Source organism: Amblyomma maculatum, chromosome 5, assembly GCF_055883805.1.
Source record: "Amblyomma maculatum isolate TAMU_Amacu chromosome 5, ASM5588380v1, whole genome shotgun sequence".
Lineage (NCBI taxonomy): Eukaryota > Metazoa > Arthropoda > Arachnida > Ixodida > Ixodidae > Amblyomma > Amblyomma maculatum.
The window spans coordinates 114,319,262-114,378,212 of record NC_139348.1 but is presented as its reverse complement, the minus strand read 5'-3'; the positions used below and the strand labels follow the sequence as shown (position 1 = coordinate 114,378,212).

The following is a 58,951-nucleotide window of genomic DNA, read 5'->3' as shown; positions in this document are numbered from 1 at the left end:
CCACCAGTCCCTGTCGTTTTGTGCGCTATTCAAACTTTAGAGCTTATGTGACATATCTGTAATTCTGGCTTTTGCATTCTCCTGAGCCTGCTGTTGACTACCGAGCGGATGTAGTAAAAAGTAACGTAGTCTGATGAATGGTGACAAATGCACCTGCACGAGTTTGAAGATAATAATTTCTCGTTGGCTTCTTGAAAGCGTTTTCTTACATAAAGCGGCAAGAAATCTGCTTTTTTCTGTCTTCGCAGACTTCGGACCACCATACTTATCTATATTAGCGTTTTCCTAAAGTTGAGGAGGCATATGCTACAACGACTGTGACAACAACGTCCTTTTCGGAGTCCTTGACAAGACTTACAGCGCTGTGATAAACTTTCAGCTAAAGACGAGATGCTTGCCACAGTAGCTGAACACTTAATGTCCGTCCTAACATGCATCCAGAGTTACAGCCTCAAAATAAGGAAGATACTGCTTGGGCCTGATGAAACGCGCATTTTTCTCATATTCTAGAAAAAAAAATTAAAAGGACTCTTTTGACTCACCTTAAGATTAGACGCGATACCGTGCGCGCTCATTGCCACATTTGTTCGTACCCAAATACTATTTTGATCATAGCCACATCTTTGCCTTTTATTTAACGATGTTCATGTTTCTGCTCAGCCTGCCGGGCTTTAAGGGCCAAATACAATAACCGGCAGCTGTCTAATGTTGCAGGTTTTCTTCGTCCTCAGAGTTACGGCGCTTCTATTCCGTTTCTGATGTTTGCACCTCAGCATCCTGCTTTCGCTTCAACTGTCTAGTTGAATCCTACAAAGCGCTTTTTGCTGCCCTCTAGGAATCCGTCTTCAGACTTGTCCTTGGTGATCGAGTAGCGTCATCACGACAAAACACATCCTCAAACAAAGCCCCCCACAATTACACAAATTTAGTACAATGTCTGACACTGTCAGCACTACATTGTTTGACAATATCAGTGCACAAATACCAGCCTCAGGTCATCGCTCGTGTTGATCGGCGCACATACAAGGTTATGTGTCTGCAGCACACTGGTTTCATTCACTAAACCTCAATATTTACACATTAAGCAATCAATCACCCAATCACATTTTCTATCATCCCCAACCAACTTGTACTTAATATGTCCTATATGCTTTTTACAAGGCACCTACAATCTTATCGTTCTCAATTTCGACTCGCTCTTAACCTGCAGTTTAATTATAATGCATTAAAACATAGAGGCGCCATCTACCTTGTCAAAAGTGCATCAGGTATTTAGTTCCGGTGGCTGCCGCATCGCATCACGGTGCCACTCAAATATTTGAGCATCACGGCTCAGGTGGCTCAGGTACATAATTTATACTTCTTCAAAAGCAAAAATGCATGGGCAACAGCTTTTCTGCGCAATAAGAACAGTGCGGTACGCAGACAAATATTGAGGGTTTCAACGCTGCTGAGCGGAATGTCGAACAAAAACTTTGGCTGTGGGTGACCGGGCGTTATATCGAACGCAATGAGCGTACCGTTGTAAGCATCGAAGTGCACCGGTGTTTTATGCAGAACCCACTTTCATGCATTCCGCATGTGGTACCGTCAAACGATTTCCCGCGATCCCAAGGGATACCCGCCGACCTCATCTAACCCAGCGCAACCGGACTTTAAACTGCTCCCCTGTTTTGGGGCAAAATGAAGAGTTGACCACGAGCAAGGCTTCACTCTGTCAGCTCTCCACTCGAATGGCGTAGTTGACCGACCGTTCGTTCACTTCCTCGTCTACGGCCGTTCGTACTGTCGCAGATGTCGCCAAAGCCTACCTTTTTCTACGGTTGTGGATCCACTGCGGGCGGTTTGTGAGCCGAACGGATCGCTTTTCCTAAGTCTCCAATGTTAGCTTCGCGCGCTTGGCATTCCGGACCCTCTACAGTGAAGCAGCTCTCTGAGAAAAATCCCCGCTTGTGTTCAGACGCCGCTTGCAAACGACGGCTGAAACCCTCCCACTCCCGCACAACAACCAGAGGACACAGCCCAAGATTTGTCTCGTGTATGTTCAACTTCGTACTAGCTAGGTGAGCGCGGCGCTCCTATCAAGACCCCACTCCGCGAGCCGCTCTAGAGGCGCACGAGCGAGGCGCCTACAGACCCAGTGCCACGCCCTGAAAACGCTGAAAAATGTACGCATCTCCATGGAGTTTCTCTGGCGCGCACGCTACTGTGTGGTTGCAAGACTTCGTAGGCTGAAACCAGCCGAAAGAGTTGACTGCTACTTGTAGGTTTTCCCGGAGCGACTTCCATCGCCTTTGCACACGCTCGATGCTGTCAGTGCGATTGCAACACCAGGATTTTAAGGCACATTTCGCATATTCAATGCTTGCCGTAAACCTAGCGGTTAGCTGTGCGCGGTGCTCCCGGCAGAACCTCAGACGCTACCTTCTCCACATATCTTCCTAAACGTATTGATTTTTAAGCTGTTGTTGTCTGCCGAGCCAAAGCGAGTGCCGCCGTGGAGCGGCGGCACTCGCTGTTGTCAATTTACTGTGCGCACTTTTCTACGTACGGCACCAGCGATGTCAACAAACGCAAACAGAAATCGCAGATACAGTGCGAAAGGTAGTCCCGGAAATCGTTAGGATACAAGAACTGCAATAGTGCAAGCCAGCCAAAAACCGGCGAACGTCTTCCGGCGGCAGCGCGAGCGCGCAGTGAGCGCCGCTGAAATATATGACATGGACTGATATCCACTCCGCGCGTGCCTCAGTTCGCACCTGACGCCTCACGCATGCGCAGACCGACTGCAGCATAAGATCTTGCGCGTAGGCGCGCCGCTCGTGTGCCCCATAGAGCGGGGCCTATCGCGAGGCGCGCGGAGAATACCCGTGGCAAGCGTCCACACAGCTGCAGAAACCGGAGGCTGCGGCGGAGCTAGGCGCTGCGAATCACGCGACGCGCTGCCAAGGCTCTAGAGCAGCTGCGGTCAAATGAAGGTCAAATTTCTAGCGGCGGCGAAATTCGGCTCCACTAGGTTAGTAAAGCTTTCGGTTTGAGAACAGTTCCGAGCACGCGTATTCAAGCAACCACATAACTCATAGGACAGAAAACTATAAGGGTTTAACGTATCTAAACCGAATAGTACGCGCATGTTCGCACCAAGATGGAAATTGTTGAAGACGAAGATGTTCAACGGACAGCCCGAGATACAACTGCATTTTAAGGCACAGGGTTATCGGCTGCGGCAATAGTGGCGAAGTTCCGTACTCGCTTCCTGTGTGTCTGGATTCACAACCACTCCGCTTCGACACACTTTCTTTTCGTTGCGCTCGACGGAGACTTCATATAAGATGCATGGTCGAGATTGAGCGGAAAAGCAGTGCTTTCCCATCAAAAATGGGACGAAAAGAACCTAAAGGTTGCTTCGCCGTATTATTGTAATGAGACTAAGTGCAAAAGCTCTGCATTTGTCTCTTAAGGAGAAAGCCTTTTATTATCTCATTAGTGACGTGTATGGTACCTTTTAAAAGGAGGTGTATATAGAACGTGTAACCAGCGAGTGCCCTCATGAACTCATTAATAAGGGAAACATTGGGGCTGCGCAAGACTCGAACCAGCATTTTTCCATGTTGCAGCGCAGCGACGCTGGAGGGCTTTGAGGGAAATATTACTTTTAAAAGTAATATAAAGAAAAGCCATAAAAAGAGATGTAACATATATTAAAAGAAAAAAAATTATCGAAAGCGCCCAAGCAACGCTAAAGCTTTCGCATTACTTCAGTACAGGTTTTGAAGTTCACTAAAATATTTACAATAATTTTTGGTGCTAGAGTATTTGAGCCAAAAGTGCATAGTTTTAGAAATCATCGAAGTTTTCAGGCTTCTGTGAATTTCAAGTGGCGCCCAGTTTGCTTTTTGAAAAATTTCTGTTATGAAAGCATTTTATATTTCAAATTTAAAAAGCGCCACAGCTCAAATACTGACATTTTCTTATATATATATTTTCGTCGAAGATTAGCAGTATATATACAGTTGACAATTTCGCTTCATGTATTCGGATATAAGCTTGTGGAAAATAGGCAAGATATCAAAACCTAATAAAATCAGTGCATACTTTACTACACGTTTCATTGTCTACCATAATGACAGCAGTGATTGGCTTACTCTTGAACATTTGAGGAAGTGGTAGTGACGGTCATTCCCGACCGTGATGCGAAGTTCACGAATTCGTCGGCGACTTCGGGACTGAGTCGCAAGAGCGCAGGCGCTCCGAACCCGTTCGGCTCCTGCCAGACATCGACCTGCGTTTAAGATAAGCATGCATTGCGACGAAGCAGCACAGGGAAGTTACGGACACCTCTTATCTCTGCTAAGACAGACTTTAGTGCAGGTCTCAGCAATAATAAACGTGACAGCCTGGCCAGGCTTTAGATATTTTCTCCAAGAGCGACCCTTGCCACTCTTATACGCCATATGTCTACTCTGGTTTATATGCCCATACTGCATGTCAGAGAGATTCATATATATATGCAATCTCTGGTAGTGCAGTTTTTGTACTGGTTGTAGTACTGCAAGTGAAAACAGTAGTAGTAATGGTGATAATTGATAAATCACCTTATTAATATATCATTAATATATCACCTCATGTGTGATATATTCTTGAGGGTCATTTTTCGACATAATTATGTTGTCCACAACATGCGAGATGACTGGTAAAATAATGTTCGCGGCTACGGGGGCGGGGGGGGGGGGGGGGGGGTAGGTTTTTGAAATATTCGAAGATGTAGCAAGCAGCTGGAATTTCCGCTTTCATATAACATTTAAATTAGCGTCACGAAATTCATTAACCCACACTGTTCATCGCGTAAACATGTAACGCCGATCTGGAAACAACAGGTGTCTACGCCAGAAATGATCAGCGACTTTCGGAGCCAAAGAGAACAGAGCACCTGCGTTTCGACGTGCCTCCAAAAATTCGGTGGCAGATAACAACATGTCAGAGGCACCCTCGCAATTTTTTGACATTGCGGACTTTTAACTTGACGCTGAAAGTACCCAGAAGTCTCTTATTTCCACCTCTTCCCAAATCATAGGGCTTCCCTAGTTGGAAGGTCCTTCCATCGTCACCATGCTACGATCGTGTCGTGATGGCACAGAACAGACCGTATAGTGCCGTGAGTTTCGCTTTTGGTGGAAATTATATTGCAGCCATAACTTGTTCCAAACATTGGTATTATTCATGAAGGACTCTCTCCGCAGGTTTTGTAAAAAAAACAGTCTGTGAGAGTTGATAAAGGCATTTCGCGCATTTCGCTTATACTTGTAACCTACTCTTTTCCCGTTCACGGTAACAAATTTATTCCGGTGCCATGTTAAAGGCCCACACCTAATTATTTCGGCGTTATAGAATCTCTAATCTATAGGCGCTCGTAAGAGAGGAAGCTACGTCTGCACTTATAAATACATTTAAGAAAAAATGCACCATGTTTTTAAACACAAGGTAACACAATGTAGACTGCCCTGATGTCGCCTTGTCTGAAAAGTCAATAACAAGTTTACTGTTTAAACCGGCAATAGAATGTACGCTGCCATGATGTCACCTTATTTGAAAGATGAATAACAAGTTTTCTGTTATGCCCAGATTCGATCGCGACCGCGGCGGCTGCGTTTCGATGGAGGCGAAACGAAGAGGTGTCCGTCTGTTGTGCGATGTCCGCGCACGGTAAAGATCCCCAGGTTGTCGAAATTACTCCTTTGCTCTCCTCTACGGCTCCTCTTTCTCTCTCTTTCCACTTTCACTGCCACCTTCCTCTCTTCCCTTACGGCGCGGTTCAGGTATCCACAGGAAAAGTGTGACTGACACTGCCCATTTCCCTTCCTGTGAACCAATTATTATTATTATGCCCGAATTTTGTTTTCCTGCGTCTGAAGAAGCGAGCAGGACATTCTTGTGAGAAAAGGGTGTACTTCAAGCACAGCGGCCATGGTGCGTGCTATACGGGCTCAATAGCTTCTCGACAGCTTTAGACATTTTAAACATTTCGTTGTATGAAAATCTCCGATACTTGCTCGCTTCATTGCCAGTGCCACTTTTAATAGTTAAGCCGAAAAGAGTTCCCCCCCCCCTTCCCCCCTCCCAGATTCAATAATAAACTTAAGATATCTTTGCGTCTTCCACAGGCGAAAAAAATCAACGCCAGTATCTTCTTAGGTTAAACAGCATTTCGGCCTATTTTCAAAAGCGAATGACAAAGCTTAGAAAAAAGTTAAAAAAAGTGAAGTAGCCCGGGCGCAGTGAGCCATGCATCCTGCTCTGGTGACATCATGCCTTTGTGAACCGTTCATGTTATTATATTATTATTATTATTATTATTATTATTATTATTATTATTATTATTATTATTATTATTATTATTATTATTATTATTATTATTATTATTATTATTATTATTATTGTTATTATTATTATTATTATTATTATTATTATTATTATTATTATTATTATTATTATTATTATTATTATTATTATTATTATTATTATTATTATTATTATTATTATTATTATTATTATTATTATTATTATTATTATTATTATTATAACTCACCTTGAAGCGCTCCTCCAAGGCCAGTAGCAACCTAAAATGAGCCTCTGTTGTGGGAGCCACAGATACCAATCGGTGTCTGCAATAAACCAGGATATAATATATGTAGATTCACCTATGAAAGAGACACTGTTCATGTGAAAATGATAGTGACAGAGCGGTCTAATATAATTCGATGGCCGGTTCTCCTACGGCTTGTTTCCAGTGTCCAATGAAGTGCAGAAATTCACCTCTCAATAAACAAAAGTCCTGATCCCTTACGTTTAGAGTACCAATATAAATTCTATTTCACTAAAGGTGTTATTTAAACATAACAGTATCAAGATATATAGCCCATTAAAGAAGTGTTTAGTAAGCGAAATGATATTTGGAATAGCTAATTAACACTAAGGCCCCATGTCAGCGTATATTATAACTATGCTAATATGATTCTTTCAATTTTTGCCGCCTTCACATTCCTGGCTGTTAGAAATGTCAGTATCACAAGCACTAAACAGTGCAGTATTAAAGTACTTTTTTTTTAAGTAACCTTCATCTCCGTTCGCTCTCAAAGGTTATTTTTTGAGGACGTTTCTCGCTATAGTGTTGACAACACAACTCAACGTTACCTTCAGTAGGGCGCCTTGACAAGGAAGAACAGAGGCTGATAAATACATGCTATCATGTATGATGCAGTCTCTGAATGAAAATAACAGCGTGGTAGAACTTCTGTGTTATCTGAAGAGAACACTCGCTCTTTTGCTCTTTTGTTGAAGCTTGAGAACGAGCGGAGCAGACGAATAGTAACTTGCTACCACCCTTCTTAATTTGCTTTCACGCCGATGAATACCAGTTAAGCAAGCAGGCATAACAGTTATGAACTCTCTCTACAGTGTACTGAACAGCACCCTAATAACCCCACTAACCACTGCACGAGGTCCAGGCCAGGGCAAAACATTCCTTTCATCTGTTGCGATGCCGTTGAGGTATTACAGCATTTCAAAGAAACGTAACCCAATCCCCGTAATTATCGCTTGTAGAAGTACGGCTGAATTGCACAGCTTTCATTAACGATATGCAAATACCAATGTATTCATACATTGAAGGTATCTCCTACAAACCTTTCACATCTTGCAGCCAGTCAAGTTTTGAAATGGAATTCCGCACAGGCGACATTTTAGAGCTACGGTTTTTGATTGAACTGGCTATGTTAAAGTGTTTCTTTTCGCAAACATTCGTCTATGTGAACTATTGGTACAAAACGATAAAATAAGAGGATGCTATAGTTGAAAGTAAAGGTCAGCTTTAATTTCGCGTCCCATGGACTACATACTGTGTTCTCCCTGGAACAGTCTTGAGTGAAACGATCGTTCAATTCGACTTCCAGAAAACTGGACTAAACTCAATATCCCTGATTGAAAGCGTTTCTGACAATTTCAGTTTGCTATAGTGCTGAAAGCTGAAAGCGACTAAGGGAAGCTAGTTTATGCTGCCGAAACATATTCAAGAGAGTTCCCTTCATACAACTATTCTCATTAGGCCTCTTTTAGCGTTTGGTTTTTCCCGCGTTGCTTGTGCGATCAAATTTACTTTCTTTTGACGAGCCCATAAGACAGCAGTTGGCTAAGTGTCTTTTAAGGATCTTCCTATCAAGCGCTACCTATCAATACAACAGCATTGTTTGAGCATGTTCGAGGATTGCGGTGATTCCTGCGATGCTAAATCTATTCGTAGTGCCCTGAATGAGATTTCTACGGGTAGCATAGAGACGAAGTTTGCAATCAAACATTGCAGCGCGAACCAATAAATGAATTCCAATGAATAAACATAAACCTCATCCAGTGATATCATTCGTGGTGCAAGCTGCTCGTCCTATAAGATTTAAAATTATCGCATAAAATTCGGCCTATTATATCCTGGACAGTTTCAAGCACTGGGAGACTTTCTATTTAATGAAAAAAAAAGTACTTGAGAAACGTTAATTCCTATATATTTGGAGCATTACTAATATTTCAAACTAGATTTCAAATAACGTGATAAGGTACTTACTACGGTGTCTGTTGCTAAAGTACCTTATTCGAAGAGCATTTTATTTTAATCGTAGCGATCAAAATGGGACTCATTTAGTCTCCGAAAATTTACAGCGTTTTTAAAATTGAGTTCAAAATCAATAAAGTAAAGCATTTTGAAACCCCACAATACCAGACAAACAACGTTTTACACTCTTAGATTTTGAAAAATTATATATAATATTTCAAGACTTACCCTGTGTAGTCGACACGCAAGGTTGTCTTTGATTGCGGCAGAGCACTCGACAGTGCTAGTGAGAATAAAAGGGCAACTGCAATTCTTAACTTTGCGTACCCCATGTCAAAGTACGACGCTGTCCTTTCCTGAGAGCTTAGTCTTCTGTGAAAGAGCTTGCAGCTGCATCTTGACTCAGGCTGAAAGGCTTTATAAAGGGCTTCTAGCGTTTTATCTCTACGACGTTTATTGCCAGTAGCTACCCACTAATACCTTGAGTTCGTTTTCAGGTGGTTGCTATCTGATCGAGCATTGCAGGCAACCACTCAAAGCTTTTAAACGGTGCTGACAACCCATGACGACACTTCAATTGTCTTTTGTAACACGCCTCCCACTCACGTTTCTTTGTATTGCGTTGTCCTCATTACGTGATCCGGTTGTTACGATTAAATACCATCAATCGCGTGAGTGAGGAATTTCAGCATTATGAAACCTTGGACATTCTCGACGCCAGTTCGCGGAATTTCAGGCGACAATCGTGCCGAAATTAGACGGCATGCGAAGGCAAGACTAGAACCGTTAAGATCCCGACAATTTTCGCCCGGATAAAATTCGGGCGAAAAACAAGTGTTTTCTTGAAATCACAGTAATTGGATTTTAATATGAAAACCGCTATAATATATTTTCAGGAAAAAGAAGATGCACTACACGGCCTCTTGTAATAGTTTTAGAAATATGGGTTGCTTATTTGTCGATTCCTTTCTTCGGAATCAAAGTCCTGTGGGACCGAGGAAAAAAGGCCAACTTTAACACATCCTAAAAATACATTATATAACTTATTAAATGACTGCCTTGAAGCCTTTTGTATTTCTATTAAAATGCACGTCAACAAATGCTTTCCAAGAAAAAAAAATGAAACACCTGTGCACAAAACACAAAACAGAAAAATGCTAAATGTAAAATATCTACAACACATGAAGGAAATGTTGCAAACGTTGCATTGATGAAGATAAAAGCACAATATAAATTCGGGAGCATAGAAATTGTGCTACACATGAGTTGGTTCTGAGTTTTGATTTTGGAATCCTTATCTTGCTATCTTGAAAACGTTACGGCAAGCCTATCTACATCTAGCTACATAATTTCTTTGCTTTCTCGCCCTCCGGTAAATTAGTATCCCTGGTTATGCTATCCTTGAAGACAGTTACGGGAAGCGTCGCAACAATAATTTTCTTTGCATGTTTTGCGAGCAGCAATATTTCGGAGGTACAATTTCTTCCATTGATAGCACAGCTTGAAGTTATTTCGTTTGTGAATTTTCTTTCGATTCGTGAAGGGGATTTTCTTTAGGTGGTGGTAGCTGAGTGCGCGTTTTCTTGGCTTTATGAATACGCCGCTGCCTAAACGCTTTAACATGCATTTTTATTCGCGTTTTGCGATCTCTTTTGTCCCAGGTAGCACAAAATGTGGGGTCCCAGTAGGCCTGATGTAGGCACGTCGGCTGGGGCAGCAATGATATTACTCGCATCGATCCCCAATGGGACAAAAGTGGGAAAGCACCATTTTGGTTTGTCCCTTTTCCTGCTACATGGGTCGCAGCAAAAGGAGCGTTGCTTCCACTAATATAGGGCACATTCCTGCATCAAGACCACAAGGGTCCTTTGTCGGTTATTTAGAGAGCAAATTTACCCTATATGTGTGCCTTTATGGGAAAGTCCTCACAGATCCCAAATGAGGCCACCCATTTTAAATGTCTCTGGGACCTACATCGGCCGTAGTGGGACAAATAAAACGGGCATACCCGTATGCTGCCCTACTCGTCCCCTTGTAGTTTACTTGAGGGCAGGTGGAAAATGAGAGCGTTCGATTTGGGGCGAACCCTCCTGAAGCCCAAATGGGGCCTCCCTAGCTAAATCGCGTTAGGTCGCACATCAGTCGTAAGGGATCTGGAAGGCGGGCAGACACGCATGATACCAAAATCTGTCTCATATGGTGAATTTGAAGCCGCGTACAACAGCAAGTGAACTCTAGGTCACAAAACAACATCCAGCCCAATGGGGATGTTGGGACCTAAAGCGGTTTATAAAACCGCTTTAGGTCCCACATTAGCCGTTAAATTTTTACTGGCACAGGTGCTGGGCCGTCCTCTCCCCGAGACAGCGCCTTGCCAGATTGGTTATTGTACCCAATGACCAGTGTGCCAACTGCGGTGCTCCCGAGAGCCTCTCGCACGTTTTTTTTTTTTTTTTTTCGAATGTGTAGTTATTAATGTGCACTGACGGATTGAGTGCACGTTAAAGACCCCCAGTTGGTCGAAATTTACGGAGTCCTCCACTACGGCGTCTCTCATAGCCTGAGTCGCTTTCGGACGTTAAACCCCACAAACCAACCAACCAAGGAAAAGTGTGCATTATTTTGTCGGCACAGTAAAAGAAGAATTAGCAACTAACTAACTAGTAACCAGTGACGAAATCGTCGGCGTCCCTCGCAGCCTGATCCGAAGCGAATAAAGAATGACACTATAGAATAGAGCGTCAAGGAAAGGGGTGCATGAATTTTCGGCGCTGTAAAAGAGAAACTAGTTGGTATTTGATCGTCTATCCTATGGTGCCATTCATTTTTGCTGTGGAGCTGGTTACGATCGAAAGACAACGGCGACGCCGACGGTGATGCCGCGAAAAGCAGGATCAGGCACCTAACCCGCCCCCTTCCCCTCTAGACATCAGGTCGTCCTTATCAATAAAGATTAATAAAGATAAAGATGAAATAGTGAATGAAGGGCTGCACTCTAAAATTGCGGGAGCACTGTGGAATGTACACTGCAGAAATGCGACAGCCTAAGCATTGCTAGATAACACAGCGCATCACGTTTGCTCACATTATCACTGTCCACTAAATGCGGCACCGTCATTATGATAAAAATAAAGATAAAATAATGAATGAAGAGCTGCGCCCTAAATTTCTGGGAGCAGTCTGGAAGCTACAGTGCAGAAATGCGAAAGCATAATCGCTGCTGGTGCACACAGCGCATTCCGTTTGCTCTCAGTATCGCTATCAACTAACTGCGGCAGAATCATTCTCCTTGCTAATATCATTGCTGTCATTATCACTAGTTGCAGTGTCATTGTCATCGCTACTATCATCTTAACGGATAACTGCATAAGGCATACTAGATAAATAGTCTTGGTGGCGTGGCGCCATGGCGGAACAGACTCCGTCACAGTAGGGAATTGACTTGTCTAGGACCTTTCTGGTCCACCTGGTAAAAAAGGGAAGCCTCAGTACCAATCCAATCCAATCCAAGGCAGTCAAGGGGAAAAAATGATGTGCGTTTCGCGATCTCGGGTGTTGCATATTCAGTTAAATCGCTCGGCTGAGGATCCAAGGGATGGTGCTTCAGTTCACGGTGGAGGTAGGATTTATTTATTTATTTGTTTATTTATGGAGCTTGTTGCGAGGGACAATGGCGACGCTGCTAAACGCATGAAAGGGCGACAAAGAACTGCGCTCTTAAAAAAGCAAAATTGAAGGTTCCTGTTCCAATACGTGAGGATCACCTGTTCAGAATTATTACTAGAGAAACAATTTTACAGCAAATCATTCCATTTAATAACTGTGCACGCAAATAAAGGGAGCAGTCTCTAAATCTGACGATGTTGAGACGCGGGTTAGACGCAAGGTTGAAAGAATATTCGTCGAGTAGCTTGCCATTTGTAATCGGGAAAACAAATTTTGTTCGCGTAAACTCTCCGGGATTCTAAGGCATAGATATGTTTGTCGACCATTGGATGTGACAATATCCCGACCTAATTTTTTTTTCGAAGCATACAGTTCCCCTCCAAACCATTCCAGCTTTATGCTTATCATTTAGGTGCAAAGGGGCCCCGATTATTCCGCCTATTTCCACTTTAGCAAAATATATGTTCCGTACGCCAGAAGTTCAAAAATCAAGAGGTAGTATTTCAATTTTTTGACGCCGGAACTGAGGATATTGAAAGACTACGACGCAAGCTTTCGCAATCCGTTCTTAACTTAGAGGCAATTTTATGTCCCTTAGAGTGTTTCAAATGTTGTTGCTAGATATTTACGGATTTTCAGGTTAATAACATTCCCGATTGCATACTTACATAAGTGTTTGCTTTGCATACACTTTCGTGGTGGTGTTGAAACAAATTCATTAAATGCTGTGAATGTAGGCATGTGTGCAAAAAGCTTTTATAGGAGCCAAGCACGATTACACAATTTTAAAAAAGACTAATGAAAGAGCTCGTTTTGTTTCTATGAAAATGTCGTTCTACATAGGAATATTATCTTGAAGCGCGAAACGACAACCCCTGCCTTAAGAAGGTTAAGTATACAGCCGACGCTTTGTACGAGGCTGGTAGCGGATGGTGGCTCGCTTTATCGAATCAAGGTTCTTGAAAACTGGGTCTGACCTGAACCTATCATTGCTGCGGCGAGTGCTTGAAAGGTGACGTTTAAAAATTGGTCTGGTTTGGGTTGCGTGCTTTAAAGTCCTAACCGACTCAGTCTATGAGAGACGCCATAGTTGAAGACGCCGAAAATTTTGACCCCCTGGAGATTTTTAGCATGCACTGGCATCGCAGAGCCCACGGGCGCCTTGCTTTTCGACTCCAGCGAAAAGCCACCGCCGAGGCCTGGCTTCGATCCCGCATCCTTGCGCACAGTAATGAAGCGCCTTAACCACTGTGCCCCTGCGGGGGATTTATAAAATTGGCTTTGACTTGTGGTGGTTTCTTTTACAAGAAGGCTAAAGATTATGTTTGCTCACTGAGGTAAAACTACAATTAACTGTTCTCTATTATCACAAAAAGAAATTAGGTACACTTCAGGCCAGTGGCAGCGTTTAAAAGTATTTTGATCTGCTGTTGTTTCTTCACGAAAGCCGTAGAACAAATAAGTGAAGCGAAGGCGGAATCATGTATAGGGAAAAAGTTTTCTGGGTTTTTTTTATTTACTTTTTTTTTTCAAAGCTCCAACCGATAACATAGGAACCATTGACCTTGCACTTTAGCTCTCGCAGTAAAGTGAACACAATGCGTGCAAGAGTTAACAGAGCTGAGTTATCGTGCTTCACACAAGTACACCTGATATCGTATCGGGGGTTTCGCTCTCCTGGCAATCGACATGCTAACGGCACATTGCCACTTTATTTGCACAATAGCATCGCTGCAGAACAATCCAACATTTCCTCTCGTGTCACAATAAGCCAAATCGTGGCGTGACTGCCGTACCATTACTACCACAGTTTCGACACCAGGTCGGCCTAAATCATATCTCCTTATGTAGATACATACTACCTTTTAGTTTTCTGCTGACGTAAGTTGGTTGGACGGCTTCCAGTTCACTGTGGCCTCTATTGGCGTCACCAAGGTGGAGAGAGGTGTGCACTGTTCTTCGAAAAACGGTTTTTTAGCCAACTGCATTACATGGTATAGCCTGATAGTAATGACACCAGTCGTTGCGTTGTGCGCGCGCATGGCCGCTAATGGGAAACTGGTTTCGAGAGATGGTAGGGGACCTTTAATCATCATAATGCTACAAGCTCAGTTGTCTTAGAACTGACGCAGCGAGTGCACGTGCTTGAGCATGTCCGCTTTTTAGCAGCTGCGTCGATGAAATTGCGGAGGACGTCGGCGGTGAAGTCCTGAACCACAGAGAGGAAGTAGCCAGCCGAGGAACTCATAATAATTAAGGTATTGACGTGATGGGCTGAATGTGAGTGCCCTGATGACGCAAAACAGTTTAGACGGCAAGGAAAACGTTAAGCCAAGGAAAAATCTAGGAGCCTGTCAGTGATGACTACGGACGCCGTAATGACAGCGTGCGTGTTTCTCTGAAAAGTGATCTGCAGATTTTTGTCGCTATGACTGTAGAATCTCTAAGTCTTCTTCAATTATACGGACACTTAAACACACATAGGATTTTAGTAAAACATGCACGCTATTGTTATCGGTGTCTGTGACGTCGTCAATGGACGCTAGAGCCATTGCTGAGCAGTACGGTTTTACGGCCAACTGTAAATGTTTAGAACTTTTTGAACAGTCGCAGTAATCGCCTCTCATCATTACCTTGATCAGAACGAGTGCCCCTGTAGACGACGGTCCCAGTTTGTTGTAACCTACACCACGCATTGGTGTTCCGATGTTCGCATCAGTTTTCTTGACGTAGCTACGAAACAGGGGAACACACTAAAGCGCGTCCACTCTCTTGACTTATTCGAAGCGAACTTAATTCATCACAGTGTGAAGCTTGTGGCACTCAATTATTCCCCAAAACCAGTTTCCCTATCCGGCTGATATGCGCGCACAGTCACCATTAGTCTCACTACTTTAAGTACAAACCCTGTGTGCGTAGATGAGAAATTAATATAGGTCATTCTTACAGCAATACGTAAATACGTTTGAAGAAAATATTGTAGTATATTGCTGTACTGTATCAAATAGCCAGGTAAACATCTGAGACTTCACAAACAAAAAGTTTCACATCATATGTAAAAAAAAAAAATTTTCAAATATAAAACTTCTCACGGCAACTTTTATGTCATCAGGAAAACCTCGAACGTGATTGAGGAAGCCACACTACACAAATAAGGAATGATCAAAATATGCTAAATTTCCTTTTGCACTATATAAAAAGTAGATTTTCCTTTCTTGGGGCAAATCTCTTTCGGCGTCTCTTGGCTTCTTTTCCTAAGTGAAAGAGAAAAGTTGATTATTGCTCTCAAGTTGAAACAGAACTCACGAAAAATTCTTCCTCTCTTCCACGTCATGCTCCATTCACGATAAAAGAAACTCCTCTACAAGTTAGTAGCAGCAATTATAATATTTTGATCTATTGTTGCTGTTTCTAATAAGATTTACACCGAAGCAGCAAGTGCATCAAAAGCGACTTTATGTCATATGAACTTAGCCTTGTGGTATACCTTACTCGTTTTTTGTTTGGTTTGGAAGTACCTGATCGATAAAGTATCATCTAGTGACCCTGTACACATGTGATCTTAATAGTACCGAGCACAGCACGGAGCGGCTTTACTCTGCCTTAGTCTCGCGCATCTGATATCGTATCACAGTTTCCGCTCTCCTGACGGTGACCGTACAGAACGCTGATTGCCATTTCATGCGTGCAAGAGGATTGCCATACGATAAGCCAACATATTCATGCTGTTACATGATAAGCGAGTAGCATTTAACACTCACAGACCACAAGTGAGATACGCCACCAATCTTGCAACACAGGACTAAAGTGAAGACAGCTTCAAGCGCCTTCACTGCTGCAATATGGACATCATACCAATTTTAACCGCTACTGCATTATAGTTTTTTAGCATCTGCTCTTTATTGGTGATGCAAGTGGGCTGAATGCCTCGCAGTCTTTCTGCTCCCTCGGCTCGAGAATAGAGACAAAAATGTTTTAAATGCATAAAAAATTTTTGCCAGTTGATTAAATCTGAAAAATTATTAAACACGCAATTGTAATCGGGTAAATAGATATTTTGATAAAATATGTATAACAATGTATTTTTACGCTGATAAATCAATGAGCCTGCAAGCAAAACAAATTAAGAAGCTTAACATATTTAACACATTGAAAAATAATAGCAAACAAATTTCTTTACGAAAGTTCATAACATTGGGAAAAGTCTGAATAGTGAAAAAAGAACAGCACAAAAAATTCAAGACTAATAAAAATGCTCTATGTTACCTTTCTGACTAGTTATGAAATATATGGAACGCCGCTCTCTAGGATCTTATATACCTATTTAAACTTTTGTGGGTCTGCTGATAAGCAGATGATTTAAATAGGAACAACAGTATTTTTTTAGGAAATTGAATTTAGCTATCTTCTTATAACATATATTAATTTGTCGCTAAAAAATAGGCTTTCACTGAAAAAGCTGGAATGTCTGAATAACGCATCGAATGGAAAAGTACTCAAATTTATGATTGTCCTTATAAGAACAATCGTAATGAAAAGTTGCAAATGCATGAGTACGACGGGTAAAAAGCGCAGTTTCCGACTATTCGAACTGCGCTAATCAGTTCCCCTGATGGGGCTGGGACAGGTAGGTCACCACCGCTTGCGGCGGTGGGCAGCCTGTCACCATATTTTTATCTGTTGTAGGCCGTCATTGCACCCGCCACCGCTTCGGTGGTGGGCGACGGCTGTTGTTGCAGCACGCGTCTTTCTCTCCGTCTTCCTTTTCTTCCTTCTCTATTTTCTTTTCTGTCTGCACGAGGCAGCGGAGGTGGCTCAGCTTCATAGCCAGCAGCAGGCCCGTGAATTTTCTTTTCCTTCTTCCTACAGCCACAGAAACAAGAACAATAGCCCTTTTTCTGGCTTTGATGCTGAAAAGTAAGGTGCATTTACCTAGAAATCTTTCATTTTTAGACATGAAATCTGTAATCCACTCGTCGCTAGGTAAGTTCTATTGCATGTCGTGGCTTGTTCGTACGCTAAAAAAATGCTCCTTCAGCCACATCGGCCCGATTCTAATTACCTTGCTTTCCACGAAGAGCCCCTGGAGCTTATTTTCACTCTGGGTGACAAACCAAATCTTACTATACGACGCCCATGGTAGACAGTGTCGACAATAAACCACAAAAATACCAAGAACGAAAATGTATACAGGATGTGCTATGAAAAGAAGATCCAAGATAAAAACGAACGTTTTAAGAAGTTTAGAAGCGGCTAAGAGAACCGCAGCAGACACCGCGGGCATCACTCTAAAATTTGTTATCCCTCTGCTACTTTGTCTAGTGCACTGCGCTTTTACTGAATTGTGACTTGCGAAAAGTTTGAATAAAGCATGCCAGCTTTTATCTCCTTCAAAGATGCTCATTCAATAGCGATTGCGGCGATGACCGCTGTTGTTGTCTCTCTGTGGACTAAGGGTAAGATTGTCTAGCTCGATAAAGCGAACATTACGCGCTTTTTTATTTTAACTTTGAAACATCTAGAAATACTGATGTAACGCATTTGTTCATGTCGGAATGACATCAGAAAGTACTTCTCCAATTCGCCGTTTCACATGACCCTACAACTGAAGCGGACGCACAAATCTGGCCCGGTAGGGATAAACTTAAAATTATTAAGGCTCGCAACAATATAATCTCAATTTTTGCTTGCAGTTTATTTTATGACGTTTCACTGAAAAATCTTGTCTCAAGTGAATATACTTTCACCAGGGTCTCAGGTTTCAGCTTTTACCCCAAGTTTTGTTTTGCAAGAAAAACAAACAGCGCTGTGCTGAAAGAAAAAAAAAGCAGCATACTGAGGCAGAAATTGGTTCAGTTTCTAACGTTTAACGCGCGAAAGCTACTCAGGCGAATGAGAGACGTCGTAGGGGAGGAACGCTTCAATTTACATCTCCTGGCGTTCTTTTTTATACACTGACACCACAGACCAAACGGGCGAAAACTTTTTCGCCTCCATGAAAAAGCGGCCACCGCGTCCAAGATCCTTCATCCTTCAGGCACAGAAGTCAGGCACACTAACCAATGCGTCACAGCGGCGGGTTTGAGACTGATATGGCAGTAAATTTATTTTCGCAAGGTGGTATGCGTCATTTTTACAGTTACTTTAGCCGCTGCCACCAAAAATGGTATGCCGCATTGAAAGAAAAATTATTTATGAAAGCCTTCGACCAAAATGATGTACGTTGGTGGTGCTTCTTCTAACGATCGATGTCAACACGCAAGCTTCTTTCCATAGCCTAGAATTGGAGAATTATGACCACGAAGCTGTAAAAACAACTATTTTTGAGGACATGTGAAAACAGCTTCGAGGCATTTGGAGTTGAAAATTTCTATTTTAGAGTTAAAGAAATCGATGAATGTACCACGTCGTATCATGAATATTCCTGCAAAAAAAAATTAATATCAATATCGCAGAGTTCGTTGAGTGCTTTGAGATAAACAGCGCAATCGTTCCTGAGCGCAAAGGGTCGATCGCGTTATCGCAACCTAGCTGTATTAGGCCATTCAGTACAAATAAAAAGAAGATATGAATTCATCATGGCATGCCGGGTTGGTGCGAAGCACTGTTAGCGCTTTTGCTGCGAATGGTATGTATGTACGTACATATACAAGTCATGAAAAAGAGCCTGTCCCCAACCAGGAATAAAAGCGATTTCCAGGGTTGGGCAATATTATAAATGCGTTAAATGTACGTCATATACTATGGTAATGAGCTTGTGCGATTAAAATCGGAGATATCTGGGAAATGAGCTACTCATTTTGCGTCATTAAAGAATGCTGTCTTAACTATTTCAGTTAAGTCTGCACTAGCAACGTTTCAAGTGCTGCTTAACAATTCTCCTAATATTAGTGTATGAAACCATTTCGAACATTTTGGCAGGGCAAATGCTGCCAAAATATTTCTGAAATTGCATGCATATATTTAAATTTTAAAATGATGTCAGCAAACATAACTGCAATGGAGACAGCAATTTGATAGCTTTCATAAAGGCTCGCTGTGAAATCATCTTGCACTGAAACGCCACAAACATTATTTCTGCCTTGTTTATATCATCTGATGATATCGTGAAAATTGGTAGAACCAACGAAGGCTAAGAAATTAGGCGATCAAAAGTAGAATTGTACAGCGTTGTTTCAAATGAAGGAATATATGCCGCAACTTTGAATGGTGTTCTTTGTGGATAAGAGAACATGGTATTTTGTGATTTAACAACCATGTTTACTACTGCACTTTCATATGTTAAATTTTTGATCCAGTTTCTGCAGGTAAATAGATGCACAATGAAAACCACCTACCCGATTTTGCAATTTGAGCTGGTATAACTCTAATCCCTAATTTTTGCCGCGATCCCCGCTTTATAATCTGCGATTTTAAAGAACCAATCTACAACATCGACAGTCATAAATGTGTGGAAAATTTAATGTGTTATGTAGTTATCACAGCAATTATTACGCGCAATATAAGAGCTGTCGGAGCCGCAAAATCTTATTGCTCGTTCTTGAAGATTGCTCCAATACTGGCAGAGTGCTTGTGTACGCCAAAATATATTGTTGTAACCAGTCAGTGTGAATATCACAATAAGAAATAAAATGCCTAGGAAACAAAACGCTCTCATGCAGTAAAATGTGAACGCTAACAATGGAATATCTCCATTTTGCATTGTGAAGCTGGACCAATTAGGGTATAAGGGGGTTCTCTCCAGGGCAACCAGTGAAGCGTTGGCACTGAAGCCTTTCAAAGCATTCACCATAGCAGCGTCCTGTGTTTTGCGCTTGCATGACGCTAAATTTCATTCATCAGTGAATAATTTTGTGTTTCACGATAAGCGACGATATACGACGCTGCCACATCGATGGTCCAGTGGCGCAATGACGTGTCGCAGCGTGAAGCTGCATCCTTTTTTTTATTAACGTTGTATTGCCTCAAGGCATAAAGGAAGCATGGAAAGGGAACAACGCTGGGGTTGTTACATTAGTGAAAAAGGCTAGCCGATCGAATGAAGTAGAGGCGTGAGTGGAGATAAGGACAATGCGTCCAGGTACAGTATATGAGGATGGGTTGTTTGACGTCTCATGGTTTAAGGGGGGCTCCTGAGGCAGAAAAGCGACGAAATGAAGCAATGGAAAAAAGTAAAATCCTCGGCGAGAAAACCTGTAGCCGGCGGGAATTTGACCGCTTCCACTTCGCCGCGCGCTCCCCGCCTCCCCCTACCCCACCCCCCTGCGCACATCGGAAGGCAGCAGAGAACACTGCGACGCCCTATCCCAATGGACAAGTGGGTATCTACTGCCTCTGCTCCAGTAACCTGGCGGCCCGCCGGGGTGGCGCAGTCGTTACGGCGCTCGACTACTGTTCCCAAGGACGCGGGATCGAATCTCGGCCTTGGCGGCCGCTTTTCGATGGAGGAGAAATGCCAGGCGCATATGTGCTGTGTGATGTCAGTGCACGTTAAATAACCCCAGGTGTTGGAAATTTCCGGAGTCCTCCACTACGGCGTCTCTCATAGCCTGAGTTGCTTTGGGACGTTAAACCCCACAAAACAAACAGACAAACAAATCCAGTAACCTGGCCCAGAAAGTGCTGATGGTAGGGGAGGGCTTATATGTTGCCCTGGCGCGCGTGTGCTCCCCCCTCATTCACGCTTCAACTGATGACTATCTGCCAGCCGCTTGGCGGCAGCCGCTAGCACTTTGTTCTTAACATTTGCACTATGACAATTGTTCCAACATGATGGCAGAAGGAGCCACAGCGCTCTTAAACGAAGTCTCAGGACAGGGACACGCGCACAACTGCTCTAGGTATTACTGTCCTCATTATGTGGCGCGGCTTACAGAGCGCCGTGATTCTACATAAATAACAGAAAGTCTACCAGCAAATTAAAGCCTACACAGCATAACTTCATGGCACGCATATGCCACCGGTGTAATTAAGGCAATGGGCAAGCTGGTTTTTACTTTATTCGAACACAAACCAGCTTTAAACGAACGCTCCTCAACCATGCTGCCTTGCTCGCGAGCGTGGTTTCTAACTCCCCACCTCCGGCCGGTTGCCACAGGAGCGGCCGCTGGAGAGGGAGGAATGCGACACCTGTATTGTGGTTTCGCGAGGAGCAGCAGTCGGTCGAACAACTAACCCAGCCGCTAGTGCAGCAATGCTGAAGGCGCTTACACTTTGTAGTGGGCGCTACGTGGTTGCTGTGGGAAAGAGCGGGACAGAGATTTCAAAGCAGTCGCGTTTGTTTCTTGGCTAGAATGGTGCAGCCATCAAGCGGCAGGACCGCAGATTTGATGTTCACACCATTTGGCGGCAAATGCCACTTAGGTCTTCCGGCCTGATGTGCTAAGTCGGGAAGCTCATGTAGTTATACATATAAGTGTTTTGTCGATTTTTCCTTTTTATTGTTCTAAACGAGGAATATATTCGGTGTATATCATTGTTCTATACATAACGCGTCTTATGAATAAAGCTAAAGCGATATGCATGGACGTAGGCACTTTAATATTCTGATACGAAACACTCACCTGTAGAGTGAGATGTTAGACAGAAGTTTGGCTCTCATACGAAAATGAGGGAAGCGACTGAAGCCATGACGTCTTGTCGGATGAAGCATGTGAATTTGGATATATGAATAATTCTGCATTTTAGTTCAGTAAGCAGCACATCAATAAACAATTTTGCCATATGTCGAAGAAGTAAAGAAGGAAGATAGCTGCGAGCCTCCATGCGAAAGGTCACACAGGATTCCAAACATACAGTTATGATTACGGAAGCTGGTGCTTCCTGAGTCTTATTGGTGTCAAATAATATACATTTGGCCAAGCTGTTGTGGCGTCAGGTAATTCATCAGAGCGAAGCAAGGGGATGAAAAAGAGCACAAATCAAGTGTTTGTGCTTTCTCACAAGGCAAAAGCCCAAGAAAGGTGTGATGAACGCAATAGCTCGTGCTCTCTCCCTTCACGCCACTGTTTTCCACAATTGTATACCATCACTAATACATATTCCTCTCAGAATAACCTGTTAAATGCGCTCCGTGCCTTTTCTTGTTCTTAACGAACCATCTTCTCTGATTGCTGTTCTTCACTACGACGCACCTGGCGCTGTCGTGTCGACAGTCAAATGTTTAAGCTTACCCAAGCATATCTTACCCAGAAATCCCATCATTCCTTTGTCGACAGTCTACTTATTTGCATATAAATAAATAGCTACTCATGGAGGTCGCATGGGATGGCTCCAAACCTAGGCAGCTGGCGCAGTGCAACTTCTATAGGGGGAAAGCAATTGGCTGCTGCAAAATGCTCTTAGGACCGTAACAATATTACAAAATGATAAATCTTAGGGCAACTTTTTAAGTATTTTTTCCAGCATGTTGAGGCGAATAATTCTAGAGCTGCTGGTATACATTTTAAGCAGTTACAAAGCAATCTTTATTTTTCTCACAAGCGAAAGAAAATGTCTCACATGGAGAGAAAAAGATTCCTGAGCGAACGGCACAGAGGTCGTCGCTCTCCGTTTTCTCAATGTGATTAATCCTCTTTGACTCGTCACTCTCTCACGATTCATGACTGTTTCGCTCAATTACGCTGACAGCTACTGCCACGCGACTAATTCAACGAAGTGGGCATAAAAGATGTGCTCTAAAGCTTTGCATGATATGCATGACTGTCACGCAAGGTACAATGGTATCCACCTTCAGCGAAACAAAATGATGTATAAAATCTTTTCTTCGGTTAAGAGAGTGCGTTCCTTCGTATCATCATTGGGATCAAATTTGCAAAGAGTTCCTTACACTAACTAGAGGGAAAGCTGAGGGCGCTGCACTTCAGCCACCATGGGCGCGCTAATCATCATGGGCCGGTGTGCTACTTTTTGCGGGACAGTCGGTTTTTCTCGGGTACGTGGAGTGGCGTTACTGCGATGCTTATTTTTCGTCATCACCATCATTTCAAGGTGCGTACATAGACCGCGAAAGCCATAGTAGCGAAGGCGCAAGAGCAGACGTCGTCAATAAATGGTTTCTGTTTCCCGAAATGCCACTAAAATTTTCCTTAAGTGATTACATAACCATAAATATTTTCAGAATGTTTTTTCTTATTTCAAAGTTTGCCGATTAAGTGCGACATATTGGTATTTGTGCTGCTCAAAACTAAGCCAATAGGAGAAAGCCATCGCTTATATTGGATAAATTTCACACTGACATGGGGGGGCTGTTTTTCTTTCTTTAGTCAAAATATTCAATCTTAGGACGTTATTTACGGTAGAACAACGTTTATCTTTGCATTAGTTTTGGCCAAAAGTTGTAGTTCTGCACTCGGTAGCTCTCCGGCCCATGATGCTTTGAGCGCCCATGGTGGCTGAACTGGCCGTCTGGAAACTCCATGTAAAGTCCCATAGACGGCAGCACAGCTTTCCCTCTAGGTAAGAGTAGGAACCTCTATGCAAATTGGCCATCAGCTACGCGGTTTCCAGTGGAAGTGTTGCCCAAGTATTATACGTGACGTCACTTTAGGCTGGAATTAAGAGTGGCACATTGTTACGAAGCGCCTGAAAACTACAAAACCTTCACTTAACAGCCTTACTACAGGTAGCGTGGGAAAATATGCGCCATATTAGAAAAGTGCAGAAGCGAACCCAACATGTGATTTTCCTCGCCTAGCAGGCCATGGTGCTTTCGTTCACGTCGTGTAAAAGCGGACAGATGGTTATGCAACGTGCTACTGCTTTCGGTTTAAATTTCCTCACAGAGCGTCATGAAGAAAGTCTGAAAAAAAAAAGACTCCTTGAGACACAATACTGAAAGTGGGCAGTAAAGGTTGCTGAAAACAAAATTTTATACTTCCCAGCACCGCAGGTGTACGACTAGTCTCATAACTCCCATGAAGAAAACAAAGTAACGATAACGATTGCAAACAAAATGCACCGACTTCTCTTTTTAAAACAGCAATGTCAGTCATATGCTCGTCTTGCATTGGGCGAATTACCGCCATTTGTAATTTTAGTGATTCTAAACAGTAAAAAACGGTATGTGATATTGCGTTACAAATAGAAAGGAAAAAATAGAATTTTTAAGTTTAATATAGAGAATAAAGAAAACATATTTGTGACATCGCTACGGTTAGAAATTCCACTGGATGGTTTTTTAAGGAAGGAAAAAGCAGAACTTGTTTAAATATTCAAGTCAGCGTGGAACTCAGTACGCCGTAGTGCTCACTCCCAAGAACCTTTCCGTAATCGTTAGCAAAGCCGCTTCAAGATATTTAATAGCTCTTTTCGATACTGCTACCCATCTATGTGAATATGTATTAAAAGTTTTGTTAAAACCTTCCTCCGCTATCACCACTTCAAACTTGTAAAGGAAGCATCGGCGAACCATACAGTTTCTTACTCTTACCTACAGGGAAAGCTGAACTGCCGTCTATAGGAGTTTGCATGGAGTTTTTAGACGACCAGTTCAGCCACCATGGGCGCTCAAAGGATCATGGGCCCGAGAGCTACCGAGTGCAGAACTACAACTTTTCGCCAAATCTAATGCAAAGATAAACGTTTCTCTACAGTAAATAATGTCCTATCATTCAATATTGTGACTACAAATTGCAAAAAGAGAGAGAAACAGCATGTCAGTGTGAGATTTATTCAATGTAAGCGATGGCTCTTTCTCCTATCGACTTAGTTTTGAGTACCCCAAATATCAATATTTCGCACTTAATATGCACAGTTTGAAAAGAAAAAAAAACGTTCTGAAAATATTTATGGTTGTGCAATCACTTCAGCAAGTTTTTAGTTGCATTTCGAGAAACAGAAACCTTTCATGGCGAAGTCTGCTTTTGCGCCTTCGCTACTATGGCTTTTGCGGTCTATGTATGCACCTTGAGATGATGATGATGACGAAAAAAAAAACATCGCAGTAATGGCACTCCACGCACCCGAGAAAAACCGAGTGACCCGCATCAAGTAGCACACCATCCCATAATTCTTAGCGCGCCCATGGTGGCTGAAGTGCAGCGCCCTCAGCTTTCCCTCTAGTTAGTGTAAGAAACTGTGCGTCGAACTGAATGGAAAGTGCACAGTGTAAAAAAGGCACAGATAAGGACGCCTCTAAGTTTTCATCCAATGTGCGTTTTTGTTTTCATCTTAATGTGCAGCGCGTCTTCATCACTTCAAAGCGACATTTTCTCAATGTCAAGAAAATGGCAATTGAAGAATGTTTGCCCTATTTCCTACTAGCGCTAAATTCCCGACACGAACCTCAAATTTTAATAACTGCATACAAATTAGTATTTTATTGACACCTTTTACTAACTCTATACTTATATTCTTGAACTGAGATAAAATAATAAAAGCAGTGTAACACTGCAAGATTTTATTTCGCTATAGAAGTAGGAAGCCTCCCCTGTTTGGCTTTTAGCTGCTGGGAAAAGATAACGGAAAGATGAATTTAAGACATATACTTCCATCATCCAGTTAAGGAGAACTTTCAAACACACGTTCTCACCTCATTCTCCTCCTTTATTCTACTTGCTGTTGAGTAAAAGCCCCCTCCGAGCTGTATCGGGTACGGTAGATTAGAGGACACATATCACGTTTCACACTTATCGGACTTATCGCATGAATGAGCGCATCGGGTGCATTGTCGACATTATCTACTTCTGTCGAGTGCCTGAACACTCTCTGATAAAGCAACCTAAGCTTGCAAAGGTAAGGAAAGCTGAAGAGGACTCACGCGCATTTTCTGATTGTTTTCTCACGGAATCATAAACAAGGTTCTCCGAAATTTGGACGATAATTCCATCCGCACGCTCACGCAGTACATGTGCGTCGTATGGGACGAGGCTGCCTCCCACAATAGTGGAAGACGGCAAACATAATTTTGATACCGCCAGGCAAACCCCCGAAACTAGAGAACTTACTACCAATCTCTCTAACATCATGTATAGGGAAATTGATGGAAGGTGTAGTCCAAACAGACTTACGCGTTTTATGTAGCTTAACGACATGTGGCCGCACAAAATGACTGGGTTCCGGCCCGACCTGTGCACATAGGACCTAATGCTCCGCTTGAGACACGACATCATAGAAATCGAAACCAGGGACGCGAGGGTTTCGCGACGCCCAATTCTTGGAGGCCAGAAAAAATCGCCGCGTGTTTTATGTTATCGAATGCCTTTGTCAGGTCTAGACCTACTAGTATACTACTAGGCCTAGACCTAATATACTACTAGGTCTAGACCTGACAAAGGCGTTCGATAACATAAAACACGCGGCGATTCTTTCTGGCCTCCAAGAATTGGGGGTCGGAAAGAAAACTTACGGCTACGTAAAAGAGTTCCTGTAGGGTAGAACGATAAAGATAAAGTTTCAGGACATTGAATCCGCCACTGTCAAACTAGGAAGCAGAGGTACGCCACAAGGTTCGGTGCTGTCCCAGTTCCTGTTTAATGTTGTCATGCGAAATCTCCCGGCAGAACTGAGGAAGGTGGAAAACTTAACATTCAGCATGTACACGGACGAAGTCAGCCTGTGGGTCACCCAGGGGAGTGACGCGAACATCGAGGAGCGCTTGCAGGCGGCGGCGGACACCGTAGTGTCCTACGCGGGGAAAGGAGCCTCTCGTGCTCTCCTCAAAAATAGGAAATGTTTATCTACAAACCCAAGGCGCTCAGGTGCAAACGCCAGATTAATATCAGCATAACCGTAGACGGCGAAATAGTGCCAAAAGCAGAACAAATTAGGATCCTGGGGCTGTTTCTACAAGCAGATGGGTACAAATATACAACGGTAAAGAAACTGAACGCGTACGCATCGCAAGTCACGGGTCTGTTCAGGAGAATCGCACTCAAGGGTCGGGGCCTTCTTGAACGAAGCCTCCTAAAACTAATGCAGGTTCGCATCATTAGCTGCATATGTTACGCCACGCCATTCCTAAACATCAGATCAGATGAAAAGCAGAGATTAGACGCACTCAACAGACGACGCGCGAAAAGGACTCTGGGTCTACCCATCTCAACCTCGACTGAGCGCCTTCTCGAAATGGGGGTGCACAACAATTGAACGGAACTAACGGAGGCTGTGCGCATGGCGCAACAAGAAAGATTGAGCAGAACCATGACGCAGAGCCATCCTCGGCTGGGTGGGACTGCAGTCAGATAGAGGAATAAGCGACAAAGTGGACATTCCACGAAAGTGATGCGCATATATAATAGTGCCCTCCGACCCCCACCTGCCTAAAAACGTGTACCCAACGTGAGACAAGGAGAGGAGACAAAAGAGGGCCGAGACGCGCTCAAAGAAAGCGGGGAAAATGAAGCCGGGGCAGGTCACCTACGTGGACGAGGCTTGCGGGAAGTCGGGGGCGGCGGTGGCTGCGGTCGTCAATGGCCGCGGCGTACGCACCGCCGTTAGAAGCTGAAATGTAGACACGGCTGAAGAAGTTGCGATAGCACTCGCTTGCGTTGGAACGGAAGCCAGCATAGTTAATAGTGACAGCGAAACGGCTGTCTGGAACTTGGGAAAAGGGAGGGTCTCGAAGGACGCAGCAAAAATTTTTAGAGAAAGGAAAACGTGAAAGAAGGATTCGAATTATTTGGACCCCCGCGCACGAATCCGTCCCTGGGAACGAGGCGGCGCACAAGCTAGCCCAAGCTCTCTACTTCCCGGCAGCCGTAGAGCCGCCTGATTGCGATGGGATGGACGAGAGGCTACAAACGTATAAGAAAATCTTAGAACATTACAAGCTGAGCAGAAGGTCCCTGGCACCACCGGACCGAACGCTAAATAACAAGGAGGACGTCGCTTGGCGGCGCCTGCAAGCTGGGAATATCCGAAGTCCCGTCTGGCTTTTCCACACGCAAGTGGAGGAAAAGGCGGACGATAAATGCGAAACCTGCGGGGAAAGGGGTACTCTGGATCATATAATGTGGCAACGCCTTGATTCTCCTGGCGCTAAGGAAAACATAAATAGTATAGAAGCCTGGGAACTGCTACTGCGGAGCTAGTCCGCCTCAAACAGCAGCAAGCTATCCACATGGTGGCTTAATCCGCGAGGAAGCCCTGTCGCTTCTCCTGTCTTTAGTCGCAGAGGCCTCGGCCTCCGTCCCATCGGCCTGTGTGCCGGGGCGGAGAGTAGGGGGCCTTCTACATCGGTAGAAAATAAAGTTCACAACAACAACACTAACACCAAGATCCCCAGGTGGTCAAAATTACTCAGAAAATTACTCCACAGCCCTCCATTCCGGTACCCCCTTGTCTTGTTCTGCTTTCACTTCCCCCTTCCTCGTTCCCTTACGGCGCGTCAATTGTCCGCAGAACAAATGTGACTGATACGGCGCCTTTCCTTGTCTGTGAACTATTTATTATTATTATTATTATTATTACATCAGATATGGGCACGGCACAATGACAATGTTAATAAAAAAAACCTGGAGTGTATATATAGTTTAGTTAACGTCCCAAAGCGACTCAGGCTATGAGAGACGCCGTAGTGAAATTTCGACCACCTGGGGTTCTTAAACGTGCACTGACATCTCACAGCACACGGGCGCCTTGCTTTTTGCCGCGAACGGAAAGCGGCCGCTGAAGCTGGGATTCGATCCCGCTTTCTCGGGAACAGTAGTCGAGTGCCGTAACCACTGCGCCACCCCGGCGAGTGTGCAGTGTCAGTAGCTAGCCGACGCAGAAAAAAATAGAGAAATTAACTAGTACAAGTTTGTACCCACCAAACTTGACATTTAAAAGTATACCCACGGTACATTTTCGGCGGTAATAAGGACTGCTGGCTGACATTTCTATCTCGCACATTGCAAGAGAGACAAATATTTGTTCCTAGTTGCTGTCTTGCAACTATTTGTTCATGGTATTTTCTATTACTGTTAGTGTAGAGATGATTTCCGATTTTTAAACGTCATCTTTTCTTCTTCGCATTTATTGCTGCAGATATGAAGCGAAGCCAACAAAATTACAGTATTCGATTTTTGTTTCCTTAATATAAGCTAACTTTACAATGCTTTACCCAAGGTGCACCTTATATTCTTGATAAGCTTTCTGCCTTCATTACAGCCGAGTCACTAGTAACATAAACTAAAAATTTTTTATGTATGCTGCCAAACCGAACAAACATTTCTCTCTGATGCCAACAGAAACCTCCTCATTATATCTGGGGATTAAGGTCATCATTCTGGGAAAGGTGATTAATAATATGTTAATTATCTTCCCGCATCGTTCAAGACTAAGGTGTGGCAAGATTTACAAAGGTGAAAATAGAAAACAGCAACAAAGGGAAGTGATCTATTCCCATGGAAATGTTTTATCGCATTGGCAATTGGTCGGGAAATATTTGCAGAGCATTAAAGTGCTGTGTTCATAATAAGATCATTGTTTAGTCACGTATTACAAAAAAAAAACGCCCTTACGATAAGCAGGCAGGCGGTGGAGCGGTAAAGGAATACAAGTAGGGCACGTAGTTACCGCAGTTTCGAAGGAAGAGAAGAAATAATTAGGAGCTAGGGATTGCTTGCAAAGGGGTTTCGAGGCACCTGCAGTGGATGAGGAGTTATTTTTCAGTATTGCTTAGCGCCAGACTGTGATGTCCTGTGGCATAAAAATGTGGAAGCAAGTGGACCGGAATGGGAGAATTTAACTCCGGGGACCATTTTGTCTTTTACAGTGGGCACGAATTCAAGAGATGGAATGGGGTCGCTCTCATAGTAAACAGAAGAATGGGCAGAGCAGTGCTAGGGTACAACCCCAAAAACGACCGAATGATTTCACTTCGGATCCAAGGTCACCCTTTCAACATAACAGATATCCAAGTCTATGCACCAACCACTACTGCTGAAGAAGCTGACGTTGAGAGATTTTATGCGGACCTGCAATGCCTTTTAGACCGCACCCCATCATTGGACGCCGTTTTTCTCATAGGAGAGTGGAATGCTAAGGTTGGGAGTGAAGAAATATCCGGAATTACAGGCAAGTTCGGTCTTGGTAAGCCAAATAAGCTGGGCAGGGGCTAGTAGAGTTCTGTCAAGAAAACAACCTGACCATAGCGAATCCTCATTTTCAACAGCCCAAAAGGCGCCTGTACACATGGACTTCACCGGACGGTCTGTACAGGAATCAGATCGATTATAGTATTTGCCGGCAGAGATGGAGAAGTGCTATACAAGCAGTAAAAACAAGGCCTGGGGCCGATTGTGGCACCGATCATCAGCTTCTTGTTGCCAAAGTTAAGCTCCGATTGAGGAAAAACGCAAAAAACTAGAAGGCCTTTCAGGTATGATCTCGATCACATTCCTTCAGAATATGCTGTGGAAGTGAGGAATCGATTTCAAGAATTAGATATAGAAAACAGAGAGCCTGAAGAGATGTGGACTGATCTTCGTGATATAATGCAAGAAGTTGCTACTAAGGTAGTTCCAAAGCAAAAAAAATGCAAGAAAGCAAACGGGTTATCTGAAGAGGCTTTGCAAATAGCTGAAGAAAGGGGGATGGCAAAAGGTATGGGGGAAAGAGAAAGATACAAGGTTCTCAATGCGGATTTTCAGAAAATAGCAAGGAGAGATAAGAATGCCTTCCTGAACATACAGTGCCAAGCAGTTGAGTACAACAGTCAATTAAGGAACACAAGAGCTCTGTATTAGACAATCAAAGATATCAAAGGAAGCTTCTGTGCTAAACTGGGCGTGATAAAGGACAAACGAGGCAAGGGCCTCTCTGAAGCCTCAGAGATAAAGAAGAGGTGGCAGGAATACACAGAACTGTACAAGAAGGACCCGAATGTGCAAACACAACATAAGACGGTTGTGATTACTGATCTCGAGCCGGGCATCCTGAAGAGTGAAGTTGAATGGGCCTTAGCCAGCCTTGCTAAGAACAAAGTTAGCAGAATTGATGGCATTTCAACTGAGTTGCTTCAAAACCTCAACCATGACGCTGTTAACATTTTGCATACATTATGTCAGAAGATTTGAACAACCCTGCAGTGGCCACAGGATTGGAGGAGGTCAGTTTACATCCCCATTCCAAAGAAAGGCAGTGCCAAAGAATGTTCCAAATACCGCACGATCGCGCTTATTTCACATGCTAGCAAGGTGATGTTGAAAATCCTACAAGATAGGCTGCAGCAGTATGTGGATCGGGAGCTTCCGGACGTGCAAGCTGGGTTTCGCAAGGGCAGAGGAACTAGATACCAAATTACCAACCTTCGCTGGATCATGGAAAAAACAAGAGAGTTCCAGAAACCCATCTACTTTATCGATTATGCGAAGGCGTTTGACTGCGTAGATCACAGCAGATTGTGGCTAGCTCTCCAAGGGATGGGAGTTCCAATTCGCCTCATCTGTCTCCTCACGAACCTGTATGAAAGGAAAGAGGCCACAGTCAGAACTAGGCATGGTCTTACTGATTGGTTTCCGATTGAGAAAGGAGTGAGGCAAGGCTGCATACTGTCGCCCTGCCTATTTACCCTATATGCAGAGTGCATCATGAGGAAGTCCGGTCTGGACGAGTCTTCAGCTGGAGTGAAGATTGCTGGAAAACGTATCAACAACCTTAGGTATGCGGATGATACCACTTTAATGACAGAAAGTGAAGTGGAACTCAAGAGACTTCTGATGCGCGTACAAGAAGAGAGTGAGAAGTTTGGGCTTAAACTGAACATTAAAGAGACGAAGATCATGGCGTCTTGCCCTGTCAGGTCCTGGAGCATCAATGAACAAGAAGTGGAAGCTGCGACAGATTTTCTCTTCATGGGCTCTATGATTACTCCAGAAGGAGATTGCAGCCATGAAATTAGGAGGCGCCTACTTCTGGGAAAGAGCCATGACTAGCCTTGACCGCCTAGTAAAGAGCAGAGATATTAGTCTGCCAACCAAGATCCGTATAACTCGTAATATGGTTTTTGCAATTGTGAAGTATGGATGCAAGAGTTGGACTGTGAAGAAGGCTTACCACCGAAGAATTGACGGGTTTGAATTGTGGTGCTGGCGGAGAATCTTGAGAGTTCCTTGGACTGCCAGAAGATCAAATCAATCGATATTGTCGACCATAAAGCCTGACGGCTTATTGGAGGGTCAAATTCTAAAGTTAAAGCTCAGCTACTTTGGTCATCTGATGATAAGAGAGGAGTCGCTGGAGAAAGGTTTGATGTTGGGAGAGGTTGAGGGTCGCCTAAGAAAGGGTAGGCAGCGAACGCGATGGTTAGTTGGCATCCTCGAGGCGGTGCAAATGAAGTTATGTGGTGTTAGGAAGATAGTGAGAGACCGGAAAGCGTGGCGTGACATGGTCTATAGGGTCATGAAGAGTCGCACACGACTGAACGACTGAACAGAAAGTTTACCTGAGGATAGCCCAATCAGCACCAAAAAGGAAAAAAGCAAGTATGACGTTAACAGGCCTGATGTTTGTAAAATTATCTGGCGATCAAACGGGATGCAATTATGCACTAACCGAAATTAAGTTCTCTTGGAGAGCTAGTGTAGCTGGCAGGGGCCCAATTGTGGTAGGTTTAGCCAAAGAGAAAGTTTGCTGGAAAAAAGATACAGCCGTGACAGCCCTGCATAATATGGAGATTGCGCTTGTGCTTAGGGTGAAAAGGTATTTTTTATTAAAGTCAAGAACTTGCAAGAGATTGAGAGTTGAAGGAGCAATAGCTATGACAATCAGTGGCAGTCAATGACATCGTGAACGTGTGGGACCATATAAAGTTCTTTTTTTGTGAGAGTGTTGAGGCGGCGATAGTGGACACAAAATCGTCATGTGCCAACTTTCATTTTCGCGAGGAAGAGGGGCGGCTTATGGGCCCAATGATTCCTGAATAATTCGTTGTTGCAGACCATCACGGACCTGTTCGTCAATTATCTTACGTTCAGAAGATGAGACACGGTATGGTGTCTGTCTAATCGGGTGTGCAGGCCCGTCGGCGATCACATGATGGGTGCAAAAAAGTGCAAAAAAGTGGAATCGGTGCTGGCTGATCTCTTGCAAAGCCGAACACGTCCACATGTTTCAAAAGAACTTTCATCGATATCTGACGGTCGTTGATGTGTAGCTATTTGGTTATCATGACAGGAATTGACAGTCGGACAGATGAGGGCATCTAGTTCGACCGGCAACGCCATCACTGATAGCTGCACGGCACAAAAAGCCCTCGCCTCAAAGTTGGTGGGTTTCAAACCACGCAGCAATACGAAAGGTTCGTTGGACTGATTGACCATCAAAAGCGTTGCATGGCCCTCTTTTACTCGAAAAAGGCTGCAGAGTACCAGCACACTTTTTGTCGCGCCGGCAAGGGAAGCGGGTTCCAGCAGAGCGTCCAAGGCACTGAAAAACGCGCCCTTGGACACATCTTGAACGAAGATGGTTCAATATTTAAACATGGGATGAATGAATTTCAGAGGTAATTTCTGCAGCGTGCGGAAGATTCATTTTTATAACGGCGGTCTACACGACTTGACGTGTAAGAGGGTGATTGAAGCACATGACCATGATCTTTCCTCAGTTGGTATATGAGTTGGACGTCCCAGTGAGAGCAAAAGTATAATTTTGATGCCGATTTTGCTGACGGTAGGATGGTGCTTACTGAGTTTGTAAGAAGCCGATCGGGTCGGAATAGTTTAGAATGAAATCACTGAGTGCCAAACTACTCGGTCTCTGAGAAAGCTGTATGGCTTTTCTGTGCAGCCATAAGTCCATACTCGGTGGTTATCACTCAGCATTTTCGGAAATTTTACATTCTTATCACAACGTTAATGTTATTCATTTCATGCACTCTAGGTTCCATTATTTAACATTAGACCCAATTGAAAACGATTAGGATATTGAAAAAACATGGAGGATAAAGTACACAATTAAACTTCTTAAAAAAATGGAAAGAAAACAAAATTGATAGCAGTCGTGAGTTCTACCATTATAACGTAGTGTGACTTCGAAGAGCGGCTAAAGTGCCAATCTTCTTCTGAATAACAGCACTATTCAAGGCTGCGCTGCACACAAAATTAATGTCTGGGCTATATTATTTGTTTCTAAGCCCGCACAATTCTACTTATATATCCTTAGTTGTCAGTGAAGGCCAATAGTATTATGGCAGGATGTGATGGAAACTCTGGTCTCATTACCATCCAGCTGCTTAGCCCGGGACTTCTTTGTTGTAGGGCGAGAAAAACTCTCAGGTGTCCTGAAAATGCTTTTACATCCTAAATGTCAGTCAGGAAACCAGAATGATAGCTGAAGTGAAACTACAATAAATTCGACTCTTAAATGGCTCGAAGCTTGACTGGCTCTTACGACCTGACGCTTAGCAGCATGAAGTTGCATCCTGATGCTCCGTTTTATTTATTCTAAAGACTCAAAATCCGGGCAGCTGCTAGCTAAAAGTTTGAACAGCCGTGTTCACCTTCATGTGGCATTATTCAATGTAGCCCTTTAAAGCAGTGCCCTGCAGTCTTATGAAACATCGTTTTCGCGCTGCGTATTATCCCGGCGTCGTACCACATACCTAGCTACAATTACATCATCATCATGATCATCATCATCATCAGCCTGATTATACCCACTGCAGGGCGAAGGCCTCTCCCATATTTCTCCACTTAACCCGGTTCTGTGCTAGCTGCATCCACTTGACCCCTGCGAACTTCTTAATCTCATCCGCCCACCTAACTTTCTGCCGCCTCCTGCTACGCTTTCCCTCCTCTAGAATCCAGTTTGTTACCCTCAGCGACCATCGGTTGTCCTCTCTTCGCACTACAAGTCCTGCCCATGTCCATTTCTTCTTCTTAATTTCCACTACAATTACAGCTTCCTTTTAAAGAAATGAGAGGAAACGCATTTTGGGCTAATTACGGGAAAAGACTGCTTAGTCTAGAAAGCGGATTTCTTTGATAGAAGGCCCCGTGAAATTTAAAACCTCGTCCGGAAAGCGCGCAGTGTCCGGTTCTGCAGAGTTGGCGAATGATAGCAAGAAGCAACACATAATAGGCAGAAGAAAAGAGCAGCAATTTAGAATGCCGATATATTACCTACGTGAGAACAGCGGCGCGTTGATCCACCAGCTTGATCTTCAAAGCATTATATTGAAGGAAAAAGGCACTTTTGTATGCTGTGCTAGCACTGGATGCTAGAGTTGATCACCGTCATTTTTGTCAGGAGTCGCTCAGTTAACTAACCGCCTGTAATAAATTCTCAATTACTGATGCACGTGTTGATAGAGCATCAGATGTTCTAAAACCATGTTGACCGGTTATAATGAGAATTGCGTCGCTGGAGGTGGTTTTAATTAGCAAACATGGACAACATCCGGCCGGCCGGAATTCTCGGTTTACCGTGAGATAGTTTGCGTCGCTTCGCCCAGACGGCACCACGTATCTGCAGTCCTGATCAGCTCCAAATGCCGCTTAACTTCGGATAGGAATATAGCTACGGCCTCTGTGGGCGGCAGTGCGAACTATTATTGTCTCACTCGCCTGGTAGCGCCATGATGGCGTTGGCAGCTTCTGATTGGTATATGGACTGGTAATATAACATGCCTCGCATAAGACCGGCAAAAACATAGTATACGTTACGCTTGGTCTTTGGAGCATAATTTGTTGGTAATGCAAATAAAAGGCTTGACAGAGAAAGCACCTTATAATTCCTATTCCTCGCTCCTTAAAACAATTTTGGTAGAATAGAAACAATCAACCTCCTCTGCAACGGTATAACCTTGCGTTAGTGCGAAACTTAACTACCCGTTGGTTGATGAAACATAGCTATATAGCACATAGCGTTTGCTCAGCATGCATGCTGGTGCGTACTGACAAGCGTATTGGAACGTGAGGCTTTGGGGGGTGTGCAAACAAGTTGCCAGTGTCTTATCACGAAGCAAAAGCAAAATAAAAGCGAGACCTAAGAATTTCTTTGCTCGCACTGGTAAGAAAGCAGATGAAAGGCGCTGCGCAAAGTGAAGCGTGAGAGGAGCGATGTATGATGAGACTAGTTCGCTTATTCTGATCCCACCTTTCTTTGTGGGAGGTGTGAGGAAGATTGACATGATGTGGCTGCGCATATAAAACAAAACTATTAAGGCCGACAATTCGGATACAACACAAAGAAGCGAGAGAATGGGAAGCAAAAAAAGGTCGGAACGAACAAAAAAGACCGTATAAATGATAATAATAATAATTGGTTCACAGGAAGGCATAGGCGCAGTATTGTCACACTTGCTCTGTGGACACCTGATCCGCGCCGTAAGGGAAGAGATGAAGGTGGAAGTGAAAGTTGAAAAATAGAAAGGGGGGCCGTAGCGGAGGGCTATGGAGTAATTTCGACCACCTGGGAATCTTTAACGTGCTCTGACATCGAAGAGCATACGGACGCCACTTCGTTTCACCGCCATGCAAACGCAGCCGCCGTGGTCGGGTTCGACCCGGGAACTGCAGCACAGTAGTCGGGGGTCTTACCACTGCACCACACCGGCGGGGCGTATAAAGAATAGGTTTGTTCAGATTTTTTTGTTTTTTTGGGATGGTGGTACGTCCGTACTAGATAGTGCGGCTGTCCTTCGGCGGGGATAGTGGTTCCATATGCGGAAAAGATGGAGGTACCGGGCACACGACGGTGTCTGCAGCAGGCCTCTCCGCTGCAGCTGGTTCCCCTTCTTTGGGAGTAAATAAAGAGTTTATTATCATAGTTATCTCCGCTGCATCCTGGGCTCGTCGGTTACGCGACTCGTTCGCGCAAGTCAGGTAGTTGGAGCAGCGTTGGTGGAGACGCGGGCAGCCTCCTTTCGATCACCCGGGTAGTGGCCACATCACAACAGCAGAAAGCCACGAGCGATACCTGAAAACCACTGCGCCTGAGTCTAATGGCTCAGGCAGATGAGGCTGGAGGCTCACAGCGGCGATTAGTCGGTGCGATTATAGAAGCCCGGACGTCTGTGCCACGGGCACAATCCTGGAAACTCGGGGCGCCAGCAGACACACCTAGTGGGAGCTTCTGCCGCAAACCGCTCTGCTCTTAGCACTACTTAATTACTTCAATGGTATATGAACACTGCAAGACTAGCCGCTTCATTGCTCTTTTGAGTTCTCAAACGTCCCCTCTCAAACTTGCCTCATATCGGTCAGTTGCCCTAGCAAGCTATGTTGAAAATCTTATGGAATGAATGGTGCTGGCAAGATATGAGTTGTTTTTAGAAAGTAAGGATTTTTATCCGAATATGATAACCAGATTTCGTCGGGAACGTTCTTTCATCGACAGCGTCATTGAGCTCGCAAACAGTTTTTACGACTCCGTTGTCTAAAGATACTGCTTCCATGGTCGTACTGCCAGCTCACGGACAATCGCCCCGCTGCTTCACCGTCGGTATCATCCGCACATCTGCCTGAAGGGTGCATATTATATACCGATGCATCACATACTGCAGAGCGAGGAATTACTTCTGTGCAGAGTCGCTCTCATCCGCACATGACATATATTGCGAATACGTGCACCCCTCTGGCACTGGAACTTCAAGCCATTTACAATGTCATTTATTCCCTTCCACCCGTTCCTACATTCAATGCTGTTCATCTTTACACAGACTCTCTCACTGCCCTTAAACAGCTTAAGGCCGTCTGACGCACATTCCAAATAACACAGTCCATTCATTTGCTCTGTTCAAAATACTCATGTCCTGTGCGCATACACTGGATTCGAGGCCATGCTCGCGATCCACATAATATTCAAGCTGATGCTATGATGCACATAAACACATCAGGCGATCCACCACCTTCCCCTCTTTCCCCAGATCCGTTCCTGTCCCAAGTTTTCGATTCGTAAGTTTTACGCTAGCGAACACGCGCTCTTATTCCTACGTGTTCGTACCCTCTCCCCCGTAATCTTACTCGGCAGGAGGAGGTGTCAGTGCGCCGGATTCGGGCAGGGGCGGCTCTGACCCCATATGTACGACATCGTTGGCGGGATAAAGATCTGCCAGTGACTGACAGGTGTCCTCACTGTGACAGTACACCTGAGATCTGTGATGTGCATCACTTGTTGTGGACGTGTCGAGCAACGGCTCCAGTTAGACAACAGCTACTCATGAAGGTGGGCCTGCGGTGGAACCGCGACTTTGATTACGAGAAGTGGACAAGGGACAATCACTACACCGCCAACTTCTGCGAATACCTAAGTGCAACTGGACTTCACTTCTTCTTTTAACTTTCTATCTCCTGCATCCCATTCCTTCTTTCTCAGCCTATGCGTTGTGGCAAACGTTTCGAAAAAAAATAAAAAGAGAACACGACAAGCGTCACCGTCAGCTAGTAGCTGCTGTCTTCGTAGACATAAAGAAGGCTTACAGCGACGTCATCCATGAAGCTATTTTTGACGGACTTGACGACTTGTCAGTCGGTGGCTGGCTCTACCTGTGGATTATCAGATATCTTAACAGCCGCTCTGTTTACATGACTGCGCACGATAGAGATACTACCTACTATCAGGTCAGTCTTGGAGTTCCACAGAGAAGAGGCCTCAACCCAACTACGTTTAACGTTGCCCTGAGTGGCCTTGCGACTGAACTGCCAACTAATATCAACATCACTACTTATACTGACAACATCTGCATCTGGTATTCTGCTTCGTCGCGCCCACAACTACGTGTGAGACCGCAACGAGCTGTGTCATCGACATCGATGTGCCCACGGTGTCAATGTTTGCTTTTGCGGCAGAAAGGTATGAAGTGATCGCGTGCCCCGCTGGGGTGGCGCAGTGGTTACGGCGCTCGACTACTGTTCCCAAGGACGCGGGATGAAATCCCGGCCTCAGTGGTCGCTTTTCTATGGAGGCGAAAGTAAGGTGCCCGTGCACGATGTCAGTGCACGTTAAAGAGTCCCAGGTGGTCGCAATTTCCGGAGTACTCCACTACGGCGTCTCTCAAAGCCTGAGTCGCTTTGGGACGTTAAACCCCATTAACAAACCTATAAAGTGACCGCATTTATTGGAAAACGTATCAGCTCTTCGCGAATTTGTGATACCGCACGTCTACAATCACAGATTCTTGATATACTTTACTGCAGACTATCTTAATCGGAACATATTAACATGGTGAAGAAATGGCTTATATATGTTCGCAATTTTCTTCGTTTTATACCTGGCATAAAATGCGGTCCAACAAAGCGCTCCTTACTACGGCTTAACGAGACTGCTAGCTACATCCGGTGCAGTCTCTCCGTACTCTCTAATATGAGCATTTCCTGCTTGCGGCATTCAGAGAGCGTGCAAGTGCAGGCACGGGAAATATGCCTTGCATTTCCTAGATGCACCTCTAACAAAGGCACAATTGAAGAGGCGCATACTCGCCCAATATTCATATAGTTGTCACACATACCACTTCGTGGATATTTACGAGCACTTACATGACACTGAGCAAGACTATAGACTAGAGGCCTGACTGAAGTTTTATAAGAGCACAACTGTTTTCAGTAGCAAGTACCAACAAGATATGCCAATGGATAAATTGTTGTGCACCATTGTGTTCCAAGGCTACTAAAGAAATCAATGATGGCACTTATTGGGCTCAAGCACCTTATTTGGCGCAGATCTAGCCAGATTAACATAATTATATTCACGTATATACTGACAGGTCTGTGTCAGCACAGGCATCCGCTGCAGCTGTCGTCATACCCTTCAGTACACGGCTCTTAATTTCATTTTGGACATACTTCTACGTCAACCGCTGCTGAACTTGTAACCTTTCGGAATCTATTTCCTGCGTATGCGGGGAACTTTCTCAGCGATGGTGTACATTCACTGACTCAGCCTACATTGCAAATTTTGCAAACTTTCCTACGCCACACCGCCTACCAGTCTCTGGCACGAAACATTATGAAGCTCCGTACATCTGCCCGACTGCAAGGCCACAGGATAATGTTTAAATGAATCACTGCCACTTCGGGCTCAATGAAAATGAACAGGCCGATGTTGAAGCAAATATCGCCCTCAGTACGGGCCTCCAAACAGCTGAGCCTTCTTCTAGAGCGAATACGACGTGTCTTCTTACGAACTGTGTGAAGAATGCTACGGCAGCTTACTGGGCTCAGTCAGAGGCCCGACACATGCATCTAAAAGGTTCAATAGAACATTCAATTTTACATTACGCGGAAATTTCCGTGTCATCATGCATGCTTGCTACATGAACTTCGTTTAAATGTGGCTTTCAGGCGCAGATAATTTAATTTAATTAGGCATGTGGATGCCCAGGAACATTCATCTCGTGGTATGCACGAGACTGTGGACCATATATATTGGTATGATCAGATAGAAATGTGGTAGCCGTTTCCATGATACGTTTAGACAAGAGGCCTCTTTTGGAGGAACTGCTCATAGACGCTTGGCAGTACAAGGGGAAGTGTGTCCAGGCAGTGCGGGATATGTCGTTTTTTCTCCGCCTCCGAACATGATTCGCGTTTGTAAAGCAAGTTGCCGTGTCTATATATATTTTCATACGCCTTCTCCCACATCCTGACCTATCGTGATCATCTTTCTTCTTCCCTTTCCTTCCACCTATGCAGTATAGCAGGCCAGATATTAATAATTTCAGCGAACCTATCTGCCTTTCCTTTCAATAAATCTATCTATCTCTGCCCCAAACGCCACGCGTTATCGTCTTCACGTGGCACGTTCGCCATGCGCCACGCTCACCACACTCCAGGCGTTCATTTCCCGCTCCTTCTTTTCTCCTCTCCCTGCGTGTTCATTCTGTGACACTACTCGCCTACAAGAAAGAAGAGGCGCCGGGTTCCTCAATGTAATCATTCTCAGACGCATGCGGAAAGCGGGAGCACACTCGGTAACGGACAAAAAAGCAAGTGGGGTTGAATCTGGTTCCCGTATCAGCCTGATAGAGAAAAGCTACCCTTTACTGTTTGTTGCACACATGCGCAGTATTTGAGGGCTCAGTATCGAGCGCTACATTTCTTTAAGGACATTTTTATCGGCTAGAACATTGAAGGACGAGCTCCAATTCTTCATATACAACATACAAAAAGATAAAGACATATAAAGGTCATTAGCATATTTGCTTAGTGAACAAATAAATGCAGTCAGGCTCTCACTTGGTGTTCACTATAGACCCAATATAGCCCAAGAGGTAAGACAAATGATAATAAATAAAATAAATCATAAGAGTGGTACCTTTTCTTCTGGCAATTTACAACTTTTAAAAAGACACCCGGTATAGTGGCTTATAGGAAGAGGAAACATCAGTTATTCTGCAAAAGAAGTGCGTCTCAGGAAAGAGGTTCCCTGACCTCAGGGGGCAGATATGTATGTCACTATACGTTGGTAACCAACCTTTTCATGTCTCTTCACCACAATGGTGTGTAAACGAGCTGAAAAAAAAAACTTTTCGTAGGTGCCTGAGAGCTGCACAAAAGAATGGTCTTGACAAACTGCAGGGAAAAGAGAGGAGATAGTTCACAGTTGGTCTAGGTCCTGCTCTGAAATAGTTTCTGGTGTTGATATTTTCTTTGAGCATAGATGAGTATATTTCTGGTGCAGGTTCGGAACATATTTTCCGTTTTGAAAAGTACATTCTCTTTCTCGTGCAGTTTCACTGTATATAATTATACTGGAAATATACTTTTGGCACATTTCAATACTTTCTTCTAGCATGAAAGAGTTCTTAGTACATAATGTCTTGACAGCCCATTGACTATTGCAATATTTTTCATCCATGCATAACAAGCCGAACTTTATATAGTAGATATTTAATATGATAGAAAAACATTATTTGAGCCAACTTTGCTTTTAAATATTTTAAAAAAGACTGAACTGTTGTACTCGTAGAATATATAACAACGCGTTTATTCAATTTGTAAGTGTAGAGCCAAAAGATACGAAATAAATACATTACATTTGGAATGTATTTTAAAACATTTTTTCTATAAGGGTAGACTATAAACGCACATTATACTCAAAGAATAAATTGCATGAGGTATTTATTTTCTTTATTTCCAGTTATATAATTTTTAGTTAATAATACGCGAAGACATTTTTAGGGCACACTAATAATTTTCAGCGAATAATGCACGATAGTTTCAATATGAGGAGAAACAGAAAGGGATATGCGTCATAAGTAGGATATGGTTGAAGAGCCTCTGAGAAACAGTTATACAATTGAGGCCTTATGTTTCAGACTTCTGGAAAAATAAGGTGTCCTCGACATAAAACTTGAAATCTGAAACACTATGTTGCCCTTCTCGCGTTGATTGCACCGCTGAGCATACGCAGGTTTACTTCGAACTTTCTGTCAATCCCTATGTCGCTTTGATGGCGGTTCGATGGCATCGTTACAGCACACGGGGAGAGAAGCGACAACAACGTCCAGCACCAGGTCCATGTGGTTCTTTACCAGTGTGCTCCATCCGGTTGTTTTCATCACTTCAGTGAGGTTGGCAGCAATAAAATGCAGAGAACTCTGGCGCAGACATGTGGCGTTTAGTCTGTCCCCGATGATCAGGCTGAACGGCGCATTCTCGAAGCTAAGGTTTTGGACGAGTGCATCTTCGCACTTGTCCCGAAGAAATTGCAGGTCGTACTTGTCGGCCGCTACAATGAGGGCATCCGCCATGTCGTCGAGTTTCGGTAAACGCCCAGTGTAGATGAAGCGGAGCAGTTCTGCGAACACTTCGTGCTCGATGTCTTGTACGAAAACTTCGCTTTGTAGATTTTCGAACATCTCTTGCTCGAACATGGCTCGGAAAACTGTAGAACGGGATGACAGTATTCCTTTGTGCGCACGATAGGTGCCGCTGCCCACATTCACCGTGACGTCAGCATACCTGCCGCTGTCAAGAAGCCACCCAAGATCTTCCGAAAGATGGTCGTCAGTCTCACTCACGGTTGTCCTCTGGCGTTCGGTGCGCGTAATGGCGTTGTCAAAGAATGTGAGATCACAGCGTACTGTGAGTGTGTCTCGAGGCAGAAGCTCATGAAATGACTCTTGAAGAAGAGAATTTCTGGTTATGATACCCAAGTGTCCCCCGCTCCCGTTCGTGAACGTCAGGAGTGCGCTATTTCTCTTGATGGCATCATTCTTAGCAGCATCGATGACGGACAAAGTTGCTTCAGCACTCACTTTCTTGCTGTCCTCGTAATTTAGGTAAAACGAAAGAAACTGGCAGTCGCAATCTGTGTGGTTATCTTCAGCTCGGATAAAAAATGCGAGGTGCCATGACCCATACGAGCAGAATTCCGAGCTGATAATTTTTTGCCCGGGACGCTGCCAGCAGTACGAGAAATTTTCGATTAGCCATACAAACGAAGCCTTCGCGATTTTTTTCATTGTTGTGCACTTGAATTCGGGCACATTTATGGCGCGTTTCCTTGTAGGCCTCGCGTAAACGAAGTCAGCGCTCACCGCAGCTGCTTGGGGATGAGGCAGTTAGAGCTGGTGGGGCAAGCGGGCCTGGCTGGTCTTAAGAAGGGGACTTCGATACATACGCCCCAGAACGCGCGGCGGGACGCGGGCGATGATTTCGTGTTCCTTCTGTTTTCACCCCAAGAGCATGCTTCTTCTTCTTCCTCAGTTAATATGTCGCGCACAATTTTTTATCTTCTTTTTTTGTCTTGGTTAATTCGATCCTTGCAATATTTCTGACCAAAAATCATTTCATGGTTATGGAAATAATGCAATGTGAACCAAGGATGAAAAAATTAACCGCTTAGAAACTTCTGCCTGCATTGAATATTACGTTTTACTCGAAGCATGAAACGACTCTTGGGGTAACATACGGCAAACATGTTTGGAGTCTCGCCGCTTGTAGATTGTCCGGAAGGCTGACCTAGCCAGTTGAAATTTGATTTCGTGTTTGTATATTAGCTTCCTTTCTCTATTTTTGTTTCGCTTCATAAATGTGGGTTGTGAAACAGTCTGTCCCCTGGTCCACCTCGTTAAAACTTCAAGTTGGGCTAGTTGGTAATTTCGTGTTGGAATCATTTTTTTTTTTTGGCGGTAAAAGCACGGACACAAAGAACACGAAACACAAGGGACACTAGCGCGGGTGTCCCTTGTGTTTCGTGTTCATTATGTCCGTTTACCGCTAGCAAAACTGGTCCACCTCATCCAGCCACTACGTTATTCTATTTCTTTCTCTAATTCCCAGAATATCCTCCATTCGCGTTGGCGGTTCCAAACCGTTGCACAAGTTTTCATTCACTTAATGGCAGTGCGGGATGACCGGATGGATTCTGTACCCCCCGTGGATGCGGTGCGTCATGACACAAGGTTGTAAAACAGGCCGGTATGGCAGTTAACACCGTATTTGAAGTTAGGTTTTCAGAAAGTTATGTATTACATGTAAAAACCGAAAAACAAGTACGCTATTAGAGACCAGCGATTTCTAATCGGGCAGCAAGCAAAATGTCCCCTTTATGTGTTTTTTCCTTACTTACAATTTCAAGTGATGTAATCACCTTTTCAATACCTCTTGCGTTGAATGTGTGTGGCACTAAGAAAGCTGTCTTTACTTCTTCTAAAGAGGGAAGTGCACAAGCACATCATGCATCTCCGGGCTGACCAGCGGCAACCCAGCTAACATTGGATGCGTCTCTACAGCTCCTACATCAATCGTAGCATCTGAACACGCCATGCCTTTGAAGTGCGTCAGGAAACGCATACAATGCCTAGTTTGATGGGACGCAGAGTGGGGCGCTCCGCTCAATTCTGAGCTATGGATGTAAGTTCTCCGCGCAAATCGAAGCAACTCAGGATGTGCAAATGGACTACGTCTTCCACGCCAGGCCACCGCCGAAAGGAACGAGGCTCCAATAAGGCACTGATGCCGGCTATGTAACTCCTCGCACCAGGCGCGCATCAGAGAGGTATGCCAATCCGCTCTGTGTGCGATGCGAATCTTCACAGCCGTGTCTACCAGCTCCTGAGGCACTCGACGACGTAGTGCACGACCCTCTACCGAACTGTGCATGCGCCAAATTGATTTGATCGTGTCCCATTCATTTTCAGCACTGCCAGAAAGCGAAACGCGTAAACCTCGCGCAAATTTTGTCTTTAAAACATGGCATCCCTATTAAATAAAGCAAAAAAAAAAGAAATTGGTCATTCAAAAAACAATATTATTTGTTCAGTATCACTACCCTAGATTGCTCAGTATAGTAATATAACAATGAATGATCTAACCCGAGCAGATCTTAACAAAAGGGATCACAAACGTAGGCTAAAATTTAGAGGAAGTGTAGGACCTACCCTGCCCATTATCTGAGCCTTAAGCAAAAGAAGGAAGTTGGGAATGAAAAAGGAGAGGAAGGAGCGGCATAGGGGGGTCGAGAGATTCGGACAACCACGCAATAGCGGCTTCCGCCTCTTCGCAGTGTAGCAGTCCAAACTGCCCCTAAATGTTTTTCTTACACTGAAATATATATCAGTTCGTAAAAACGGGCACTAATTAAACGAGTTGTGACGCGTGTGATTTATGAGTACTATCGTGTGGTTAGGATCTGTATTTGTCTCAGAATGATGACTTGGAAAATGTTTATAAGATTCATGCATATAAAAGGGGTTCCCAAGCCCGTCATAAGCCGCAGCTTAACTTTTTAGTCCCGCTGCGTATCAATTCTTTCACCAGCCATACTTCGTATACGTGCGAAGTTTCTTCGCTTATAAAATTGCGTGGCCACACCTTCACAATTATTGTTTACAATAACAAACATACGGAGGTAACGAGATACAATTATAACGCTGCTAAAATGCTAGCTCATAATGAAAGCACACTAAACGGGGAGGGAAGAAATAAGAATTTTCTCAAACTGTAACGCCAGTTTGTAAAGAAGGAATCATACAATTAATGCTTGGAGGCGTCGGTTGACAATGCAATGGATTCTGGAGGATTTGAGTGCTGCCTTCATTTTTTTGACAGCTATGGCAAGGTGTCTGGGGCTGCTCTCAATTTTGAAAAAGTAAACATGTTTTAATTGGCAGGCCAGAAAAGCGCCTTAGCGGAGCCCTACAAGTTATGCTCAGCGACACTATCCCATACTTGGCATTGATTATGAAGCACGTGGGATAGCAGCTTCGGTGTGGACTTCCGTCTCAAACGAGGTGCGGTGCAGGGTGACTACAGCCAGTGCCTTTGAACTACCCATGTTGGAGAAACGCTACCCTGTCCACACTGTTTTCTGCGGGCGAATATGGTACTTCGCACATGTAGCGCATCCACCTCTCAAAATTTTGCGTCTCTTCAGTCTCTTGTAAGTTCATTTTTTTGGGCAACTCGCAGGGAACTAGTATGCCGTGCGCACTCGGCCAGCTACGTTGGATGGGTGGGTTTGACTTCCCTCCTTTGTCAACCTGCAGTCGGCTGCTGGCTCTAGGCTTCCTTCTTCGTTTGCTGCAAGGTGATGAGTGCCCAGCACGGGTGCTTGCCTTCTATTTTTAGGCAGAAATGTGAGGGAGCTTGTCCCTGACATGCCACTCAATAGGGGACCTCAGGCTTTCCGGATGCCTGCTTTTTATTCGTGTATGGTGCAGTTTAGTCGCCACGTCCGCCATGTGAGCCCTGACTTAGGCATCTCTGCGAACAGAGTAGGGGAGTCAATGGGACCGTTAATATTTCCGCTAGTGCCTGCGGAACGTAGGCGAAGGGTGCATTTCACTTGCTGGTTACCACTCACAGCATCGTTTCTGTCAGGGCATTTATGTAACTTTATGTGGCTTTTGGATGGGGGGGTTTTGCCTACACAAGATCGGCTGCAGCGATGGGGCATTGTGCGGACAGTGCTGTGCCCCAACTGCCTACTTCAAGGAACCAATCGCCACATGGCCTAGCAATGCGTTGTCGCTCGTGTTTTTTGGAGAGCAGTTCATGCCGGTTTCAGATGTCTAGGTATTAACCGATTTCAGATTCGTAGATGTCCTTGCAGTCGCTTTGCCCGACTGCTGATTGAAGCTGGCGCTTTCGCATTATGGCGCAATCGTTGTAAGGCTGTCGCATCGAGCCGGTGCCGACGAGCGCTTTTCTTTGTCCTGGCACGTCAACGAAAGGAGATAGTAAGCTTTCTAGCTGAGGAACTTTTCTACCTTGGGGAACGAGAGTTCCTTTGTCAATGGTCTTGCCCTTTTGTTTCCTTGTCTGGTGGACGTGTCCGGGTGGTTTTAACCCACCTTGGTACCTTTAATGTAATGTAAATATTTATATAAACTCGCTCCTGTATACGTTGCAACACACATGTGCATCCTCACATGCCAAATGGACGTGTACTGAGTGGTTTTTAACACACATTGGTACCTGCAATATAATGCAAATATATATATGGCCACTCGCAGCTCTTCACATTGCAACCCACATTTTGAAAACATACTGTGTACGCGATTGCTGTATAAGTTTATATTTGTTTTATTTGGAAAATTTTCTACACTGTCTATACCTTCATGTACATTGCCAATCAAAATTGTATATATTATCATCTCCAACTGCCAAATTTTTTTCTGTATGTATATACTGATTCGTGATGTAATTGTTCATAAGGACGTATTTTATGTGCAATTTCCTTTGTTGTTAATCATGTGCAATTCCTGTTTTGGTCATTTGTCGCCGCTCATGTGAATATCTAATGCCTAATAAAACTTTTTCTAAATAGTCTTAACACGGAGGATACGCGCGAACAGGCAGACTTTAAGGACCAAGGAGGAAGTTTATGGTGTGTTAAAGGCCCTACACAGAGTTTCTGCGTCTAGACCAGATGGGCTAGTGGCCGGATTTTATTAGACCTTTTTTGATATCCTTTGCGACTCCATCATGCAAGTGGTGAATGCCTTCTTTGAAGAAGGAGTCAAACCGCACTCGTTCAGTGAGGGCAGGATAGTCCTGGTCCCCAAACATGGAATGGCGCAGTCGTGCCCTGAGGCTTGGCGGGCAATAAGCCTCCTAAACACAGACTACAAGTTAGGTGCTTCGCTATTCTTCGACCGCTTGAAGCCTTTGTTGCCGGACCTCGTTAATCCCTTCCAGTCATGCGCAGTACCAGGACGCTCCATCTTCGCATCGCTGATGCTCACGCGCGATGTTTTCGCGTATGCACGGGCCAAGGGGTTTAACAGTGTCTCCATGCCACTCGATCAAGCAAAGGCCTTCGACAGGGTTGAGCATCGTTATCTGTGGTCAGTGCTTCAGCGTTTTGGCTTGCCTTCGGGCTTTATTAGCTGAGTGGTGTCTTTATATGAAGACCTGAGCGCCAATATTATTTAAACGGTTCAGCTTCCGCCTCATTTCCAGTGACACGCGGAGTAGGCCAGGGGTGCCCTTTTTCTCCAGCACTTTCTGTGCTTGCCTTAGACCCCCTTCTCGGCTGAGTTTCAAGTACCCCCAATATTCGAGGATTTCCCATGACCGGTAAGGAATCGATTGTAGTTTTGGCGTATGCCGACGACATATCGTTGTTTCTTCGCAACGCGAACAGCATGAGCAGCTTTATGCAGATTTTTCAGAATCACGCTCGTCTTAGCAGAGCACAGCTGAACGCGGACAAGAGCAAAGCTCTTCTATTCGGTCTATATAACGACCGCCCTCAATACGCATCCCTTTTGTACAGAGTGTTAAAGTTCTAGGTATCCTTTTTTAGGAGGGGGAGTGTCGCCACGAGTGTGGGACGAGGCCATCTCTAGGACAACCAGCGCAGCGAGCACCGCCGCGCAGTATGACCTCTTCATGGAGGCCAAAGTGAACATGATTAATACTCGTGCGTGCGGCTTCGCCTATTACGTGGCCCGCACACAGTCATGCCCCACCGTGTAGCGGGCCGCTTAGCAACCATCATCGGCGCTTATATTTGGGATGGTGGCACAGCGCTCGTCGCTAGCCACCTATGTCACTTGCCGACCTCGCGAGGGGAACTGGGGCTGCCGTGTGTTACGACAGCAGCCCGCACCCTAAGTGCCAAACTTGTGGTAACACTCGTGCATGATGAATCCTACCTAGGGCGCTCATTACATATTGTATTTTGTGAGCACTGCTCGTCGCGTGTTTGCCCCAGGCCGAAACTCATTCCCGCAAGCAGAGAGGCCCCTGGCCTTTTACAAAGCCGCTGCGAGCCTGACTTCGTTGCTGGATACAGAGCTCCCTGATGCTCCACTTTGCGAACCCCCGCCTCTCGAATCAGCGAGCTCGCCGCCTGCGCGCAACTCAGCCCAGATGACCAGCAGCGCACGAGGGCGAGGAGTTGGAGGGCACTAGAGGTATGCAGAGTACCCCAGCGTTAGAGACTTCGAGTGGCGAAGGCGCTGGGACGTCCTTCCAAGAAGAGAGCGACTGGAGTCAATAGCCAGTGGGCCAACGTGGGGCTACAGATACTGTGTGCCATGTGTTCTTGTAATACGTTGTAGCGCGAACAATGTGGCGTTTGGTGAACATATCACTGTGTTTTCGCGCAGGACCTGGAGTTCAGGAACCGCGAAATCTCTTCGGACGATTGGTTTTCTTGTGTGCTATGTTTGTTTTGCGGAAACGGCGAGGCCATGCCGAAGCATGAAGACAGGCCATGATAGCAATGTACCCGGCGCTGCAGAACCTGCGCCTCATGCTTTGGACGTCTTGTCCAGCCATTTAGAAGCAGATGCAGATGCGCGGTTTCTGCGGCGCTGGCACGAAGGTATTTCGTTGTAAGAGGGTGCAGGCTGCGGATGCCAATGGTTCGATATTAGGTGCACCCTCCTCTGCCGGCTCCCTTCATTCACCCTTGTGTCATTGTTAGGAATGTAACCTGTGTTTTGTTCAATATGTGCCCCACTAGGGCAGTGAGATGGCTCTTGAGGATTTTGTTTCCTGTGGTTAAATGTACGTTGCATGTCTTTCTTGTATCCTGGTTTGATGTAAGTAGCATAGATACGCAGGCGAAACCTGCTGCTGGTTTAGGATATAAACACAGTGTATTTTGCACCATCTGTATGTTTTATGTGAATGGACGTCAATAAACCTCTCTTTGTAATCTTAGCACGTGCATGCTGTGTGCTTCCTAGCTTGGCATTAGGGCAATGATTGTTGTGTTGGACGGACCTGCAACATTTACTGCATCCTTTGATATAGCGTTGGACAGTGTTTATATCAGCATGTATCCTCAGTTTTAAATTACAATTAAATTCTCTTAAGTATCGTCTTTTTCTACGCCAGCAGGGTTGACTTCCTTAGACTACAGAGCGTTCCTTATGGTTTAGGCGATCGACAGCAGCATTTTCTTAGATGCAGAAAACTCAAGGCGCATGTCCTGGGCTATGCGTCCCTTGGTGGTAGAAGGATGTGGATTCTGTGAATCCTCTCTTAGCTTGAATCTCTTCAGTGCGCTGACGCTAAAGAAAAGGAAGCATTTTCAAATTACCTTCGACACAATCACATCGTTATCGACAGTTTGAGTAGAGCACCAACGTCCCAATTGAAGTGGGGTTTGCTCTGCTCCCGTTGAATGCCGATTACACACGTTTTCTTAAAAACGATGAAAGCCATTGCCTTGTCTCGTGCTGCCTCGTGGACAGCGTTTGAAAAGTCGGGGCCATCAACCCCTTTCACAGTGGTGTTTAAAAGAATACTCCAGACCCTAAACAATGGCGGTTTTAAGCGCGGTATTCTCTACACACCCGTGGTTCAACCGAATGTGAAGAGGGAGATGAATAGAAACCAAAATTAATGCAGAACCTCCGTCGCTCAGGCACGGTACCTAAAGGCTACGCTGCTCCCGGAGCATCACGCCCTTCCGGGGATGTCTCCTCCCCACGGTAAATTCCTACAGCAAAACTGACAAGTTACGACATTTTCTCACTTTTAATCAGACACTAACGCGAAGCGCATACATCAGCAAGCCTTAAAGAAAATTTACAAGATTGTTCATTGCTTGTGGGAATCTCAATGGAGCGGCTAGAAGCGACAACTGCGTTTTGTTGCAAAAATGAGCCCTTTAGTGAGATGCGTCGTTCAGTCATCCCTGCTCTATCTCACTTCACGCCTTAGTGCTGCGTGTCCCGTACACCCCGTAATGCAGCAGACTGTGGGAGCAAAAACCTGGAAGAGTACAGCAGACCTTTATGCATGACCGCAGTGTCTAGAGGGATGCCTTCATATATATCCGCCATGGCGATTTCAGACGAGAACATCGGCTGTGGCTTATCTCGGCCATGCCATGATATACGTAGAGAGATACATTACTCTGATGATGACGTTCCTGTCCTTAATCATACCTAGTCTTTAACACTCATCTTCATCATCGTCAGCTTGACTATATCCCTTGCAGGGCAAACGGGCCTCCCATATTCCTACTACAATTAACCTGGTCCTGTGAAAGCTGCATCCACTTGACCCTTATGAACTTCTTAACCTCATCCGCCCACTAAACTTTCTGTGGCCCCTTGTTACGCTCTGCTTCCCTTAGAATTCAATTTGCTACCCTGAGCGACCATCAGTATTCCACTCTTCGCACTACACGTCCTGCCCATCCTCATTTTGCTTGATTTCCACTAGAATGTCAGTGACTAGAGTTTTTTCTCTGCACGCTTCCTACCTCTTAACGTTACCCCTGCCATTTTTCTTTCTATAGCCATCTGCATTGTCCTCAACGTAAGTAGAACCCTCTTCGTTAGCCTCCACGTTTCGGCTACATAGGTGAGTACAACTAGATGCAACTTTTTTATGCAATTTATTCTTCTACGATACCAGTAAGCTACTAGTCTTAAGAGACATTTAGTTTAGCACTGCCGCTTACCGCGGCCTTCTAAAGCTACCACGAACCGTCTGCACAGCACGCGCTGATTTGTCCCCGCGTACGGCGTCGGCCGAAATTTGATAGTAACGTGGCGCCATCTGTCGACATCGGGGTGATCTGCGCATGCGTACTGATGCTCGCGCGGTTGGTGTGAGTGGGCGCTAAACTAAAAGTGTCTAGTATCTGCGAGTAATTGTCAAACGCGCTCCATCCCAATCTTATTCACTTTTTTCTTTCCCTTCCATGGTGCGGATCTGAGGTTACTGCCGGTCATAAATATTGTCACTCATAGCTAGGCACATCTTCTCGTTTTCAGTAAGTTGCGATGTTATAATCCTCGTTTGACATATTCGTTATTCCGTTATAGCGCTGAGTCATGGCTAGTCAATATAGTCATTATCACTCATAGCTAGGCATATTTACTAATTTCCACTCAGTTGCGGCCATTTCTAGTCGTCGTTTGACATGCTGGTCGTTCTTTAGTCATGCTGGGGTATCCTGAGTCATGCTAGTCATTGCTGTCATACTACTCATAGCTAATGTTCAGTCATATCTGGCCAGTTACTGCCATTGAAATTTGTCCTTTGGCATATGGGTCGGGTCGTTTCGTATAGCTAGACATATGTATTCATTTCTAGTGTGTTGGGATGAATATGCTTAATATATATGCTATCAATATACGCTAGATTTTTTTACCGAAGTGGAGTGCGTACAGAACAACCAAAGAATCGCATCAGACTCGCCGCTAACGATTGTGTCCTTACAGATCAACAGCCTCGGTATTCTTACACTGCAAGGAAGGCTTCAACAGTGCTAACTGCGTTACGACGGGGAACATCCGATCATTCTGCCCAAGTACAGCGATTTGTCCAAGCTCCTTGTTAAACAGAGCCACCGACAAATGTTGCATGGAAGCATCCGCGATACTTTGACTGAACTCAGAGAGAAGTTCTGGGTGATTGGTGCAAAACAGGTGGTAAAGAAGGTAGTCAAGGGGTGCGTAATATGTCAGCGCTACCAGGCACAGCCAGCTAACCTTGTGCGCGCGCTACTTCCTCTAGAAAGAATAACAGAGCCCCATTCGTTCCAAGTCACCGGGGTTGACTTCGCCGGTTCTTTGCTTATGAAAGAGAATGGTGCGTCAAGCGGTTGCAAGTGTTACATCGCTCTGTTCACTTGTGGCGTCTCCCGAGCGCTCCACATTGAATTGGAGACTCAGCGCACTGCCAGATATTCCGCTCGTCGAACTGAAGGCATTACTGGAGCGACCCTACGGCAAATATTCACAAAGAGAGCACGACTCCTGCGCGGATTCTGGCGGCAATAGATGAACGAGTATTTGAAACAGTTGCTAATAATGCAGCGGCATCAAAAGAACCCAACCCGAAGTCTTCAGGCAGGCAATATTGTGCTGCTCAAGGAGACTCCACAGCCCAGACTGACCTGGATGATCTCGATAGTCGACACGACCTTCCCTGGGCGCGACGGGCGAATTAGATCGTGCACCGTGCTTCCCGGAGGATCAACCCTGCATCGTCCGCTACAAGTGCTCTACCCAATCGTGGTTGTGCAGTGAGTGCGTGTGTCTGTGAAATGCCTGTGCCATTTCGGGCGGGGATGTGTTGCAAACGCTGTGTTGCGAACACTGTTCGCTAAAGAACCATTGCTCGCGCGGAGGATGCTGGGGCTACCGCCCCCGCTCTTTGAGACGCTCGAAGTTCCTGTAGCAGACGCGTTCAGGGACAACGAAGAAGGCGGCAGTCTATAAACGAACTTTGTGTGAAACAGACGCGTTTGAAAGTTCTCCCCATTTTTTTACCAGTAAATTCAATTGTTTGTTCATTTCTTTGCCTTTCTTCCTTAACGACAACGTATTAACGAACGATTAGAGATCACAGTACAAGAAAGCGCGAATAGTTTCGTTGTTATATAGTGCTGACTCAAAGGAATTCAGATATATAAAAAAAGATTATCGTAATTGAAAAACTTCGCGAAAGGATGTTTTGGCCAAAACGGTTTGGATACATATTGGCTAACAATTAATCGTGTATAGGACTGTTTATTTGCATTTTGCCATTCAGCAAAATAATATCAATGCTTGTTTGGTCCATGATCGCTAACAAGAAATGGCAGCGGAAGTTTTCAAATGCCTTCACAAGGTCAGTAGTAATTAGAGCTACTTCGCCAGCCTGATGACCTCTAATACAGAACATTCATAATGGGTATGGGTTTGGATTCCGTGGCCTCTAATGGCACATACCTAGTGCGACCCTATTAAGCCAGTGTTCACTAGCTACATGCGGGCACAATTGCTTTAAGAATATTTTGTAATCTACATCTGATTGAGATTGGAATATACTCAACAGCCTTCAATCACTGTCTGCGCGCTTTTGTAATACTATAATATGCCCATAATAGGAAATGGCAGACAAAACTATTACACGTCGTGTGAAACAGCAACACTTTTTGTGGATTTGCAGGAAACAACGTCATCGCCATAGCGTGGAAACTTCGCTGCTCCATCATCCACTAGGCTCCTCCGCAGCCACTACAAATAAATAAGATCCATGCCCCAGACAGGGTATTTCTACGGCATACCATCACCATATCTTGCTTGAGACGTTCCACGTAGCGACTCAGCGGGGAATGGACATTGATCCAGTATTCTCCAAGGTTGTGGCCGGATATGGCTTGATAATGGCAAAAATACAAACCGTAATATATTACTACACATATCACCTCAGAGTATAAACTTTAATACATTGAATAAAGGCAGAAATAAACAATATACGTAATATATAAACCAATGCATCATGTCCTCACTTTAGAAAAAAATGCAAATTAGCTGGTCGTAACAACACTACTAAGCCATATTACTGCAGAATTCAAACGAACAGAGCGCCATCAGCGGTAACTGCCCAAAGGTTTGGTTAGCACCTAATAAACTGATCAGATTTTTAACGTGCATCCGAATTATATATGCAGCAAACTAACGATAAGGACAAACGAGGCAGCCGAAAGGGTGCCACACTGGGCACGAAATAGACCCCTGTGCAATAATCATAGTTTACATGTTTTTCACTGTCCCATCTATGTACATCCTGCAGATTGGCCACACAGTACGCAAACAGAAATGCTCCGGCTTGTAAGTATGCACTGGATAACTTCGAACGCTTTCACTCGTTCATAATTGACATACAATCTCAAAACAAAATTTGACCAGTGAAGAGTTATTTAATTTGGGAAACAACCACGCCATTGGTTGGTTGGTGACTTTTCCTTCCGTTTCGCTCCATTATATAGCCAATGATGAGGACATGGTCAGTTGATATTGTTATGACTGGTTACTAGCGACTCTTGTTCTAGTGGTGCCATCAAGCTGACGTCGAAGTGCATAATGCATACAAAAATGCATAATATTTCAATAGAGACTGCCGCTCAAACAGACGCGTTTCATACCTTCATGTTTTATTGAACGCCTGCTAGAAACGAACACATCAAACACTTCTTGAACGTTGTAAGTCATTCGGGTATTTCATCCCTGCCCCAAACGATCACTTTTTATGTAGATATATATCAGAGAGGAAGCTGATCTGTCCTGTCACACCTTTCGCAAACACGCTCTGTGGCATGGTGTTTAAATCCCCAAATAGTTTTGACCTTGTAGACCTAGGGTACGGAAAAACAATTTCATTGCTGGCGCAACGATCAAACGAACTCTAGAACATACGTCGAATATTGTATTATCGCGAAGAAGACATATGAACCTTGTACAAGCCATTACCGGATATGCGCTATATTTATGATCAATATTACCGCCTGGCATCCGGTAGCTGGATACCATTTACTCAATAAGAAAAGAAAACAATGCTTCATGCTCTACTGCACCATTCTTAACAAAACTTTGTGCGCCCTTTGAAACGATCGGAATGAAGGTGTCGTTACACAGGGAACGTTCCGACCTTTTTTATTGAGTGGCCTATGGTGACTCGAGGAGCTCTACATATAGATAGCGTTAGTCCGTGCGTTCAGGGTAGAAAGAAATAAAAACGATGGGCAGCAAGTATGTAGGAGCCCTGAACAAAGGTTGAGGAGGAAACTCAGTTCTCAAGCCAAGTCATTGTTTGGACAAGTGGTGTTGTCTTTGAGCAACGCCATCATCCCTGGCGGTTTTAAATACGTTTTTACTTCTAATTAAGAAAATCTAGGGAGGGAAGGGGAGGATAGAGTAAGGAGGAGGAGAACGAAGCAGGGAAAAAAGTGAACGACTGTTTCTTTGGGTATGAATATCTGAGCCTAGCATGAGTGGTACCGTGGCTGAAAAAAATGAGAATAAGAAGTGACAGCAGTAGGGAAACCAACAATGCGAGGTAGATAATTCGGAACCTAAAGTAGGTTCGTGCTAAGGTTTGTCGATGTATTCAAAATAATCGTGATAAGATATACACCTGCAGGGGAATAGTTGTTAAGGAGCTTTCCGGAGCAGAGAAGGACAAAAAACGAACCAATAATATAATATTAGTGTAAACTTTACCTTACAAAGGCTGACATTATCGGAAGAAAAGGATTTAAGGGGAACCCAAGTAAGAAGTGATTAAAAGAAAATATTCAGCTTTTGCTATTCAAGGGTGGGGTTTCGAGATTACGGATGTACTCCGAAGAAACTGTACAAATAACGCTATATGAGATTATTTTCCCAACTAGTTACGGCGCAGAGGGAATATAAGTAAATAATTGGAGTGTAGATCTTGGTAGATGTATTCGTGTTGAACCCAGTATTCAAAACATACAGATTAGATATTACTCCCTATATTTTGTCTCCTAATTGGAATCTTGACATGCAATTAAATAATGTAATTTCACAAAATTTATTGTCATTCTTATTAAAATTCTGATAAACTCCTTTCTGGGTGTTTTTGCCTGTATCTGCCTAATGAACATAAGTCTTTCTTCATCGACTGACCTATCTCTGCGATGTATTGTTTATGACAAAGGGAGTATTCCAGAAGAAATATAACATTGGCAATCTGCAATTAAAGCCTGATTTATATTAAAAGGGAAACGCGGATGGCATATATGGACCAATGCATGATTGTCCATACCAGCGCCTGTTGAAGAAAATACTGAACCGCATTTTTATGTCCAAGCTCGAGCGGGTTCAGCTCCTGTTCTACGCCGAAGACCTTGACACCACCACCCCTTCAAGCTGCCTGTTAGCAAGAGACAGCTCTTTGCAGAAAGCATGGTTGTTGTTCAGGAATATCTTCCTTCGGCGCTTACCGTAGTCCACTCGCCTCAGCTTGGCAGACACAAGGAACGTGCTTCTCGCCACTTCGCACGGTAAGATGATCGACTCCCCAACATGACATCGGATGCCGTCCTCACCTTCGCAACTGCGTCCTCCGCTTTGTCTGGATATTCGCGCTCTATGAAGCGAGCGGGAATTCAAGACGAGCGGACCATTACCTTGATACCTCAGGGCACGCGCGGGTGGCAATAGAGAAAAGCACTTATTGATACACCACCAAATACATTTCCGCCGCAGATGAACCGTGTGTTCTGAACTTTTTGGTGCCGGGGCTTATATGTATCTCGCTGCCAGCCAACTGTGCTCGAAATACACGATGTGCCCAAAAAGATCAGTGTTTGTTTGATACAGTATCTGCTAATTCTTGATCATTAATACATTCCTTAGGCAAGTACCTCTCCATAGAATATTTCAGCAGTTACCCGAATAATGATAAAAATTGGTAATGAGCTAATCTAGAACTTCTAGTTGGTATAGTAATTATCAGCTATTGCCACTAAGTAATGCTACCAAATTAGTTTGGTCCTTGAAAGTTTGGCAAAATGGAGCTCGAAAATTTTTGGGGACCTGAACTTCACAAAATCTGGCGTCCAACCTAATATGAGGATGACCAAATCAATGTTGCTATCAACGTTTAGGTGGGCTGTCCCCAAATCTGGACTACTGGAGTCCCGAATTTTCTCTTTATCCCAATACAATGAAAATTAGTGCCCAGCCTAATGTTACTATAGCCAACTCAGCAGAGAATTTTAAATGTAGATCAGCCCCCCCCCCCAAAAAAAAATAAGGCTCTTCCGATACTGGATGTAGGACTTGGTCTGAATTTGATTAAATTAGGTGTACAACCTAATGCGAATATGGACGAGACAACAGTCACTCCCAAATATTTGTGTGTCACCTCCAAAATGTAGCATACCTCCGCAGTTGTGTTTTTAGGGGCCATGTGTTAGCTGCTTGAAAGTAAACTGGTCCTGTCAAGGGCTCCCTGGTTTCCACCGATAAGAAATACCGGCCGCGCTGGCCAAAACGCTCACCTGCGCCAGCCTCCAAGAGTGAGGCTAGGAAACACCTAGGACCTAATAAAGGTCCTGTACTTTGAGAGTCGCATCACATCGCGGGCGTATTACAGGCTCCCTGCTCAAGTGACCCTACTGAGATAAAATCATGTCGGCATAGCCAGTGTTACTGTCTGCACCCCTGCTACCGGATAGCGCCCCTAGTACTGTTAATGATGGCTACTTTTGATAAAATGTTTACTTTTGTTTCCCGTACAACTACCAAAGAAAAAAAATCCGTGTTTATGCAGTTTTCATGTGATGGAAATACCTTGAATCTTGGCCGTCAGAAAATCAATCTGAGAGTAGCGAGTATGAGAGGGTGCCTTTAAAAATTCGCCACTACCCAATGACCAACAGAGTGTCCTTTTAATCTCTTCAGCCTCAGGTACCTTTAGGGGCCTGAGTTAATATAGCAAGCCTGAGGAAATGCTTCGACGCCAATTCCGGAACTGTGATCCTCACTGCCACAGAAGATGCGAAGTAAAACGGAATGTGCTAGTAAGTTAGTCGCGATGATCGAAACACTATAGAAGAAATTGCTTACGACGGAACACAATGATCTCAAACGTTTCGAAG

The 58,951-nt window shown here is 44.4% G+C and overlaps 2 protein-coding genes across 2 annotated transcripts in view; both read right to left on the bottom strand.

Moving 5' to 3' along the window:
* Positions 1-8,995, bottom strand: part of LOC146189260 (zinc carboxypeptidase-like) — a 22,636-nt gene extending 13,641 nt beyond the window's left edge. Inside the window, exons 1-3 of the mRNA XM_084603234.1 lie at positions 8,828-8,995; positions 6,587-6,662; positions 4,146-4,282 (exon numbers count right to left, since the gene is read on the bottom strand). Coding sequence (XP_084459360.1) covers positions 4,146-4,282; positions 6,587-6,662; positions 8,828-8,931 — 317 coding nt within the window. The 5' untranslated portion in view covers positions 8,932-8,995. The remainder of the gene's footprint in view (positions 1-4,145; positions 4,283-6,586; positions 6,663-8,827) is intronic.
* Positions 8,996-42,560: 33,565 nt separating this feature from the next.
* Positions 42,561-46,411, bottom strand: LOC146189259 (protein roadkill-like). The gene is made up of 2 exons (XM_084605217.1): positions 46,327-46,411; positions 42,561-43,441 (listed from the first exon to the last, which is right to left on the bottom strand). Exons 1-2 carry the CDS (start codon positions 46,409-46,411, stop codon positions 42,561-42,563), a joined length of 966 nt encoding a protein of 321 aa, XP_084461343.1.
* Between the last annotated feature and the right edge of the window lie 12,540 nt (positions 46,412-58,951).

Coding starts and splice junctions, on each gene's coding strand:
- LOC146189259 (XM_084605217.1), bottom strand. CDS start 46,411: ATGGGTAGTTCAAAGGCACTGGCTGTAGTCACCCTGCACCGCACCTCG. Junction 43,442..46,326: donor CACCGAAGCTGCTATCCCAC/GTGCTTCATAAT, acceptor ATAACCACACAG/ATTGCGACTGCCAGTTTCTT.